Here is a 72089-nt window from a genome sequence, read left to right as displayed (position 1 = left end):
AGGTCAGAGGCCTGCTGTGCTCTTTTGCCTCTGAAGCCTGAACAAGACTACTTCTATTTTCCTAACACCTCTGTTAGGGGAAGCACACTGACTGAAACTACCCACTCTGGCCAGGCACCATAGTAACCATTTGCATCAGTTGTTTTATGACAGGATGTCCTGGTAAGGAACACAGAGCTAATAAGCTACCGCCAACTGGGAGAGTTCAGGAAAGGTCAAAAAATGACACCACGTGTCCAACCACTTCCCAGAATCCCTGCTGGCATCCATCTTGACAAGGCTGCACCACCGGGAAGAACTCTGAGTCAGAATGATTCCCATCTCACCCACTTTAAAAGGCTCATCTCAGACTCCAGTGTTTGATACCACTAACTGGAATGTAAGAAATAATCACATTTATAGATTTGGAAATGGCAATAAATTATTTTTTCTGTTATAGCTACAGTTACCATGACTAATATTGTTATGACTATTTCCCCTACTAACTCAGTTTGATATGAATTCAGAGGACCTATCTTAACTAAATACAATGAAATTAGAAATGTCATCAATGGCAACCCACTCCGGTGTTCTTGCCTGGAGAATCCCAGGGACAGGGGAGCCTGGTGGGCTGCTGTCTATGGGGTTGCACAGAGTCGGACACGACTGAAGCGACTTAGCAGCAGCAGCATTGGAACAAAAATTTGTTGGATTCTTAATCTAGAGAAGAGTCTAATGCAATTAAAATAAACCTTTTTGAAAAATTAGAAACTGAAAAATGGAAATTTGTGAGGTGCTTTGGTTCACATATTAGAAAAATCAGACTTGTAAGTAAGAGCAAAACCACTTCAACTGGTCTTCAGCATATAAAAAGCTTTTTCAAGGCTCTAGAAAATAAATGCAGGGCTGCTTGAATAATTATTTGAGGATTATTTAATTAAAACCTAGGATACAAAATAATAAAAAATAAAATGCTTTAATAAAATTCAATAATTAAAAAAATCCCCAACTATTCTGAGAGTTTGGCTGATAATTGTTTTTTTTTTTTTTTTTAAATAATTCTGCAAGCTCAAAGGTGCTAATATTTATCTGTGAGTCCCTAATAAGTCTGGGATGGACAAATATAAGTAGCAGTTCTGTAATTTAGTGTTTCACTTTGCCATTTTGGCCCTCAAGAAACAATCTGACATGGTCAAAAGTTCATGTAAATATTCTAATGACAGATCTCCTGGCTAAGGAACTAATGGTGATGGAGCTGGCTTGTCTAAGATTTATACTGTGAGCTGGCTTGTCTAGGATGTATACTGTGAGCAAATCTAGAATCTGTGGACTGAGGGAGCACTTACCCTGGAAAATATCAAATGAGCTGTGTAACTATCTGGGTATAAAATGGAGATGTTTCAGACCCAAATAAATCCATTCTGTTAAGTAATGTAGGTGCATAAATTATTTAGCAATTAGTTATATTAATTTTGGCCAGAGTATGTCCTGAAATGGCAAGATGGGACTCAAGGATTTCTGTCAGTGTTCCTGGGCCTCTTCCTGCTGCTTTACCTCTGTGTGGCAACTGGACTATTTATATCTTGAAAAATTCTACTAAAGCTTGATACTGGATAAGATTCCTTATTTGTGTGATTCCTCATGTTATCTCACTTATCATAGTTAATAGCTATATGTTTATAGTTTAAATGAACATAATTTGTCATCTAACTACTCATATCCCAACTTTTACCGATTGTATATTATGAATATCAACCCTTTCAGATTCACAGCTTACACATTTATTTTCCCTTTCTGTAGGTTTTTCATTTTGTTTCCTTTGCTGTGCAGGGGCTTCCCTGGGAGCTCAGCTGGTAAAGAATCAGCCTGCAATGCAGGAGACCCTGGTTTGATTCCTGGGTTGGGAAGATCCACTGGAGAAGGGATAGGCTACCCATTCCAGTAGCTGCAAGGAGATCCAACCAATCCATCCTAAAAGAAATCAGGCCAGAATATTCATTGGAAGGATTGATGCTGAAGCTGAAACTCTGATACTTTGGCCACCTGATGCAAAGAACTGACTCATTGGAAAAGACCCTGATGCTGGGAAAGGTTGAAGGCAGGAGGAGAAGGGGATGACAGAGGATGAGATGGTTGAATGGCATCACCAACTCTATGGACATGAGTTTGAGTAATCTCCAAGAGTTGGTGATGGACAGGGAAGCTTGGCATGCTGCAGTCCATGGGGTCACAAAGAGTCAGACATGACTGAGTGACTGAACTGAGTTGACCCATTCCAGTATTCTTAGGCTTCCCTGGTGGCTCAGCAGGTAAAGAACTCACCTGCAATGTGGGAGACTTGATTTGATCCCTGGGTTGGAAAGAGCCCCTGAAGAAGGGAAAGGCTACCCAGTCCAGTATTCTGGCCTGGAGAATTTCAGGGACTGTATATATAGTCCACAGGGTCGCAAAGAGTCAGATACAACTGAGTGACTTTCACTTTCACTTTTGCTGTGCAGAGTCTTTTTAGCTTGACATAGTCTCTTTTGTGTATTTTTGCTTTTGTTGCCTTTTCTTTTGGTGTCATAATGGCTGTGAAATCTTTGCCAGGACCAACCTCAAGAGGCTTTTCCTGATACTTTGGGAGTTTTATGGATTCAAATTTTAAGTTGAATTTTGTGTAGGATATGAGAGTCTAGTTTCATCCTTTTGCATATGAAGATCCAGTTTTCCTAACATGATTTATTGGAGAGACTATCCTTTCTCCCGGCTCATTTGGTAAAGAACCCACCTTCCAATGCAGGAGATGTGGGTTTGATCTCTGGGCTGGGAAGATCCCCTGTAGTAGGAAATGGCAAACCACTCCAGTATTCTTACCTTGAAAATTCCATGGACAGAGGAGTCTGGTGGGTTACAGCCCATAGGGTCGAAAAAGACTTGGACACAACTCAGTGACCAAGCACACACATCCTTTCCCCAGGTTCAGATTTCATGGCCAGACCTAAAATATCATATTTTAAAGTTACAAATTAACATCACATTTTAATATGGCTGAAAGCCATTTCATGTTCCACCATATGTGATATGCTTGTTTATATGTTCTAAAACTAAAGTTTATATATTATCTTTTGAACTAAAAATGTATTTTAAAAAATCTAGCATGTCCTGTGAGTATTGAAAATTGCTTGCCTCTCACATGTTTTAAGCCAGATAAGGAAATTATTTTTGCTGAAAAGTTTTTTAAACTTATAGAAATTAATGCTATGTTATAAAATCAAAAGTACTCTACAGAATTTTTTCTTACAGATTTCAAAAATATTACTCTAGATGGGCCATCATAAGTCAATCATTTTTAATAGGTGTAATATCTGATAACTTCTCATGGATGTATCTTATGGTAAATGTTGAACCATTTATCTTTTTCAGAGTTTTTTTTTTTTGAATAGCAATAAATTAAACAAAGAGGTTTGCATTCTGGAATGCTGAAGAATTGAGACTATTCAAGGGCATTTGAATGCTGATACTGGTACCTTCATTACTCAAGATATGGTAAGTGTTGAATTTGTTCAAAATTTGGATAAGCTTGATGTAAAGAGTTTTTTAAATATAATTACCAAAGTTTTAATAGTGAGGTCTTCTTCAGTAGCAATATAAACACATGTGTAAAAAGGTATCAACAGAACATGAATCTGGTGGCCTTTTTAACCCTATATAAATGGAGAGTCTTAAGAAAGTAAAGTGCTAGGTACCAAGGCAGAAGAAAACACAAAATAGACTTGTGTCTTTATTTCTTAGGAATATCTTTTATTTTCTGAACATTTTTATAGCTTTTTGTTAGTGTACTCTGTTGCATGTTCTTGGGTTTGTTCTTTTTCATTATTTTTTATATGAAATTAGTTTTAAAAATACTTGTTAAAAGATCTCTTGTTGTAGATTTTGGTGAATGTTTCATGTGTGCTTCAAAACAATATTTATTCTTCATTGATTGCACATAGGGCAGGAGTTCTCAAAGTATGGTCAAAGCTATTCACTAGCCGAGAACAAGAAAGAGGAGTAGTTGGATGTGGAGTACATCTCTCTCCATGGATGCATCAGGAATATACCTTCAGACACAGAAGTGCATGCAGAACACCCGCTGAGAGCAGAAAGGAGTACCTGACCAGTGGAAAAGAATAAATAGACCCATGCAAAACTCGGTAGGATGAAGGAACTAGGGGGAAAAACAGGAGTGTTAGTAGGACTGGACCTCCCCTTGGCTGGTGGGGGAACTGAAGCAGGGGTCCGATCCCCATAATGGGGCAATTTTCAGAGTCAGAGGAGAAACATTTAAGGCTGAGAGTGAAACAGCTGAACTGTGGCAGACTAAATGGAATGAGAATCTGTCCTCACCATAGCCATACATACCCCCAACAGGGACACAGGTGCCCTGGAAAGTGCAGTGGCTTTGAGCTGGAGTTTAGGGATCGTGGAGCAATCCCAGGGCAAAGGCTGCTGTTGACTGAGGAAAGATGGATCGAGGGGATGTGAGGGAGGAGACTGTGGCAGAAATGCCTGTAGAAGAAAGCCAGGCAGCCATGGAAGCAAGGCAATACTACTGAGTCACACATAGGGAGTGGAGCCATCACCATAGCCTCTCTGTCCCCACAAGCCAGCATCTGGCAGCTGAACAATAGAGAGGCTAGCCCATCAAACACCTGAAGGCACTGAACTACAGAGTAGAACCCCAGCCAGGGTGACCCCCTGTATGTGCCTGACGCATTGAACAACAGAGAAGGACCCCAGGCAAGGGAGCCCTCTAAATGCCTGAATGGGCAGAGCTTTGGAGAAAGACTGGCCAAAGAGATCTTCTGATCACCAGCTACAAGAGACTCAAAAAAAGACTGAGAGGGCCATAACTCCTGCGGTGGAGGCAATTCATGTCCCTGTACACTTGGTGCTGCCAGGGTCCCTGCAAGCCAAGCAGCTGTGCCATCTTCATGCTCAACTCTCACTGGGGCAGAGCTGTGACAGGCAAAAAAATGTCTTGTATCTGTGCACACAGGGTCACTTCAGTAGTGTCCAACTCTTTGCAACCCTGTAGACTGTGGTCTGTCAGGCTTCTCTGTCAGGGAGGGGAGTTCTCCAGGCAAGAATACTGGAGCGTATTGGCCAATACTGGTTGCCATGCCCTTCTAGATCACTATATTTCCTGCTGCTCTAGCCGCCAACTCCTCTGAGTACCTGATGCTGCAAGAAGCCCTGCAACCCAAGCAGCTGCACCACCTCCACACCTGGCCCTCACAGGGGCAAACCCACATCCTCCAGGGGCGCCTCAACAACAAACCCCAGTGGAAGACCCACATGCAGAGGTGGAAATAAAACTATAATTGAAACCCAGGGTCAGTGTGGCTAAGGAAGAAGACTCAAAACCTTCCCATCAACTGTACAAGCTGCAGATTAAATACACATGATCAACTAGGCAGACTCTGTGTCTATGGAATATATAAAAGGTCATTGAGAGCGCCTACAAAAGAAAATGCGCTAGCTCTGATAGCTGTGGACATTGGAGGCAAGAACACACAGGAGTAGGACCAGATTAAAATCTGAGCTGCTTCCACAGCAGGTCCAGAGATCAGCAAAGTGTTGGAGGGCATCCTAGGGAGGTAAGGTGTACTGTGACTCCCAGCAAGGGAAAGGGCTCTGACAGCAGTGACTCAAGAAATATATTTATTATTCTTAAATTTTGACTTGTTCTGTAGATTCTTTTGGATTTTTTTTTTCCTTTTCTCCCTTGCTCTGTTGCCATTGTTGATTTTATTGGCACTATGAAATATAATTAAGTTTTTTTTCTTTTCTACTCAGTTATGTTTTTTATTGTTATAAACCTTGCCTTTACATTAGGCTTTTGCAGTTCTTTGGAGTTATCCTCCCCCCTCCCCTCTTTTTCTTTCTTCCTTTTTTTTTTTTTTCTTTTTTCCTCTTTTTTATACCTTCAATTTTTAAAAACATATTATTTTTTATACATTTATGCCCTTGTTCGCCTTTCCTAATGTTCTTTTTTCCTTTTTTCCTTGCAGTTAATCTTTAATGTATATAAATCTTCTTAATCTACCTCTATTTAAAGTTGCATATCTATTCTTTCTTTATTTTCTCCCTTTCCTTTCCTCTAAACATATTTGTTAACTTTATTTTCACTGCTTTATTCCTCAGTTGGCACCTTGCTTTAGTTTTGTTTCCCAGTTTGTGCTTTGGTTAGTTTTGTTCTGGTAGATATAATTTTTCGTTTCCTTTGTTTGTCAGGTCAATCTACTACTGTACCTTATTTTTGTCAAACTGCTTTGATTTTGCTTATGGGTGTATATGTATATGTAAAGTCAGTCACACTTTTTACTGTTGTTACAAACCTCTGCCTCCACGTTGGGCTTTTGCAGTTCTATGGAGTTTTCCCTTATTTTTTTCCCTCCTTTCCTCCTTCTTCCATTTTTTTTCTTCTTTTCTCCTTTTTGTAATTTTAATTTCTAATTTTTTTAAACCTATTATTTTTTTCTACATTTATCCCTTTGTTTGCCTTTCCACTCTTCTTTACCCCTTGCACTTAATCTTTAAGGTATATAAATCTTCTTTATCTACCTCTATAACGTTGCATATCTATTGTTTCTTACGTTTCATTCTTTCCTTTCCTCTCAACATATTTGTTAGTTTTGTTTTCATTGATGCCATCTAGTCATCTCATCCTCTATCGTCCCCTTCTCCTCCTGCCCCAATCAATCCCAACATCAGGGTCTGTTCCAAGAAGTCAACCCTTCACATGAGGTGGCCAAAGTATTGGAGTTTCAGCGTTAGCATCAGTCCTTCCAAAGAACAACCAGGACTGATCTCCTTTAGGATGAACTGGTTGGATCTCCTTGCAGTCCAAGGGACTCTCAAGAGTCTTCTCCAACACCACAGTTCAAAAGCATCAATTCTTTGGCACTCAGCTTTCTTCACAGTCCAACTCTCACACCCATACATGATTACTGGAAAAACCATAGCCTTCACTAGACAGACCTTTGTTGGCAGAGTAATGTCTCTGCTTTTCAATATGCTATCTAGGTTGGTTGTAACTTTCTTTCCAAGGAGTAAGCGTCTTTTAATTTCATGGCTGTAGTCACCATCTTCAGTGATTTTGGAGCCCCCAAAAATAAGGTCTGACACTGTTTCCACTGTTTCCCCGTCTATTTCCCATGATGTGATGGGACCAGATGCCATGATCTTAATTTTCTGAATGTTGAGCTTTAAGCCAACTTTTTCACTCTCCTCTTTCACTTTCATCAAGAGGCTTTTTAGTTCCTCTTCACTTTCTGCCATAAGGATGGTGTCATCTGCATATCTGAGGTTATTGATATTTCTCCCAGCAATCTTGATTCCAGCTTGTGTTTCTTCAAGCCCAGCATTTCTCATTTTGTAGTCTGCATATAAGTTAAATAACCAGGGTGACAATATACAGCCTTGACGTACTCCTTTTCCCATTTGGAACCAGTCTGCTATTCCATGTCCAGTTCTAACTGTTGCTTCCTGACCTGAATACAGATTTCTCAAGAGGCAGGTCAGGTGGTCTAGTATTCCCATCTCTTCCAGAATTTTCCACTGTTTATTGTGATCCACACAGTCAATGGCTTTGGCATAGTCAATAAAGCAGAAATAGATGTTTTTCTGGAACTCTCTTGCTTTTTTGATGATCCAGCAGATGTTGACAATTTGATCTCTGATTCCTCTGCCTTTTTTAAAACCAGCTTGAACATCTGGAATTTCACAGTTCACATACTGCTGAAGTCTGGCTTGGAGAAATTTGAGCATTACTTTACTAGCATGCGAGATGAGTGCAATTGTGCAATAGTTTGAGCATTCTGTGGCATTGCCTTTCTTTGGGATTGGAATGAAAACTGACCTCTTCCAGTCCTGTGGCCACTGCTGAGTTTTCCAGATTTGCTGGCATATTGAGTGCAGCACTTTCACAGCATCATCTTTCAGGATTTGAAATAGCTCAACCGGAATTCCATCACCTCCACTAGCTTTGTTCGTAGTGATGCTTTCTAAGGCCAACTTGATGTCCACTGGAGAAGGGAATGGCAAACCATTTCAGTATTCTTGCCTTGAGAACCCCATGAACAGTATGAAAAGGCAAAATGATAGGATACTGAAAGAGGAACTCCCCAGGTCGGTAGGTGCCCAATATCCTTCTGGAGATCAGTGGAGAAATAACTCCAGAAAGAATGAAGGGATGGAGCCAAAGCAAAAACAATACCCAGTTTTGGATGACTCATGATAGAAACCGAAGAAGGCAATGGCACCCCACTCCAGTACTCTTGCCTGGAAAATCCCATGGATGGAGGAACCTGGTAGGCTGCAGTCCATAGGGTCGTGAAGAGTCGGACACGACTGAGCGACTTCACTTTCACTTTTCACTTTCACGCATTGGAGAAGGAAATGGCAACCCACTCCAGTGTTCTTGCCTGGAGAATCCCAGGGACGGGGGAGCCTGATGGGCTGCCGTCTATGGGTCGCACAGAGTCGGACACGACTGAAGTGACAGCAGCAGCAGCAGCAGCAGTGATAGAAGCAAGGACCAACCTTAGGAGGGCAGAAACCAAAAGGAAGAAAGAATTCAGCATTGAAGCCTGGGAAAAGGAGACCGCAAACACAATAAGTTTAAAAAAAAAAAAAACAATGAAAAAGCAGAGAAATACTATACAAATGAAGAAACAAATTAGAAACACAGAAGTCCAAATAGATGAAGAGGAAATAGAAAAAATACCTGAAAAAGAATTCAGAATAATGATAGTAAAAATGATCAAAAAACTTTGAAAACAAAATGGAATAAATGAAGAATCAACTAACAAAGACAGAGAAGAATTAAAGGATAAACATACAGAGACAAACCTGCAAGAAATGGACATATTCTTAGAAAAGTTCAATCTTCCAAGACTAAACCAGGAAGAAATAGAAATTATGAACAACTAATACAAGAACTGAAATTGAAGCTGTGATCTAAAATGTCCCCAAAAACAAAAGTCCAGGACCCGATGGCATCAGAGGATAATTCTGTCAAACATTTAGAGAAAAGCTAATGCCTATCCTTCTAAAACTCTTTCAAAAAGTTGCAGAGGAAGGAACACTGCCAAACTCATTCTACGATGCCACCATTACCCTGATACCAAAACCAGAAAAAGACAACACACACACACAAAAACTACAGGCCAATATCACTGATAAACATAGACGCACAAATCCTCAACAAAATTTTAGCATACAGAATTCAGCAACACATCAAAAAGCTCATACACCATGATCAAGTTTGGTTTATTCCAGGAATGCAAAGATTCTTCAGTATACAGAGATAAATCAACGTGAAACACCATATTAAAAGTTCAGTTCAGTTTAGTCGCTCAGTTGTGTCCGACTCTTTGCGACCCCATGAACCGCAGCACGCCAGGCCTCCCTGTCCATCACCAACTCCCGGAGTCCACCCAAACCCATGTCCACTGAGTCAGTGATACCATCCAACCATCTCATCCTCTGTCGTTCTCTTCTCCTCCTGCCCTCAATCTTTCCCATCATCAGGGTCTTTTCCAATGAGTCGACTCTTCGCACGAGGTGGTCAAAGTATTGGAGTTTCAGCTTCAACATCAGTCCTTCCAATGAACATTCAGGACTGATCTTCTTTAGGATGGACTGGTTGGACCTCATTGCAGTCCAAGGGACTCTCAAGAGTCTTCTCCAACACCACAGTTCAAAAGCATCAATTCTTCTGCGCTCAGCTTTCTTCACAGTCCAACTCTCACATGCATACATGACCACTGGAAAAACCATAGCCTTGACTAGATGGACCTTTGTTGGCAAAATAATGTCTCTGCTTTTCAATATACTATCTAGGTTGGTCATAACTTTCCTTCCAAGGAGTAAGCGTCTTTTAATTTCATGGCTGCAGTCACCATCTGCAGTGATTTTGGAGCCCCAAAAAATAAGGTCTGCCACTGTTTCCACTGTTTCCCCATCTATTTCCCATGAAGTGATGGAAACAGATGCCATGATCCTAGTTTTCTGAATGTTGAGCTTTAAGCCAATGTTAACTCTCCTCTTTCACTTTCATCAAGAAGCTCTTTAGTTCTTCTTCACTTCTGTCATAAGAATGGTGTCATCTGCATATCTGAGGTTATTGATATTTCTCCTGGCAAACTTGATTCCAGCTTGTGCTTCCTCCAGCCCAACATTTCCCATGATGTAGTCTGCATATAAGTTAAATAAGCAGGGTGACAATATACAGCCTTGATGTACTCTTTTCCCCATTTGGAGCCAGTCTGTTGTTCCATGTCCAGTTCTAACTGTTGCTTCCTGACCTGCATATAGGTTTCTCAAGAGGCAGGTCAGGTGGTCTGGTATTCCCATTTCTTTCAGGATTTTCCACAGTTTATCGTGATCCACACAGTCAATGGCTTTAGCATAGTCAATAAAGAAGAAATAAATGTTTTTCTGGAACTCTCTTGCTTTTTTAATGATCCAGGAGATGTTGGCAATTTGATCTCTGGTTCCTCTGCCTTTTCTAAAACAAGCTTGAACATCTGGAAATTCATATTAACAAATTGAAAGATAAAAAACCACCATATGATAATCTCAATCTCAATTGAAGTAGAAAAAGCTTTTGACAAAATTCTGCACCCATTTATGATTAAACTCTTCAGAAAAATGTGCATAAAAGGAATCTACCTCAACATAGTAAAGTCCATATATGATAAGCCTATAGGAAACGTTATTCTCAATGGTGAAAAACTGAAAGCATTTGCTCTAAGATCAGGAACAAAACAAGAGTGTCCACTTTTGCCACTTTTATTCAACATAGTTCTGGAAGTCCTAGCTACAGCAATCAGAGAAGAAAAGAAATAAAAGGACTCCAGATTGGAAAAGAAGGACTAATGCTCTCACTGTTTGCAGATGACATGATGTTGTATATAGAAAACCCTGAAGATAGTATCAGAAAATTACTAGAGCTAATCAGTGAATTTAGCGAAGTTGCAGGATACAAAATTAATACCCAGAAATCACTTGCATTTCTATATACTTATAATGAAAAATCAGAAAGAGAAATTAAAGAATCAATCCTATTCACCATTGCAACAAAAAAGAATTAAATATCTAGGAACAGGGACCTAATTAAACTTAAAAGCTTCTGCACAACAAAGGAAACTATTAGCAAGGTGAAAAGGCAGCCTTCAGAATGGGAGAAAATAATAGCAAATGAAGCAACTGACAAACAACTAATCTCAAAAATATACAAGCAACTCCTGCAGCTCAACTCCAGAAAAATAAATGACCCAATCAAAAAATGGGCCAAAGAACTAAATAGACATTTCTCCAAAGAAGACATACAGATGGCTAACAAACACATGAAAAGATGCTCAACATCACTCATTATCAGAGAAATGCAAATCAAAACCACTATGAGGTACCATTTCATGCCAGTCAGAATGACTGTGATCCAAAAGTCTACAAGCAATAAATGCTGGAGAGGGTGTGGAGAAAAGGGAACACTCTTACACTGTTGGTGGGAATGTAAACTAGTACAGCCACTATGGAGAACAGTGTGGAGATTCCTTAAAAAACTGGAAATAGAACTGCCTTATGATCCAGCAATCCCACTGCTGGGCATACACACTGAGGAAACCAGAAGGGAAAGAGACACGTGTACCCCAAAGTTCATTGCAACACTGTTTATAATAGCCAGGACATGGAAGCAACCTAGATGCCCATCAGCAGATGAATGGATAAGAAAGCTGTGGTACATATACACAATGGAGTATTACTCAGCCATTAAAAAGAATACATTTGAATCAGTTCTAATGAGGTGGATGAAACTGGAGCCTATTATACAGAGTGAAGTAAGCCAGAAAGAAAAACACCAATACAGTACACTAACACATATATATGGAATTTAGAAAGATGGTAACAATAACCCTGTGTACGAGACAGCAAAAGAGACACTGATGTATAGATCAGTCTTATGGACTCTGTGGGAGAGGGAGAGGGTGGGGAGATTTGGGAGAATGGCATTGAAACATGTATAATATCATGTATGAAATGAGTCGCCAGTCCAGGTTCGATGCATGATACTGGATGCTTGGGGCTGGTGCACTGGGACGACCCAGAGGGAGGGCATGGAGAGGGAGGAGGGAGGAGGGTTCAGGATGGGGAGCACGGGTATACCTGTGGCGGATTCATTTTGATGTTTGGCAAAACTAATACAATATTGTAAAGTTTAAAAAAAAATAAAATTAAAAAGAGAAAAAATAAATAAATAAATAAATATCTAGGAATAAACTTACCTAAGGGGACAAAAGAACTGTACACAGAAAATTATGAGGCACTAATGAAAGAAATCAAAAACAATGAATGTAAACAGATGGCGAGATATTCCATGTTCCTGGGTAGGAATAATCAATATTGTGAAAATAACTATACTACCAAATGCAATCTACAGATTCAATGTGATCCCTATCAAATTACCAATGGCATTTTTCACAGAACTAGAACAAAAAATTTCACAATTCATACGGAAAAACAAAAGACCCAGAACAGCCAAAGCAGTCTTGAGAAAGAAGAATGGAGCTGGAGGAATCAACCTTCCTGACTTCAGATTATACTACAAAGCTACAGTCATCAAGACATAATGGTACTGCACAAAAAGAGAAATATAGACCAATGGAACAATATAAAAAGCCCCAAAATAAACCCATGCACCTATGGCTACCTTATTTTTGACAAAGGAGGCAAGAATATACAATGGGGCAAAGACAGCTACTTCAATAAATGGTGCTGGGAAAACTGGAAAGCTACATGTAAAAGAATGAAATTAGAACACTTCCTAACACCACACACAAAGATAAATTCAAAATGAATTATTAAAGTCTTAAACGTAAGACCAGAGACTACAAAACTCTTAGAGGAAAACATAGGCAGAACACTCGATAACATAAATCAAAGCAAGATCCTCTATGACACACCTCCTAGAGTAATGGAAATAAAAACAAAAGTAAAGAAGTGGGACCTGATTGAACTTAAGAGCTTTTGCACAGCAAAGGAAACTATAAGCAAGGTAAAAGACAATCCTCAGAATGGGAGAAAATAATAGCAAATGAAACAACTGACAAAGAATTAATTTCCAAAATATACAAGCAGGCTCATACAACTCAATGTCAGAAAAACAAACAGCTGAATGAAAAAGTGGGAAAAAGACCTAAACAGACATTTCTCCAAAGAAGACATACAGATGGCTAACAAACACATGAAAAGATGCTCAACATCATTTATTTTTAGAGAAATGCAAATCAAAACTACAATGAGATATCCCCTCATACTGGTCAGAATGGCTATCATCAGAAAGTCTACAAACAATAAATGCTGGAAAGGGTGTAGAGAAAAGGGAATGCTCTTGCACTGTTGGTGGGAATGTAAATTGATACAGCCATTATGGAAGACGGTATGGAGATTCCTTTAAAAACTAGGAATAAAACCACCATATGACCCACCAATCCCATTCTAGGCATATACTCTGAGAAAACCAAAATTGAAAAAGACACATGTATCCCATTGTTCATTGAAGCACTATTTACAATAGCTAGAACATGGAAGCAACCTAGATGCCTATCGACAGATGAATGTATAAAGAAGTTGTGATACATATACACAATGGAATATTACTCAGCCATAAAAAGGAATGCATTTGAGTCAGTTCTGATGAGGTGGATGAAACTAGAACCTATCATACAGAGTGAAGTGAGTCAGAAAGAGAAGATAAATATCGTATTCTAACACATATATATGGAATCTAGAAGAATGGTACTGAAGAACTTATTTACAGGATAACAATGGAGAAATAGACATAAGAGAATAGACTTATGGACATGAGGAGAGGGAAAGAGAGGGTGAGGTGTATGGAAAGAGTAACATGGAAACTTACATTATCATATGCAAAATAGATAGCCAACAGGAATTTGCTGTATGGCTCAGGAAACTCAAACAGGGTGTCTGTATCAACCTAGAGGAGTAGAATGGGGAGGGAGATGAGAGGGAGGTTCAAAAGGGAGGATATATATGTATACCTATGGCTGATACATGTTGAGGTTTGACAGAAAACAACAAAATTCTTTAAAGCAATTATCCTTCAATAAAAAATAAATTAAAAAAAAAGCTATTCACTATATCACTAAGATGCTATTGCCTTTTTTATTCTTTTTTCTATGAGTGTGCAGTGGAAATTTCCAAAGTTTTGTGATATGTGGTCACTGCTCTGACAGTTAATACTGAGCGTGAGCTCTCTTTTAAAAACATCTCAGTTTTGATTTCTAATTCTAGTAAATATCACTAGATATGATCCACATAAACAAAAGCTTTTAGGATGTTAACATAATCTGCCTTCTGCTACATTTTCACATTCCTTAAATAGCAGCTCTCTGTCCAATCCAGACTTTATAGTTAGGTTAAGTGGGAGAGACAGGGAGCAGTATGCTTACTCCATCTCACCTAGATCTGGAATCGTTGGTTCTTTTTTGAATTCTCCTATTCTTTTTATATTTTACTGAATATGTGTATATGTTCATTTATATATGAATATTTGATTCCAGCTTGTGCTTCCTCCAGCCCAGCGTTTCTCATGATGTACTCTGCATATAAGTTAAATAAGCAGGGTGATAATATACAGCCTTGACGTACTCCTTTTCCTATTTGGAACCAGGCTGTTGTTCCAGGTCCAGTTCTAACTGTTGCTTCCTGACCTGCATACAGGTTTCTCAAGAGGCAGGTCAAGTGGTCTGGTATTCTCATCTCTTTCAGAATTTTCCACAGTTTATTGTGATCCATGCAGTCAAAGGCTTTGGCATAGTCAATAAAGCAGAAATAGATGTTTTTCTGGAATTCTCTTGCTTTTTCCATGAGCCAGCAGATAGGGCAATTTGGTCTCAGGTTCCTCTGCCTTTTCTAAAACCAGCTTGAACATCTAGAAGTTCATGGTTCACGTATTGCTAAAGCCTGGCTTAGAGAATTTTGAGAATTTCTTTACTAGTGTGTGAGATGAGTGCAATTGTGCAGTAGTTTGAGCATTCTTTGGCATTGCCTTTCTTTGATATTGGAATGAAAACTGACTTTTTCCAGTCCTGTGGCCACCGCTGAGTTTTCCAAATTTACTGGCGTATTGAGTGCAGCACTTTCACAGCAGCATCTTCCAGGATTTTAAATAGCTCAACTGGAATTCCATCACCTCCACTAGCTTTGTTTGTAGTGATGCTTTCTAAGGCCCACTTGACTTCACATTCTAGGATGTCTGGCTCTAGATGAGTGATCACACCACCATGATTATCTGGGTCATGAAGATCTTTCTTATACAGTTCTTCTGTGTATTCTTGCCACCTCTTAATATCTTCTGCTTCTGTTAGGTCCATACCATTTCTGTCCTTTACTGAGCCCATCTTTGATAAAATGTTCCCTTGGTATCTCTAATTTTCTTGAAGAGATCACTAGTCTTTCCCATTCTATCGTTTTCCTCTATTTCTTTGCACTGGTCACTGAGGAAAGCTTTCTTATCTCCCCTTGGTATTCTTTGGAACTCTGCATTCACATGGGTATATCTTTCCTTTTCTCCTTTGCTTTTTGCTTCCCTTCTTTTCACAGCTATTTGTAAGGCCTCCTGAGACAGCCATTTTGCTTTTTTGCATTTATTTTTCTTGGGGATGGTCTTGATCCCTGTCTCATGTACAATGTCATGAACCTCTATCCAGAGTTCCTCAAGCACTCTGTCAGATCTAGTCCCTAAAATCTATTTCTCACTTCCACTGTATAATCATAAGGGATTTGATTTAAGTCATACCTGAATGGTGTATGGTTTTCTCCACTTTCTTCAATTTCAGTCTGAATTTGGCAATAAGGAGTTCATGATCTGAGCCACAGTCAGTTCCCGGTCTTGTTTTTGCTGACTGTATAGAGCTCTCCATCTTTGGCTGCAAAGAATATAATCAACCTGATTTTGGTGCTGACCATCTGGGTTTGGGTGGACACTGGGAGTTGGTGATGGACAGGGAGGCCTGGTGTGCTGTAGTTAGTTCATGGGGTCACAAAGAGTTGGACACAACTGAGCAACTGAACTGAACTGATATATGAATATTATGAACTGTGTATCATGTGATGTCTTTAACCAGTATTAATTACAATTATAGATATGTTAAATATTAATATTCAACATTTGTAGGCAAGTGTACTCTGATAATCATTTTTTCATATGCAAATTACATAAAAAGAGAGAATAGATACAGGGAATCTACTGGACTGGTTCAATATTTCAAATTTGTTTCCCAATAAATATCATATTTCTTAAGCAGTATTTCTATAATGTTCCTTAATGTAAATGTTAATTTAAATCCATATATGAAAAATGATATCTATGAGCTCCAAAACTGAAAAAAAATGAAATGCAATTTATATATACATTATTTTTTTAAAAATTGTAAATATGTGATATTCAGCCTTAGGTATCAACTAGATGTCAAAGTAAATGAACTCGCAGAATTCTCTTTCAGGGCTGAGATTTTAATAATTTCAGAGTAACTGTGGGATGCTAACAGCAGATGCAGATAGAAATAATATGAACTTCATAGTTTTCTACTAATGTCTTACTCTTACAAGTTTCCAGACATAGTAGGTTCTTGGTTCTAGTTAAGTGAAGAAGCAGAACTTTATAAAGATTAAGAGATTAGAAATACTGTAAAGGAAATAATCTGTAAATTTTTGTAAATAAAATAACAGCTGAGCACTTACTACATGCCAAACCTAAGTTTAAGTGCTAAGTTGATTATAAAAATTTAATTCCTTGCATTTTTTAAATTTTACCACAGTTTGACAGATGATGGATGTTTGTAGAAAGTTAAGGAATGGGACCACAGCAGGTAGAATTGAGGCCAGGCAGTCTACCTTCAGTGCCAGCATTCTTAAATATTATATTTTTCTTATTGGCTCAAATGACATCAGATATATCCATTTATAAGACCTGCAAGCTCAACTTTTCCCTTGTTTTACTAAGGAAATTAGCCATGATTCCAGAGTATAATTATTGATTTAATTGGATATGGCATGTGTTTATTTGAAAATCTCAGGTGCGACAGAATGTAAAATAACCCCTCTTTCATAATATCAGTTAGAGTGAGTACTTTCTATGTGAGACAAATGTCCACCATCTCGGCATAGGGCTTTGCCTTTTCCTTTACCACAAGGGGAATGTGACATAGGAAAGGAATGGAAAGACTGGGGTCAGATCAGTCAGCAGATGCCATAATTTCTGCTGTGGCCTGAGCAACTAGATGGCATCATCAGTGCTTCTCCACCCTCATTCTCAAAAAAAATAAATAAGTTGAAGACCCAATACATACATGAGTACACACTCACGCACATATATGTATAGATGTATGTATATCTATTCCATCTATATGGAGAAGGTCAGTTTTCATTGCAATCTCAAAGAAAGGCAATACCAAAGAATGTTCAAACTACCAGACAATTGCACTCATTTCACACACTAGCAAAGTAATGCTCAAAATCCTTCAGGCTAGGCTTCAGCAGCACTTAACCAAGAACTTCCAGAGGTACAAGCTGGATTTAGAAAAGGCAGAGGAACCAGAGATCAAATTGCCAACATCTGTTGGACCATAGAAAAAGCAAGAGAATTCCAGAAAAACATCAACTTCTGCTTCGTTGACTACACTAAAGACTTTGACTATGTGGATCACAGCAAACTGTGGAAAATTCTTAAAGAGATGGGAATAGCAGACCACCTTACCTGCCTCCTGAGAAACTTTTAGGCAGGTCAAGAAGCAACAGTTAAAACCAGACATGACAATGACTGTTTCCAAATTGGGAAAGGAGTATGTCAAGGCTGTATATTGTCACCTTCTTATTTAACTGCTATGCAGAGTACATCACAGAAAGTGCTGAACTAGATGACTCACAAGTTGGAATCAAGATTACCGAGAGAAATATCAACTACCTCATATATGCAGATGATACCACTTTAATGGCCTAAAGTAAAGAGGAACTAAAGAGTCTCTTGACAAATGTGGCAGAGGAGAATGAAAAAGCTGGCTTAAAACTCAGCATTCAAAAAATGAAGACTATGGTATTCAGTCCCATCACTTCATGACAAATAGATGGGGAAAACATGGAAACAGTGTCAGATTTCATTTTCTTGGACTCCAAAATCACTGTGAATGGTTACTGTAGCCACGAAATTAAAAGATGCTTGCTCCTTGGAAGAAAAACTATAAAACACCTAGACAGTGTATTAAAAAACAGAGACATTACTTTGCTGACTAAGGTCTTTATAATCAAAGCTGTAGTTTTTCCAATAGTCATATATTATATTATGTGAGTTATATACATATATATGCAGGTGAGAATTGGACCATAAAAAAGACTGTGCACCAAAGAATTGATGCTTTTGAACTGTGGTACTGGAGAAGACTCTTGAGAGTCCCTTGGACAGCAAAGATATCAAACCAGTCAATCCTAAAGAAAACCAACCTTGAATATTCATTGGAAGGACTGGTGCTGAGGCTGAAACTCCAGTACTTTGGCCACCTGATGCAAAAAACTGACTCACTGGAAAAGACCCTAATACTGGGAAAGATTGAAGGCAGGAGGAGAAAGGGACATCAGGGGGTGATGACATCAGGTTGGATGGCATCATTGACTTGATGGACATGAGTTTGAGCAAGCTCAGGGAGATAGTGAAGGACAGGGAATCCTGGTGTGCTGCAGTTCATGGGGTTGCAAAGTCAGACATGACTTAGTGACTTAACTAATATATATGTGTGTGTGTGTGTGTGTGTATATATATATATATATATATATATATATATATATCTCCACTATTATATAATCCAATAATAAGTCTGTGGGATCTGTTCCATTTATATTGTAGGGAGTGAATATAATGAAAATTTGGTGCATATTTCTGAGTCAGAAGCTAAGATTGACTTTCATTTGGTAGCTATTTATCAGACTTCTTTTATCTCATCAGGAACTGTGCTTTGCACTAGGAAATAAAAATTGAAAGGGACTCTCTGTTCTCTGAAAGTAGTGCAGAACCTAGTGACTGGGACACACAAGTAGTATGTCTATAATGACTGTGCAAGCATCCTAAGTCACATCAGTTGTTTCCAACTCTTTGAGACCCTATAGACTGTAGCCTACCAGGCTTCCCTGTCCTTCACTATCTTCCTGAGTTTGCTCAAACTCATGTCCAAGCAAGAATACTGGAATGCGTTGCCCTTTCCTTCTCCAGAGAATCTTCCCCACTCAAGAATCAAACCTGGGTCTCCTGTGTTGCAGGCAAATTCTTTACTGACTGAGCTACCTAAGTGGAATTAATGACTTTAGATCATTATTGAGTATTATTACCTATAATCAATATTATTAGGTAAATATTAAGCCTATGATATAAACTATTTCCTTACGAAAAATTAGGGCTGAACTTCTTAGTGCTGAATCAAATCCTAGAGTCTCTCAGGTCATCCTTTGTAACTATAGCATGAGTAATATGGCAAAAGAACATGTTCTCTCCTAGTTCTTAGTAACTATAATACATACACACACATGTACCCATATACAAATGATGCACAATAGTACATAGACAGTCCTCTACATGACTTTGTGGATTTTCCTCGATAGAAACAAAACACTGGCAGGTGCTCTAGTTGGCTATCTCCTATCGATGATCAGAGCATGCCATGCTCATTGGGGACATTATGCCTTCGATGGTATATTCTCCAATTAATACCTTTGCTTACCCTCTATTTTTGCCTTTTCATACTGTTCATGAGGTTCTCAAGGCAAGAATACTGAATTGGTTTGCCATTCCCTTCTCCAGTGGACCATTTTGACAGAGCTCTCCCCTATAACCCGACTGTCTTGGGTGGCCCTACACTCATGGCTCATGGTTTCATTGAATTAGACAAGGCTGTAGTCAGTGTGATTAGTTTGATTAGCTTTCTGTGGTTATGGTTTTCATTTTGTCTGTCCTCTGCTGGATAAGGATAAGAGGCTTATGGGAGCTTCCTGATGGGAGAGACTGACTGAGGGGGAATTTGAGTCTTGTTCTGATGGGCCATGCTCAGTAAATCTTTAATCCAATTTTCTGTTGATGGGTGCGTCTGTGTTCCCTCCCTGTTGTTTGACCTAGTTTGGCCTAACTATGGTGGAGGTAATGAAGATAGTGGCAACCTCCTTCTAAAGGTCCCATGCAGGCATTGCTGCACTCAGTTCCCTTGACCCTGCACCAGGCCATCTCTGACCAGTGTCTCCGCAGACCCATGCCTCTGCCAGAGACTCCTGGTCACTCACTGGCAAGTCTGGGTCAAGATTATGGGGGGGGAATATCTTGACCAAATCTTTCCCCTGGTGCTGGGAAAGATTGAAGGGGATGACAGAAGATGAGAAGGTTGGATGGCATCACCGACTTGATGGACATGAGTTTGAGTAAGCTCTGGGAGATGGCAATAGACAGGGAAGCCTGGTGTGCTGCAGATCAAGGAGTCACAAAGAGTCAGACACGACTGAGTGACTGAACTGACTACCCTCTATTTTTTAAAAAAGATGTATTTTAGAGTCATGAAGTGGACACTTTGCCAATGCCTGACTTATTCTCTTTTTCTCCTAAACCCATACTCTTATTGTTCTTTATGTCTAAAGAATCCCAATGTTAGTGTTCTGTACATATGGCCATACATTTCATCATGAAAATATACTCACCAACGTGAAGACATTGCTGACTGAAAGTGTAAGTAATTGTAGCTTAGTGCCAGGAGGGCAGCTTGGAATGCTCTTGACCATCTTGCAGACTCCTCACTCCTGACTTTCCAAGACACTTATCATTTATGATTATAGCTGTATTTAGCTCATCAGTAGTTCCTATATAGAGTTTGGGAGGTTGTGCAGTTTGACTTCTTCACGCGACTAAAACTCTGTTTCTGACCTCGAAGCCTTTAAGCTGAAAGATGAACTATCTCATTATTTTGAGAGGTTGTAAAATTCTATTTATGCTGAAGCTCTTTCTTATACAAAGAAAAATCTTTCTATGTGTAATCATTGTGTTAGTGTTAGTCACTCAGTCGTGTCCAACTCTTTGCAACCCCGTGGACTATAGCCCACTAGGCTCCTCTGTCCATGGAATTCTCCAGGCAAGAATACTGGAGTGGGTTGCCATGCCCTTCTCCAATGTGTAATCATTAGTCCTTGTTCAACCCTTTGGAGGAATAATAATGATAATATTATCTAGCATTTTTATAGTGTTTAGAGTGTGCCAGAACATATTTTAAGAGCTTAACATGTAGTGACTTAACTCTTATAACACCTCTATGAGAATTATATAATTATGGTATTTGTTTTATAGCTAAGAAATCTGTGATATTATAGAACAATTAAGAATAAATTTGTGCTTACCACGTGGCAAAGAGTCTGCCTGCAGTGCAAGCTTGGTCGGGAAGATCCCCTGGAGGAGGGCATGGCAACCCACTCCAGTATTCTTGCCTGGAGAACCCATGGACAGAGGAACCTGGTGGGCTACAGTCCACAGGGTCACAAAGAGTCAGACACGATTGAAGTGACTTAACACTAAAATGACTTAACACTGAAGTGGCTTAGCACATATATAGGAATAAAGATATTCCACTTCCATAGTTCAGCACCCACGTCTTCTCTTGAGGCTATATAGTCATAATTCGTAGAGCATGGTTTTCACACTCTTCTTCCTTTAATCCTATTTCTCAGAGGTCCTGTTTTGCCAGTGTTCTAAGAGCTTGGATTCTGTTATTGTAGTATTTATAACCCCCAGGATGAGTATCATTGACACATACAGTGCCAGAGCTACCACTCTCATTATGGGTATTGTATTTCTGTCAGTTCATCTTTAAAAACTCTAGCTATTTTGGAGGTTTCTTGGGTCTATCATGAAATAAACTCCTGTTTTCCTTTTACATGAAATGTTAATACACTCTCAGTTTTGAAATTTTGATGATTTTTAGTCATCTGGGATGTTATATGTTATCTGTTTAAATTTTTCATTTGTTCCACAACATGAAAAGAAATATTAATTGACATTAACTATATGCAATGGACAGCGTTTCTGTCATTATTGGGGATAGATAAGAAAATGATTTCGAGGCAGAGCTTACCCAGAAGGAGCGCACAGTCCAGTAAAGAAGATGAATCACAAACAGAACATAGATAGATATAGGGTAAAATGTGCTCACATTCATAATAAAATTACCATTTTATTTTATGGCATGAAAAGGAGAAATAACAGCCTAAATGCAAGCTAGAGAAGAATTTGATTGTAGCAACAATTTTGACATTAAAAAATTAAAGGACCACTTCCATCTTCCTTAGTAGCTCAGCTGGTAAACAATCTGCCTGCAATACATGAGACACCGGTTCGATTCCTGGGTCAGGAAGATCCACTGGAGAAGGGATAGGCTACCCATTCTGGTATTCTTGGGCTTTCCTCATGGCACAGACAATAAAGAATCTGCCTGCAATGCAGGAGACCTGGGATCCCTGGCTTGGGAAGATCCCCTGTAGAAGGGAATGGTTACCCACTCCAGTATTCTGGCCTGGAGAATTTTATGGACAGAGGAGCTTGGCAGGCTACAGTTCATGTCGCAGAGTCTGACGCAACTGAGAGATTTTCACTTTCACTTTACTGACTTCTGGTTTTGCATGAAGGTGCTTGGAAGTCGCCCTTCTATCCTAAAAAATAAAAAGCTGAACTGACTGAAAAGTTAACTCTAGGATCTAGCAACAGAAGTGAGGTCACAAGGGCAACTGCTGCCCCAAGACTGAAGAGACAGGTGAACACAGGGAATCAGGGCTTATCAGAGCTAAGACCTACAGGAACCAGTGCCATAGAAGGAAAATGTATTGGTGCACACTCAGTGTGGACAAGTCAGGGAGTTAAAAACTCCACAAGAACGCTGTCATTGGTGGGTGTGGGGAGGATGGGACAGAATTTTGTGACAGGTTCCCTCAGGAGCTCAATCAGGTTCTCACAGTAAATTAAAACAATTAAATGCCCTTGTGCTTCCTACAGGGGGAGGGGAAAAGGTTCATTTTGAAAGACACCGGAGCACTCTGTTCTTAACAAGGTCTGCCCTCAGGAAAAAGTAGTTAACCATGGCCTAAATGACCAGGTGGCAAGGAAATACTGAACTCCATTCAGCTCTAGCCTTTCATGTGATAGAAGGGAAATACCCAACTCCAGCTCACTGATAGCCTTCCTGACCCATCAAAGAAGGGAGAAAAAAAATACTGAAAAAAACACTTGTGAAGTTTCCAGTCCACAGGGGAAAGCTCAGTAAAAGACTTAGATGTAATCACTGGAGTAGAGAACACTTTCCATTCTCCCTTATGTCACCATCACAGTACAAAAATCCCTATTTACAATATTCCTTTTATCTCGTATATCATGCCCAGCTATCAGGATAAATTACAATGCATACCAAAAGTCAAAAAACACATTTGAAGAGATGAGCACCAGAAATAGATATGGAAGGGGTGTTGGAATTACCACTAGGAATTTAAAACAACCATGATTAAAATGCTAAGGTCTCTAATGGATAAAGTAGACAGCGTGCAAACATAGAAGGGGAAGGTAACAAAGTGATGGAAACCTTAAGAAAGAACCAAAAGAAAATTCTGTAGATCAAAAACATTGCGACAGAAATGAAGAATGTCTTTGATGAGCTTATTAGTAGGCTAGACACAGCTGAAGATATAACCTGAGAATGTCTCAATAGGAAGCTCCAAAACTGAAAAGCAGGTAGATCAAAGAATGGAAAAAAAAAAAAAAAAGAATTCAGGGACTGTGGGAAAAATACAAAAGTGTAACATAAAAGGAATGATGCTAAAGCTGAAACTCCAGCACTTTGACCACCTCATGCGAAGAGCTGACTCATTGTAAAAGACTCTGATGCTGGGAGGGATTGGGGGCAGGAGGAGAAGGGGATGACAGAGGATGAGATGGCTGGATGGCATCACTGACTCGATGGACATGAGTCTGGTGAACTCTGGGAGTTGGTGATGGACAGGGAGGCCTGGCGTGCTGCAATTCATGGGGTCGCAAAGAGTCGGACATGACTGAGCGACTGAACTGAAATGTAATATGAATACCAGAAGAAAGATAAAGAGATGAACAAACAAAAGAAATGTTTGAAATAATAATAACAGAATTTCCTCATATTGTCAGACACCTACCCACAGGTTCAGAGCGCTTAGCAAACATGAGGCAGGAAAAAAATGAGAAAAAAAAAAAAAAAAAAACCTACCCTAGCATATTATTTTTAAACTACATAAAATCAAAGATTAAAAAAGATTGTGAAAGGAGCCAGGGGAAAATACCATACTTATAGAAAAACAAAGATCAGAATAATATCTGACTTCTGTTCGGAAACCATGCAAGCAAGAAGAGAGTGGAGTGAAATATTTAGTGAGGGAAAAAACCAATAACCTGGAATTTTGTATAGATGAAATTATTCTTCAAAAGTTATAAACAAATAGGTCATTTTCATTAACTTTTCTTATATATGATAAATCCATTTACCTAGAGACAGCAGTCTGTTTTGACTGGAAATAAAGTATTCTCTTCGCTCCATTTAATTTCTGCTTCTGGAATTTATGTTGTGTGTGACTCGACGTGGATTTATGTGTTCCTCAGGAATTACCTTTTCTCTCTGTACTTTGCGTTAATCTGACTTCTGGGATTATTCTTTAAAATATCTTTTATTGTATCATGTTATCTTTCTACCAAATTCAATATATTGTTCCAGTGTCTCCATCATACTTTAAAGGGTGGTTATCATACTTTTCAACTTTATTAAAACTTTTCCTCATCAGAGTGTTCCTTTTTCTCTCCTGCCTGTTTCAGAAATAGATCTGTAACATTCTTTCAAATCTCATTGGGATTACCAACAAAGACATTTGTTGCAAGTCCTAGTGTTTTTCATAAATTTGCAGCTTTCCATGTATCATGAGTCTTCCCTTTGTAAATATTTAATGAGAGCATATTCTTCTAGTATTTAAACTTAAATGGGTTCTACAGATAAAGTGTGGGTTTCTGCTCAGATCTTCTTTGTGTAGTTGAAGAAGGAAAGAACTGTTCAGATAAGTTGTAGTTTTACTTTGCTTACCCAGAGATCTTGAGTTCTATCCGAAGGAGGAGGAGGATTAGGGGAGATTGGGAGGAGGAAGCGGGAAGTGAAAGCCAGATATGGTTCTCACAGGGATAACATTAGTCCTTTTAGCCTCATTTTGGGTTGACTGTGGCATTACAGCTAGCTTGGAAAGCCTCCCTTCTCTAACTGGCATAACTAATGCCACTAGAATCCAGCTGTGCAAATACCTCACTGTATCTGGCATGCTGTCTGTACCAACTACAAACTGAATGTTAGTGCCTGGTTATACCTCATCACTGGATGTGACAACTGGTGAGTTATTTAGGCTAGTGAAAGGTGGTCTAGCCATGACTACTCCTCCAGCTCCTCTGCCATCCTTAGGAGCTAGTGGTGCTGGAGTTCTGCTGTGGATAAAAGAGAATCTCCCCTAAGCTCTTTATTTCCTAAACACACTTTTCCTTTCCATGAGGTAAATGGTGGGTTGGACATCTCCTCTCACGAGATTCAGTTTTCCCTACAAAACAGTGTATAAAAATTGCACTAACTTTCTGACAGGAAGAAAACTCACTTTCCAGCACAGGTATATATGTATTTTACCAAAGATTATCATATGCTTTAGCTCTTTAAAGATTTGAAAGGGAAAGTGAGGTAAATGTGTAAAGTTCAGAATATCATGTGAATTGACTGTTAACAGTTTGTTTAAAAACAAAAATCAAACATTCAAAGAACTATATCAGCAATGTTTTATTTTAGTTATTTAATTGTTGGCAAAAATAATCTAATAGACCATTATAAACATTTATAGTCAGACAGAATATATATGTTCTATTTAATTAACACTTGAGGGATCTGAAAACTACTATATTCCATGAATGAAAGAATATAGAACAGAAGCTAATTATTCCATATATAAATAATTACTTCAAAATATTATAGTATCCCAGTTTTAGAGTGAGTGAATCTCTAAGTGTGTCCTTCTTTGGTACACAATCATTCTTTTATTCATGAAAAATCATCAAAATTTGGTAATTTATAGTCTTGTCAATATAAAAATGTTAATAGCTGCAGATTATAGAAGTTAAACGTAGTGTGATTTTCTGAACAAAAAAATACACTTGATAATATGAATATTGAGTATTATTTGAGCATAATTGTAAAAATAAACACTGAAAATTATGTTCATTTTGAACTTTTTTGAATATATCATTTTTGCAAAATAACAGTTGTTACATAGGAAATAACTAGATTTAATAAAATAATGTATGTTTATATTAGTATTACTTTAAAAAGACTTTAATTAATTTTGCTGTACATATTGAAAACAAAGCAGAAACTCTAGTTTAAAGCAATTCATCATAGGAAGTTATGTTTAAATGTAAAAATTTCTATATCCTTTCTCCAAAATGCACAATGAAAAAGAAAATGTATAAAAACATTTATAAATAAGTGATATAGAAAATAGACTCTTTAATTTGAAAAGTAAAATCATAATCCTGAAGCTTCAAGTATCCTAGTATAATTTACACATGCTGTAATAAGTCATTTACATAAAGAAAAAATCCACCCAATTTTTCTTTTACATAGTCCCAATCAATATACGGACTTCAGATTTTCTGAGACTTTCATGAATGTACTACCACACTCCTGCTCTCTATTCACCTCTAGTCATTTCAAAGAACATGAAGTCCTAGAGAAAAACAAAATATAGAAATGAGTTTTCAGCACCAAGCAGAGATCAGCTCTCAGATGCATAAATGCTAAGGGATCTGATGAAACACAATAACATACTTGCTAAACAAGAAAAATCAACTGTAATAGGTAGATCCAGGAAAAATTGATAGCTTCAACTTTCCAGTTTAATGGCAATTAAATCCTACAATTCTGTTAACTTATTGATACCTGCATTAACTTAAGTAATTATCAGGTAATTTCTGTAAGTTTCACTTTTTTTCATGTTTCCTAGAATGTTCCTCTTTCAATATTTCTTCCTCAGCTTTTTGAACTCCTTCTCTAGTAATATAACTTGTGTTGTGACTGTACATGGAGTTCCATGTACAATCTTTAGATTGTTTCAGGAGAATGACAGCCATCTTAGACTTAGAATAACATCTTAGAATTTGGGGGCCCAATTTTATGACTTCTCTTCCAAGCTTGTCTCTCTGTTCCTCAGTTTGTCTTACTCCATCAGTTTCTAACCAAATCTTCATCCCTATGACTTCTAAATTGTATGGATTTTAGCTCTCTCACATCTGTCATTTTCCTTTATCCCTTTATAAAGGAATAACTGAATCTTTATAACCATTCACTTGCAGTTGCACTAATACAGTTCGTCATCAGGATTTATCATTCTAAAATTTGGATTTATAATTATTTCTATTTATACGTAGCTTAAAACTAACCAGTTAACGAAACAATTTTTAGTATCTTCCCAAGGTCTATAAGAAGTTGCCCAATCTACCCTATATTCACTTCTTAATAACCCCACTCCAGTATTCTGGGCTGGAGAATTCCAGGGACTGTATAGTCCATGGGGTCACAAAGAGTTGGACATGACTGAGGGACTTTCACTTCATAACCCCACCACCACCCTTCAATCCCATATCTCACCTAACCAGACATCCCAGACTACTCTCTCTGCCCTGTACACATCATATCTTTGGTTATGGTGTGTAAATCATTGGTTAAACAGTTCCCCAAGATTAAGATTACAGTTTTCTCCTCATGTGAAATAAACATTTGTTGAAAGCACAGTTTTTAAACAGAATTGTAGTTATATTTAAAATTTTATATAGAAAATATTGTCCCAAATTAGATAGAATAGCATAATAAAAGTCCCAGTGACTACTCACCCAGCTTAGTTCACCAATTAATCCACCCCTTATGTCCCCCTGGCTTCATCTCCCTTATTTAAAAGCAAATCTGTGATAAATAACCATATTATTTCATACTGAAATACTTCAGTATATACCCTTAAAAAATATGGACTGTTTTGTTTTTGCATAACCATAATAACAACATCATTTTAAAAACCTTAATAATTCATTAATATCACCAAATAGCCAGTGTTCACAAATGCATGAGGGTCTTGTAAATGTCTTTTTATACTGGTTTGTTTAAATCAGTATCCAAACAGAGCCTACAAACTGTATTAAACTGATATTTCTCTTTTCATTTTTATCTTCCTGATATTTATTTGTTGAAGTAACTGAATCCTTTTCTATATGTTCTCTCACTTTTTAGTGTTTTTTTTTTTTTTTCTGATTGCTTCTGCATGTCAGTGTTTAAGATATTAATCTAGTGGCTCCAAACCTCACTTGCATTGCAATCTATGACAGCTTGAACACTTGATGGATTGGTTCCATCTCCAGATTTAGTTTACTGGATCTGGGTAGTCTTCACACAGGGAGTGCAAAAGCTACCCAGGTGTTTCTACTGTGCAGCTAAGGTGGAAAACCACTGCTCTGTCCCCAGAGACCTTGACATTGGCCACATAAGGAATCATCTGGGGAGCTACACAAACTTTTAATGGTGTGCTTCTGATTTAGTTAAACTGGGGTATGGCTTACTACTAAAAACTTCCTAGCTAATTTAATGTGAAGACAAGTTCAGAATCAATGCTGTATTCCATATATTTCCTCTCAATTGATAGCTCCATCCAAGACTTGATCAAATGTACATTCTTATTGCAGTTGGTATTTCTGTATTAGATGGTTTAATTATGAATAAGGAAGAAATTTCCTTGTTTCACTGAGACTTATTTCATTTAAACACACTAGAAGATTCAAACTCTTCTCCAAAGTATCAATTTGAGGTTTTCTTTGGTTATTGGTGGTGGTGTTGGCTTTTTTTTTTTTTAACCACTAAAACCAGAACTTCTCCTTAACACATAACATCCTTTTGCTACAGTGTGAAACTACACAGACCCTCCAGAGAGAAGCTAGTCACCTGTGAACCAAGAGTAGCAGAAGAAAATGGAATTTCAGAGCTAAGATTAAACAGGACCACTTTCAATAAAACCTACAAATTTAAGGTCATTTAAATATATAAAATTTAAAAAATTATTTCAGAATAAAACTAGAGAAACCATCTGTACCCTAGATTAGTAGGAGTAAACTTACAATGAGGAAACATGCGCCGAGCATCACAGCTTTCATTTTCACATCAAGGTCTAATGGGAACTGGATGCCAAAGTTATCAACATCTGTAAATAACTCTTTAATAAGCCCAGTCCAGTGTTTGGAAATCTTGCCAACCACATACTTATCATCAAGAGATTTAACCTAGATTGAAAAAAGAAAAAGGACAAAAACTTCTAGCAAACTAATAAAGCTACTTTCCAAGTAGAAGTAAAATGAAACCAATATTAAAATTATATGCCATTCATAACTGTGAACATTACGTCACTCAGTAGAAGCAGGTAGATTCCTATGTTTACTTACAGATTCATTTTAAAAACTTTATTTGCTACAGAGAACCAATATGAAAGTAGTTTAGCTGAAAGAGTTAACATTTTCTATTCTCCATTAAGATACACAGTAATAAATTAGTTGAATCTATCCAAAATAAAATTCAAGCAAGAAAAGATACAACTATGAAATGATTATTTGAATGAAATTTCTAGAAGCCATCTGGTGGGGGGAGCGGGTAGTAAATGAAACTCTAATCTGACTTCAGCTTTAAGATTAGCACAGAAAGTTGACATAGGTCGAGTGTTTAAAGGTGATGGAAGGACTCAGGAAAACATAAAATGCCAAGAGGCTGGAAAAGAGGACTGGTAGTTTTGAGTGAAGTAAAGTAACCAATAAGTAATTTGATGGGATGCCCCAGGTCAAGGCTTGGGCTAAGACTGGACAACAGAATGGGACTGAACAATAAAAGAAGAAGGATGTATGAAACAAAAGGACTCCAAAGTAAAGTTTTTCTAATTTTATGTTTCTATCTGAGTAAAGCTCAGGCCCACGATAAAGAACAGAACAGCTTGTAGCCAGTGGAATGAACCTCACAAAGTGGGCATTTGGGGGCTGAATGTAGCCCACACTCGCCAGGGTATTTATAGGCAGGGTTGTATCACAACAGGAAGAGAAGTGTGCTTTTCAAATGTACACAAGGTACCACACATGCCGGTAACAACATTTGAAGCCCTATCTTAGGTTGAAACCAGCTACGTAAATGTGGGGAGATTAAAAACAGTTGACTCATTTTATTTGGATGTACATAGTTAAGTTCTTTAAAAACCTGAAATAAACTTCTACTGTGAATGCTGTGATAGCCTGGATTACTGTTCATCAAATAGTCATTTCAGTGTCCTCCCTCTGGAATCCAGTATACTTCCCTGCACGCTGAAATTAAGACTTGGCCATGTTCCTTGTTTAACCAGTGGAGGGTTAGTGGATGTGACACCAGCAGAGATCTTGGCCTTGGTCCTGCTCTCCAGTGATCAGCCATTAAAAAACCATGATCCAGGCAGCTGCTGTTGATGCAACTCCAGAGTGAACATACCTGGGGCAGACCTGAGGCCAACTTACAGCCTAAATCAGGGCCATCTGTCTAAGCCTATATCTTCCAGACACAGCTGACCTTGAGATCCATAAGCATGAGAATAAATTCCTGTTTTCTTAAGCCAATGAGTTTTAGGGGCTGTTTGTTATGCTACGATGGCAAAACAGGCTAATACAAATTCCCTATTGCACACTTACATGTTTCATCTGTTAATAGCTGTCATCTAAACATCTATACCTTACGTTTTATTTTTAATTTGATTATTTTTAATTTTTGAAAAAATTTTAAATATACAAAAAATAATTTATCAGCCACCACAATCCTACTACTAGACTTATAAGATATTAAGATTTCCTTTTTTTTTATTCCTACATAAAGAAATTTAAAAATTCACCAGAAATTTATGTAAGAATATGTAAATTTTTAATGGAAAGGAACAGAAAAGTATATACGGATGTACAACTGGAAAGTCAATAGGACTAGATGATTTTTAACTAAATTCTAAAACAAAAAAATCTTAAAAACAAAAACCTAAATAATAAAATGATTTCAATTTCTAGAAATAATAAGCTTGTATTATATTACTATTACATTGATTAACATAAATTTAATACAAATAACTGATAAACTATTCTAAAAAGAAATCTATAGGTTCATCATAAGGGGGCCAGCCCTGCTCAGTTTTAGAATTTGTCCCTTCTGTGGAAATTGTCCAGTTTAACAGATTTTATGCTAATACAAGAGAATTATGTTATCAAGATTAAGTTTTATAGTTGCTTGACTTTTAAGCATTTGCATCCAATTAATTTGGGCTGTAAGTCTGGGCCCCATTTGTTGAAAATTGCTGAAATGAAGTTCTTTGAGGTAGTGAATACACAGATAAATCATGATTTCTAGTTACTTTAATACAAGGATAAAGGACAGATCATAGAGAAGCATGGTAGGGTTGTACCTCCTATATTATTGTTGTTAAAATTCTCTTTGTGTAATTGGGCTTTTTGTAGGAACTCAAAGATGCCAGAGATTCTGAAGAGGGCCTAGAGCACTGATAGCCTGTGTTTCAGACTAAGGAAAGACCATATGCTTTGGAAACCAGACGTTAATGACAAGCTTAATGTTTTACTCAGAAGGGATAATATACAGTGCCTCTACACAGAAACCACCATGTTTAAATGTTAGATGCTTTGTTTATATTTATTTGACTACAAATCTCTGCTTCTCTTTTTCCACTTAGTATAATAAGCACTAACACTTAATCAGAGCAATAACCATCTCTCTGACCAAAGATAAATATATGAGCATACTGAGTCCCTCTTGGAACATCAGGACATAAATATTCATTTAATATATTTGTAACATCCTCCCAGCTTATTTTATTAACTAGGAAAGCAAAACCTATAAACATTATCACATGTCTTACCTCAAAATCAATATCTGCACAACAGCTGCAGATGACACATGGACCAGAAATTCTTAGTACATCCTCTCGCCTCTCATTTTGAATTGTAAACTTTGGCAGGCAAGGGTGCCAGGTCTGAGTAACGTAACCTACTGGGACACCAGGAGGAGCCTGGATTTCTATCTACAAAAGCAAAAGAATATATAAATCGTTTGTCAGACACTGTTCTAAGCACCAGTTAACTCACTCTATGCCCTTACCAGGTTGTTACTATTATCCCTATTTATACAGTAAGTAAGGGGAGGAACAGAGTGGTAAATTAACTTGTATCAGATTCCCCAGCTGCAAAGTGGAAGAGATGAGACACCAACTCAGGGAGGCTGCATGCCCAGTATCTACTCTGAAGTACTGCTCTGTCAGTCTCATATATTTTTCAATTTCCATACTTATGAAAAATGTCTAAATTATTAAAAGCTATTTTTTAAACTCCTTTAAAAATAGGGGTTTAGATGTATGGACCGGAGAAGGCAATGACAACCCACTCCAGTACTCTTGCCTGGAAAATCGCATGGACGGAGGGGCCTGGTAGGCTGCAGTCCATGGGGTCAGCTAGGAGTCGGACACGACTGAGCGACTTCACTTTCACTTTTCACTTTCAGGCATTGGAGAAGGAAATGGCAACCCACTCCAGTGTTCTTGCCTGGAGAATCCCAGGGATGGAGAGCCTGGTGGGCTGCCATCTATGGGGTTGCACAGAGTCGGATACGACTGAAGCAACTTAGCAGCAGCAGCAGCAGCAGATGTATGGACAGAGTCCAGATCACTGGAGCAATCTTCAAATAAGGTCAGTAGTGCCAGCATGGAAAGAAGATGGGGCCTGGAATCTTGAAGCTGAACCTCAACTCCGCAACCTTGAGAGCATCTCGGCATGTTTATCTGTAACTAAGGACTTCCTAGATCTGTTTATTAAGGCCAATTATATGCTAACATGCTTTATAAATTGTAAATCATATTCTATCAAACTCTGTTTTACTTCAGCTAATCTTGAATATTATTATATCTAAACTAATTGACATGGAAAACAAAATAATTCAGTGTGAACAACTTCAGTTATCCTTTCAAAATCGGTACAGTATTAGACATCAAATTTCCATGTGCTTGTAGTTCTGTCTGTCCTGCTCTCACAGCTACCCATGAGGACGACTGAGCAACCCAAGCAGCACTGGTCTCAGGGCAGTGGAGATACAGGCAAAGGTCAACTTCCTAAACACTGTGGCCTGGTGTCCCCCCCAAGATCCATGTTCTCTGTCATAGGGCTGTCAAGTGCTATGGAAAAGACACCTGATCTTTATGGGCCTGAAGGTGCTCACAACTTGCACTATTCTGTAATAGGAATTACAGGAACTCAAATATACTACTCTTTCAAATGGAGAACTGAAAAACAGGAATTGAAATTTCTCAGAGGGAGCCTCTACTAGGGTAGCTCCCTGTGTGTGCATTCGTGCTCAGTCACGTCTGACTCTGCGTGTCCCTAGACTGTAGTCCACCAGGTTCCTCTGTCCATGGGATTTTTTAGGCAAGAATACTGGAGTGGGTTGCCATTTCCTACTCCAGGGCATCTTCCCAACCTAGGGACTGAACCTGCATCTCTTGGGTCTCTTCCACTGGTAGGCAGATTCTTTACCACTAAGCCACCTGTGCTAAGTCGCTTCAGTTGTGTCAGACTCTTTGTGACTCTATGGACTGTAGCCCACCAGGTTCCTCTTTCCATGGGATTCTCCAGACAAGAATACTAGAGTGGGTTGCTGTGCCCTCCTTCAGGGTATCTTCCCAATCCAGGGATCGAACCCATATCACTTACATCTACCTGCATTGGTAGGAGGGTTCTTTACTGCTAGTGTCACCTGGGAAGCCCTCCTTAGATCCCTATAGGTTGGCTAAAATTATGAGATGAACATATGTGTTCTTTTCCTCACTCTTCTGTCCACTTGCTACTGGGATGGCATTGGAGGATATTCCCTATGGGGCCCTCATCTGGCTTTGGCCTGGCTCTCATGGTCATTTCGGGTAAGAGCCTTGACCCAGGTACCCTACGTTCTCAGCTCTCCCTGAAGATCAAGAAGTCTGGTCTCTGAGATCTCTGATCTCACCCCAGAGGGCACAATACTCAGAAATGTGGGCCAAACTGATCACTCCTTTCCACCTGCCTACCTTCCTACAATTTACTTTCAAGCATAAACTAATAGCTGGTGAACTACTTCACCTTTAAATCTCATTTTATTATATAAATTCACTGATAAGGTGAAAATTTCTACAGAACTACTTTGCAAAGTATTTGTAAAAATTACCATGTTAATCGCTCACCCACCTCTTGCAGGCAGCAGGGAAAACAGCAGCTGGTACACCGTAGTGGTCTTTCCAGAGTTATGACTTCTCGGCCCATATTATCAAGAATCCTCATGGTAAAAGGCCTAGAAGGCCCACAGCAATTTCGAGTACAGCAATCAGTATCCTCTGCTGCAAAGTAAATCCTCTGTCCAAGGCTGTTCTTAATTTCATATTTGTTATTAGTTTCAAAACCTATCAGGACTAAAAACATAAAAAGAGGGACTCATTATGTCTACAGCATTAAAAGAATAATCAGTCTATCCTAAGATGCTATAGTGTCTAGCTATATCATTTTTAGATGGTACTTCATTTAACACAGGAGGAAGAAAAGGAAAGATGTTTAGAAATGATCTAAATATAGAAAAAAATGAAGGGGATGGAGGAGAGGGTATTAGAGTACAGAGAAATTTGGAATTTCTATATGAGATACAAGGGCTTCTCAGGTGGCACAGAGGTAAAGTGCCTACTAACGCAGGAGAGGCAAGAGATGGGGGTTCAATCCCTGGGTGAGGAAGATCACCTGGAGCAGGAAATGGCACCCTACTGCCGTATTCTTGCTGGGAAAGTCCCATGGACAGAGGAACCTGGCAGGCTCCCGTCCCTGGGGTCGCACAGAATGGCACACAGCTGAGCAGCTGAGCACACATGCACACACTTGTCCACAGCCTTCATTAACGTGAGTCATGGGATATTAGAAATCATCAAAATATGGAACAGTTAAAACATATAGAGACAAAAATCAGCCTCTAATATTGGTGTGGATGGATTTAGATACAGATGTTCTTCACAAGTTTCATCACCATGACCTCCCTTAGGTGTCTTTGCTATGACTTAGGCAGACCCTGACTCTGCCTTTAAAAGAGCCACCCTTTACCTCAATATCCACCTGTCAAATTTTTTACATAAAAAAGTTAAAGTAATCACTAAATGGGATCTATTACCTAAGTGCTTCTTAAGTAAATTAATCTCAAAATTCTTCAGCTTGTTTATCTGTAAAGTGAGATAAGTGAGCTTACATAATCTGTTTCTTTCTAGTTACGTAAAAAAAATGAAAACAAATAAAAGAATTCTATGGTTTTATCTTTATTATCTCTTAAGTTTTGAACTGGGACACGTTTCAGGTGCTAAAAATTAAACTGAGCAATCTTTTCTCTATACTATTTATAATGGTAAAATATAAACTTGCAATTTAAGACAAAAATAAGAAAATTAGATATACTTTTTAAAAAACTGAAGAATTTATAATTATTAAATTTGAAATTTACTTTGTATTTCATGACTAATACATACATATTTTTTCAAATATATATAAAACTTATAAATCTGAAAACTATAAATGGAGTGCTATATAATGCACAGTGTCTGATTTTTTGGTTTTTATAATATCAAAAATAAACCCTAAAATGAATCATTAAAAAAAAATGAAAATTCAAATTATCAGACTCCTTTCCAGAGAAAATATGGTATAAACAAACTAATAAAAATGAGAACGTGATGAGACTCCCTGGTGGTCCAGTGGTTAAGACTACGCTTCCAATTCAGGGGGTGTGGGTTCGATCTCTGGTTGGGTAACTTAGATCGCCCATGCTGAGAGACATGACCAGACAGTAAAAAAATAAAATAAATAAAACTCCCCACAGAGAATTCCCTGGTGCTCTAGTTGTTAGGATCTCACGCTCTAACTGCCGAGGGCCTGGGTTCAATCCCTGGTCAGGGAACTGAGATCCCACAAGCTGGGCAGCAGGAACCCCCCGCCCAAAAAAAGAGAACATTAAATTTCTAACAGTGAACATCACAAGTAATTTAAGTGGAATAAACAATTATATATTCTAACCAAATATTAACCATATTACTATAGTAGTACAATTCACTTTATTATTCCTATCAGTGGTAAAGAACTTTGCAGAGATGTGAAGAACGATTTAATAGATATATTCTAAAATCCATTAGAGTTTTCGCTGAATTGTCTATAAGGAAAATATGTTGGTTCATGAATTTACCCAGGTTCTCTTTCCCTGGCAGCAGTCCTAAAACATCTACTGGCTTTCTTAAGTTTACTTTGCACCTGAGGAGCCCTGAACCAAAGGAAACAACTGTAGGAGTCAGGCCCCATTCATAGGAACAGCAGTGATATTCTAGAAGTCAGGTGTTTTGGCTGACTGGTCAGCACCCTTCAGTGCACTGGCCCTGTGCCCAAGGTGATAATTCATAGCCTGTGGAACCAAGATTTTATAGGGTTCATCTGAACTCCCAAGAAAAACCATGGACAATAATGAGGTTTTCCAAAACATCCCCATCCATCCAAATTCAGTGTTCATTTACTTTGGAAATGTAGTAAGGTAACTGAACTACTGCTTGTGACTCTTTGACAATCTCAAGCTCATCACAAACTGCAGAAAGAAAAGTTGAAGAGATAGAGGTTAGGGTGGGTTAGTGATAGAATCACTGAAGTGATTTCTAGAGAGAAGATTGAACATAAGTAAGTTTTGATTGGTTTCCTCCCAAGTCATGGTCTGTATCATGAGGACAGATGTCCAGCTTAATGGTATTTTACCACTTGACTATTAATTTCAAAAAATGAGCTGCTGATAATCCTTATCAGGATTATCACTATCAAAGAGACATTTTTAAAACCAAGTTTAATTTCAACATCATTGAAGGTGTTATATCTGTGTTTGATGATACGCTTTTGTCTGCATAAATGTCCTCTTCCTAGAAATATGATAAATACAATGAATACATACCTTCCAGAAGTTCAATTTGCTGATGAATCAATAGCTGATCTATCTATTATATTAAAAAAAAAAAAAAGCTGTAACCATGTTATTAAGCCAAACAAATTAACATCAGTGTTTGTATGTTTTAAAAGAATGTATATAATCAGTTATCAACATTTATCAATACTATCAATAGTTAATAACTTTATATCACTTCTAGATATAAAACTAAAGTTAGTATATTTTTAATAACTACTGAAACGTGTTTATTTTTAATGTGGGCAAATTCAAGTCAAGCAAAATTGACTTACACTGGAATCCCTATAAAATTAGAAAAAAATGTTCCTTCCAGAAAGGGCCTAAGAAATATTAAGACCTTATCATCCATTTAAAGAGCTTTTTTCTACAAATAAAAACATTTTTCTTTTTAAGTGTGCTTAATATCATTTGTAGTCGGTGATGACTTCCCCAAATATATTGTAAGGGCTTAATTTTTCTTTGAAAAAATATATACTTAGGGTATTTCTTAGACAATTTAGGAACTACCAAATTCTTATATTATATGCTGCTCAAGTGCATTATGGGAAATTAAATTAGTGCAGAGTGCAAGAGAGAGAGCTCATTTGCTGAAAACTAACTTACCAGATTTCTAATGGCAAACAAATACTAAACCTCATATTGCTGAGGTAAGCCATTATGCTGTACATTAAAACCCAGGAATGTGTTTTCCTTATTGGTAGCATTAATAAAATTGGGTCTTCCAAAGAACAAAAGCAACATAAAAACATATTTTTCTAATTATTATAAAAGGTAGGTCATATTATACACAGATTATTAACTCCTTTCTTAGTACCACTTGTGGAAAACGAACACTAAATTGAGTTTGATGTTTCTTTCCAACTCCTGGGAAATTATTCAGTGTTGGGATTAAAGGGCACAGTTTTCAGAGCCAAGGTCCCGGAAGTAAAAATCTGTTCCTACTCCTGTGTATTTTAATGTTGAGCAAATTATGTAACTTCTCTGTACCTAAGTTTCTTCTTCTGTAAAATGGTGATAATTATAATGCTTACATATCACAGAATTTTTCATAAAGAATTAAATGAGTTAAAACATGTATTATACTTAGGAATAAAGCATGGAAAATAGTGCTTACTAAAGGTTTGCTATTGGTTGTTACTGCAGATTATATTCAAGATCATAGAACACACAATTTCCTAAGACATTTGCATTTTGCTGTAAAAGTAAACCTGACCTAGAAGAATTTGAGTAATTTGTTAGTAAAGTTGTTTACTGTTTCACACTTTTGTGAATTAGTTAATTGTTAATCTCATTAAGTAAACTGGGAGCACTGTTTTGTTTTTAATGAGTGTTTTAGGTATTGAATTACCTGAGTTAAATATTCCAGTCCTGGTGGGCAGTTTAATGGAGGTAGTGGTGCTGGCATCCATGGCACCTGTGTGGGCGCTCCTGGGTGACCAGTCACTGGCTGGTGTTGGACAGGAAAGCCGACTGGGCCAGGACTTGCATAGCCAGGTGGTGGCACTGCATAGCCAGCCTGGGGGCCAGGATAGCCAATATGTCCTGGAGGTCCTGAAATATAAGCATGTGAAATAATTCATAACTGCACAGAAAAATGCAAACCAAGTCTTTTAGGATCACCCCAGTTGTCTACAAACTACATTTTCTACTCAGAAATCCTGTTTCTAAGAAACAGTATTCTAAGATATTTTAAAATCTTAAGATATTTAAGATTCTTAGGATTCTAAGATATTTTTATCTTTCAGTGATTTTTCAATGAGATAGCTGTGGTTTCATGTCCACTCCTATTTTGAGGGTTTTAGGCCCTGTGTACAGAGTTGCCACACAGACTTACCCTTGTCATTCAAAACTTAGATGAAAATATGCCTGAAAACTAAGAAAGTAAAAGAAAGTCAACAACAATCTAGAGTCAGGTACATAAAACTTCTGAAACGGCTTCTTGAAAAAGAGGGATGGCATTGAGTAGAAAGCCCCAAATAGAGGCTCTGACTCAGCATTTCTATGGCGAAATCACCTTGTGAAAAAATGATTCTAGAATCCTAACAAGTGACATTTCCAATATATATAGATCTCACAGTACTTTTGTCCCTTCATTGCATACTTGACAACATCTGGAGACCCTTCTGGCTGTTACAATTGGAGGGTAGAATTAGCATCAGGTGGGTAAGAGCCAGGGATGTTGCTAAATAGCCTAAAAGCACCAGAACAGTGCCCTGAAAAAAAAAGAATTATCCCTCTGAAAATATTATGGTGCCTTTGTTGAGAAACCCTCATAAAGAGGTAAATGCATGTCATTCCTTCCACTACTGTCCAGATACTCCCTTGGGTTAACAGTTTTGCCTGAAGTTTTAACCCATGGTATATTCCATTCCTAAAACCCTCCACATAGACAAAAAAAAAAAAAAAAAGTTTAATTATGATACTTACATTCCAAATTTAAATTTCATAATTTAGCAACTCTCTGGAAAATATAACTTGAGAATCAAGGAAGGTAAAAACTTCTAGCAGTCAAAATTGTCTCAAATATTTATTAAGCACAGTCTTGGAAGAAATTCAATAAGTATTTATTCTATTCCACATGAATTTGTGATTACAAATATGAAGCTTTGTAACTTTATAATTTAAATGAATAGTCCACAGAGGAACTGTTCCACAGGAATGGAATATAACTTCAAAGAAAATTCTGTGTCCTACAATATTTTAATAGTTGTTGGTTGTTTTCAGTTCCTAAGTTGTGTCCAACTTTTTTGCAACCCCATGGACTGTACCAACCAAGCTCCTCTGTCCATGGGGTTTCCCAGGCAGGAATACTTAGTGGATTGCCATTTCCTTCTCCAGGGGATCTTCTCAACCCAGAGATTGAACCCATATCATCTGCATTGTCAGGTGGTATCTTTACAATTGAGCCAGCCACCAGGGAAGCCTCACCCATTAGGTACTGTCTGTAACATTAACATATCTATTTTTAAACAGCACTGACTATAGTGCAAAGATCAAACCATAGGAAGCCAGTGAGGGAGAGATGTGAATTAATTGGTTACATTATTAGCATTATTAAATCTTCACAGGATTCTTTGAAAGAATAGTTATTTTCCAAATCAATGGATTAAATAGGCATATGGAATTACCTGAAATAATATGTCGTTTACTTAAAGCCCAAGTGATTTAATATATTACTAATATAAGAGCAAATATTTGTCCTTTATTAATTGTAAAGCATTGTTCTGGGTGTTTTACACATAGTCTCATTTAATCTTCAGACCACCTGAATTAGAAAATATTATGCCCATTTTATACACAAGAACTGAGGCTTGGAGGCACAGCAACTTGCTTAAAACCACTACACAGTGATTAAATACAGAAGCCAGAACTTGAAGCCTGATCCAGTCGCTCTATGCCTGTTTTTGCACTTGCATAATGGCAATAATTAATAGTATTTACCCTGTTAATATTGTCTGACAATTAAATGAGTTAATCCACAGTCGGCATGATAAGCTCTCAATTTTAATCCATCACTGTTGTTAGCATCATTATCATAAAAGACCTGTGCTACATGAGCCTTAGACTTGAGAAACAAAGTTGAGCTATTTTTCTCACAAGCTCGCCAGTCTGGTTATAACCTAATTATGTACCATCTACTGTTTTTTAGCCATGGGTGGATTAAAATATCCCCCAAGTGCTAATAATTCTCTAAACACCAACCATATAAAATTTTCAAGTAGCAGTTTTCAGCCCTGGCTGCACATTAGAATCACCTGGGAAATTAAAAAATTACTAATCCCAGGGTGCCACAACCAGAACTTCTGCTTCAATTTTCCTGGGATGGTGCCCTGGTACTAGGGTTTTCAATAGTTAACAAGTAATACTTAAGCCTAGGCACCTCTGAGAACTATTATCTTAGAACCTTGGCAGTCTTTCTACTTCACATTTTTTTAAACACAAACATCTGGAGGAGATCCAGGTTCCACTGAGAGGTTCCTGGCTAGACAGCTAAACAAGTCACTCAGCTCCAAGGAGATGTGCTTGCTCAGAGTAGAATACAAAATGCATAAACCCTTGTGGCCAAACTGGATCCCTTTTGATCCTAAGTCCTGGTCTCTCAAGATGTAGCCTGCCCACTTGCAAATGAACTCTGCCATCTGGTAAAGTTCTGGAAATGCTGATGACTGCGTTTGTCTAAACGAAAATCTCTGAAGCCTTCTAGGCAGTGGTTCAAAAGAAATAATATATTCCTTGGTGTATGTAGTGATACGACTCAGTTACCTTTCTTAGAAGGGCAAGGCACAGTTGAGTATGTATATAAAAGTAAAGCTTTCACATTTTTGTGTTTCAAAATGAAAGTGAGGATTATCCTGGGTAGCTATGTTTCAGTTGAGTGAAGCTTCCATGCTTAAGCAGTCATCTCTTTTGCAAATCACCAAACACAATTAACTCCAGATAATAAATAACTCAGAAATACCCATAGACAAATCTCCTAAATGTGATTGAATAACCATATTTTTCAAAACAAATGGAGAATGAATAAAATCTGTTACTTAATATGTGTATTTTGTGCAATTTATGTGCAACCTTATATTTCATTTACTGTCAACTCACTACTGTTTTTATTAACACTATATTTTTACTATCCTGTATAGAAAAAATATTTTAATGATCTTTATGAAAACATATAATCAAAGAAAAAATCAAGAACTACACTGTCAATTTCATTATTGCCCCTTTAATAAAAGACACTACTAAAATACACACAGAGATAGGCACACACATACAGACACACACACACACACACACATCCTTTGGGGAATGTCCATAACTGATAAATTGGTTTTTGTTTTTTTTTTATTCTTTAAGCCAATGTTTACCCGGGAATGCTGCTGATGGATATTCAAGGGGATACTCACCTGTTAAATTTGTTCCTGGGTGTGGAGGATTCATTTGCACATCTGTAATTCAACAAAAGGTAAACATATATCTTCTTAAAAATATATATACATATCAGAAAAATGCATAGTTTTTAGATAATTTCATTTACATGTTCTCGTGTTGTACTGAAACGGTGTGGATTCTTCACTTAACAAAAGTGGTGCCTGTTATCAAAGGTAATTTGCAGTAGAATCCTGATTCAAAATCTCTTTGAATAAAATAGGCGGCTAAGTTACTGGTACTGAATTTCTATGTCTCAAAAAAGTCTGATGAGTGTTCTTTTCCATATTTTGATTTTGTTATGAGGAAAAAATAGATTGTTTTAAAACCACATATAGACTGGAGAAACAGATAAATGAAATTAGTTGGATGTGGGTTTGGTAAGCACAGACATTACTTTGCCAACAAAGGTCCGTCTAGTCAAGGCTATGGTTTTTCCTGTGGTCATGTATGGATGTGAGAGTTGGACTGTGAAGAAGGCTGAGTGCCGAAGAATTGATGCTTTTGAACTGTGGTGTTGGAGAAGACTCTTGAGAGTCCCTTGGACTGCAAGGAGATCCAACCAGTCCATTCTGAAGGAGATCAGCCCTGGGATTTCTTTGGAAGGAATGATGCTAAAGCTGAAACTCCAGTACCTTGGCCACCTCATGCGAAGAGTTGACTCATTGGAAAAGACTCTGATGCTGAGAGGGATTGGGGGCAGGAGGAGAAGGGGACGACAGAGGATGAGATGGCTGGATGGCATCACTGACTCGATGGACGTGAGTCTCAGTGAACTCCGGGAGTTGGTGTTGGACAGGGAGGCCTGGCGTGCTGCGATTCATGGGGTCGCAAAGAGTCGGACATGACTGAGCGATTGATCTGATCTGATAATTGTTGCTTTAAGAATTGTTTTAAATATTTATATGTACTTCAGTATTTAAATATCCTTTTAATACTTACTCTGGAACTACCCCATTAAGTTTATACCATAGGAAATTCCTAGTATTTGACTGACAAAAATCATAACTGAGTTAATTACAATAAACAAATATATTACATTTTGCTATATGCTAATCAGTGTGCTTTCAATAATCTCAATGTATGTACAAATTTTTCAGTTTCCTATTTCTTCATATCTGCATTTGTCTAGTCATTCCTTTAGCAACCACCTTGGCCAGAAAATAAGTATTTATTAGCATGTCCTGTGTTAGCCCTCAGTTAGGTTCAATGGCTACACTGGCTCTGCCTTTATGGAATTTATGGTCTAGTAGACACTCGGCTAAAGTGTCTGCCTGCAATGTGGGAGACTTGGGTTCAATCCCTGGGTTGGGAAGATCCCCTGGAGAAGGAAATGGCAACCCACTCCAGTATTCTTGCCTGGAGAATCCCATGGACAGAGGAGCTTGGTAGGCTAGTCCACGGGGTCGCAAAGAGTTGGACACGACTGAGCAACTTCACTTTCACTTTCACTTTCAGACACTCTGTTTATGCAATGTTCTCCTTTCTTTCCTATGGCTTATTAACTGTAAATTCAAAATAGTTTGTTTTTGAATAATGGGAACATAGCATGAATGGAGAAGAAAAAGTTGACTAGGCTTTCAATCTGACACATTTCCTGTATATTTCTCTATCATGTGCCTTGAAAGACCACTCAAGTCATATGATTTCACAGGAAGACTGGGTTATGCCCTACTCCTACCCCTTTTTTTTTTTTTCATTATTGGCTTCATAATAACTTCAGCTGAATGGAGTCCATGGATACTGTGCAAATTCAGGCAACAGAAAATCCTCTACTTGAGTTAGGGCTTTTCCCCATATGGACCACAGCATACCCCAAATTATCACACATCACTGCAATATCACAAGTCATTCTGTCCTAACCATCTCTTCTTTGTTTGTCTTGGCTTCAGGTGAGTGGGCCAGCTCTAGCTCTCTAGCTCCTCAGGCTCTGCCCACAGCCGCCTCACAGAGTAAGACTCAACAGATCTCAAGGAAACACACTACAAGTGTGACTTAGAGACCCATCCTTAAATGGTATGTCACATTTTGGCACTTCTTACCAGGTACCGCTGTTTGAGCAACAGTAAATACACACACAAATCAAGGAGCTGACAGAGTCAAGAAATTAGGAGGCTATGATCTCTGGGGTTTCAGTATCAGAGCAACAATCCCAGTTTCAGGAATTCCAGGGGGGAGTTATACAAAGAAAAACAATAAGTGAATGGGCAAGTGCTCAAGTAGATCAAAGAGCAAATGAATTATGGATGTATTTCCGCATTTGTGCAATGCAACTTAGAATAACTTAAAAAATCATAGGACTTTCATATTGTCAACAAGTTTTTTTATTGTTATTTCTCTATATCAGTGTATATGTATATATATATATATACACACACACACACACATATACATTCTACTTATGTACACATATACACACAAATTCATACATTTGTATATATGAAGCTGAAGAGTTAAAAGGTAATTATGACCATGACCCAATCAATTATTTAAGTGACTTGAAGCATCTTAAAGCTTACAGCAAAGAAAATAGCTTAATATTATATGAATTTACATTCTGAAAGTTTTTAGTATTGTTAACTAAATTAATATAGCATATATTAAGAAAAATCATGAAACTTTGTGAAAGAAAGTCAAAGTTTCTGGCCCTAAAGAGGATCTGATATATGTAGCAAGGCTGGCATTGTGGTAGAGATAAACATCTCTTTGGTTATCTAAGTAAAGATAGAGAATAGAGATCCTTCCGAAGACAGGATTTTTTTTCCCATTTGATTTTTTTTCTCTTCAGAAACTTAGATTTTTTAAAAGACAAAGTCTTTTATTACATGTTTGGCCAATACTCATCTTACTTAGAATTTTCTTGAGGAAAAAAAAAAGCCAGAAAATAAAGACATAGTTATTTAAACCTATTCAAATGTGTATTTTATAAGATATATATTGGGGATGTATCTGAGCATTTTATTACAATGCCCTGGCATATTAAGTCCATTGTTTATTAAATAATATAACTTGAATAGTCTTTTATATATATATATATAAAATGTACAAAGAAAAGGGAAACCTGATTCAGATGAAGTATAATATTAAATTATATATTTTCCAGTAAGCCTAAGATTCCATTTTTTTTAAGCCTAAAATTTCATAGGTTTATCTAAGGCTTTTTTATTTTTAAAGGGAAAGTTAGTGGTAGTGGATATTTGTGTACATCTTCTCTATAGTCAAAACACTGCCCCAGACTGAGGGTTCTGGAACATAAACAACACAAATCAAATTCTATTCTTTCAGAAACTGAATAAAACATTTTGACAAATAATACATTAACAAGAGATTTAATATTATAGGAGGAAAATAAACAGATTACTTACTTTGTTTGTCCATGATTTAAACAGTTCTGAAAAAGAAGACCTGATATAAATACATAGGTCAAACATGTAAAAGGATACCCGGAAACTATATTCACACAAGATACTCCTCTATTCATCGAACCATTGAGAATCTGGTAATTTGAACCCTTCGGTCTTGACTCTGTTTCCCACTGCTGTGTTTCTGAGTAGGATTTTAGAAATTGTGGGTCAGTCCAGGATGGTGAACGATTTCTAAATATCTTGGGAGGAAAGGGTCCAAAGAGGAAGGAAGACAGAAAAGCAACACTGTGAGCCCAAGGCCCTCCAGTTAAAAACTTGAGCCTTCCAATCTACACAACCTACAGGGAGCATGTAATCCAGGACCGAGCCACAGTGCTGGGCTCCAGCTGTGGTCCACCATAAAAGGGAGAAAGGTTAGCCATCAGGTCACACTATCGCAGATATCTCTGGAAATCCCAGGCCCTGAGGATATTTTCTGCCCGGCTTGAATAGCAAATTTGAGAAGGCCTGGCCCCCCGTTTGTATATCAATTAATGATTTTTAGCCTAAAAACGTACACCCAGAGGTTGTAGAAGCTGTTTTTGTTTTCTAGTGACTTGATCCCATCCTAGTCTTTCCCACTATTACCTAGTTACTACTTTTTCCACCTTTCCACCTTAAATCCCGGTATGCATGTTAATTATAATTAACACCTTAGGCAAAAACTTGCTACTTGACTGTTTTATCTGGGACCTGCACACTAATATGAATCAGCTCAACCCTTTCCAGGCCCTCTCCAGTCTTTGCTGCCCCTTTAATAACTCCAACTACTGTGTTACCCTAAATGATAAGTAAAAGCCAACTGATCCTTCCATATCCATAACTAAAATCTGGTGTTCCCGAGAAGAAACCGCATCCTTCCTCTCTTCCAAATTATTGATTTGTCATTGCCTGTCATAAGCATAAATTTTAATAATACAGCAAAGCTCTTAAATATATTCCAATTATAGTCACCTCTTAATTATATATACTCAAGAAGTTCAGTAATGGGTTTTCTTAGCCTTGGAAAAATTAAAAAAAATATGTTTCTTGTTGCAGTGTTGACTTTTTGGATTTTTTTAGAACAATAATAACCCCTGTTAGCATTAACTGGTCAGAAACCAAGTGCTATGGACCTCCTTAGGCCAAAAGAACAAAAAAAATAACATTGATGCTTTTCTGCAGTTATTCTAGAACAGTGAACAATAAACTAAAAAACACAAGTAATAAACGTATGCCAAAAATTTTCAAAGGCCATATTAGTGTTTTATGTTCTATCACATGAGCTAAAAAAGACTAAATTCTTATATACAATAAGCCATGATTACTTTTGTCAACACTCATTTCTGTGATCAAAGAGTGTATATTGAAATTCATACTCATTATCTTCAAATGTACTAAGAGTTCCTTAACATATACAAAAATTTAAAACCTAATACATTCTGGAGTAGAAATGGGTAGTATCCTTTAATTAACACACTAGTCTAAACAGCTCAAGTTTTTACTTTACCACTGTTTCTCTTAGGATCACTTTGTAAGTATGATTAGTTTTTAAAAAATGTTATATGGCTCTTTAATCAACTAAGTAATTTTAAGGAAGTACTGTTTCAGTCATTCTTCCCTTTCCTAAAGGGCCAGAAGGAAACTCAGTTCAAGGAAAAATCTCAAATAATACCCGGAGATATTATTTTTAGAATTAAGTAATTTATTTTTATGAGAAAATCACTAAATTAGTAAAAAAAAAAATTCATTGTTTCTGGAGGGCAAGTCTATCCATTTGAAATGGAAAACATTGTTTTAATTTACAGTGTATTTCTTATCATTTTGTTGTTTGATCCTGGGAAATCCAGTGTCGTCAGAAATAAAGAATGTGCTAAAAAGAGAGGAAATTTATACACGAATGCTGTGCATCACATTAGGAATAGGTGGAGGCTCTTAAATAACAGAGAAATAAGTTCCCAAATCCTTGCCAAATGAGTACTAACTGTGAATATACAGTGTTTACCTTTCATGAAGCCAGAGATAATTCCCTCCTTACACAGAAATCCAAGGAAGGGAAACTAAATAGACTCAGAGCTAATTGGCTCATATTTACATTTTCCCTTCCTACCAGGTCACATTTGGGCTTCCCTGGTGGCTCTGACGGTAAAGCGTCTGTCTGCAATGCAGGAGACCCGGGTTCAGTCCCTGGGTTGGGAAGATCCCCTGGAGAAGGAAATGGCAGCCCACTCCAGCATTCTTGCCTGGAAAATCCCATGGACAGCGGAGCCTGGTAGGCTACCGTCCATGGGGTCACAAAGAGTCGGACACGACTGAGTGACTTTACTTTCACTTTCACCAGGTCACATTACTTTGAGTCTTAACCTATAGCTTTGTGAGGATGAGTATCTGTTGGTAAAACAACGGAACAAAATCTGGGTCCTCAATTTTCTGTAGGTTTTAGAATTTTCACAATTTCATAATATCTCAAGCAGGAAAAATGGTATATCATAAGCTCTGGTATAAAATGTGAAGTAACAGTGGAACCTGTACGTGTGCCAGGTAGAACAACGTATTTGTGGACTAAAGACATCCCCCATGTTCATCCCTGTCTGGTCTCCTTGGCTGTTTTAAGGTAAAACGACAGACTTAATGGGTCTATTACAAGATATAAATAACATCACTCAGTTTTGGAAATGACTGGGCTGTGTCCTGGAATAATTAAGTAGTCACTTAATTCAATATAACTTTTAAATCATGTCTTCCACTGCTCCTAGTAAGAAACAAATCACAGAAAGACTTCCAAGAAAATCATATTTATCTTGTAGTAGTAGAAAAAGATCTCTAATGAAATCATATTATATACTGTACCACTGGAATCATAACTGCTTCAGGACAAATACAGAACTTCAAATTATAATTGGATTACTACACACTCCTAACCTGTTAAATGAGAGCATCTGAGAAAATTAAAGCATCATACACTATACACATATAAGCATATCTCTGTCAGATTTATGCTCTGACATAAATCTGGGGTATTAATCATAAACCTCTCCTACCAGGGAGAAGGAGAAATAGTGCAGGTCATATACAGTTATGTTCCCACAATTCATATTCCAGGAAACCCTTTGACCCATCTCTTGGGGTTCTGAAGTTTCATTCTTATTGTATCAAGAAATATTAAAGTATAACCTGCAATTCAAAGGGTAAATATCCCTAATTTTTGAAAGATTCTGAAACTACTATGCCTATAAACTAGGTATTAACTAGATTTGGATTATTTATCCAAATCCACTTCTTAATTGCCTAAAACCAAGCCATTTGACATTTTTCTCCAAGTCCCAGGATGGGAATATGTGTTATTATTTTAGGAAAACATTACTGTCCTAAGCACAATCCCAGAATTCTATATCCTTAACTTCCTATGAATAAGTGAAAATGAGGTACTAGACTAAGGGAGAGGCAAGGAATTACACAGAGGTAGTGGAGAACTCAGTACTTGCTGAGGTAAGTCACAAATCAAGCAATTTCCATATTGCTCAGCTATGTTTGCAGGTAAAATTTACACATTTAAAAGGTTAACATCTAAAGGGAAAGCATTTCATTTGTTGAACTGTAGTTTTAGTAAAGGGCAAATGGAGCAAACACAGATGGGTTGGTTCACACAAATAGGTAGCCAAGATGGTGTGGATTTGAGTACATCAGAACATGCGCATCCAAGATGGGACAGAGTGGGATGGCTGAGGCTATTATCAATGCAAGGAACCTGATGAGAAGGAGTCTATCTATAAAATGTGTTTTGTTTTTTAATCACTAAGTCATGTCCGATTCCTTTGCAGCCCCACGGACTGCAGCCTGCCGGGCTCCTCTGTCCATGGGATTTCCAGGCAAGAATCCTGGAGTGGGTTGCCATTTCCTTCTTCAGGGGATCTTCCCAACTCAGGGATCAAATCTGCATCTCCTGCATTTAGCTGGCAGATTCTTTACCACTGAGCCACCAGGGAAGAACCCTATCTATAAAATACCACTGTGGTATTTTAGATTCAAGAAATGAAAACAAATATACTTAGAACCACATTGGAAGAGCATTTAACAGTAAACCTTGAAGAAAATCATAGGCATTACATCAACTGGTGCCATCTGACAGGTGGTCAAGTGTCCTACAAAACAACTAAACCAAAGAGAGCAAAGACACATAAACTAATCTTTATGTTAGTTATCCTAGTTTGGTTGCTTTATTACTCCTGAAAAACCTTTCCCTGGCAACTTATAGCTCCCTCATAAATTTGTTTTGTTTCCTTTCCTCCTTATAAATGAGGAAACAAAGTCCGGAAAGATTATAAATGAGGAAACTAAGCCCAGATATGCCGGAAGCCACCACGGGAGATCCCACCCATGACAAAGGTCATGCGGAGAGAATCTGACAGGCAAAGGCGGATCAGGCCTCAAGGGACCCCCTGAATCTGCTAGAGCATCTACCCCAAAACCAGAATCTGTCTGTCTTACTATTTTGTGCCTTTCACCAATTCTTCTGTCATTAACAGGGGGCTATCCCTGACCACCTTTCTCTGGAAAAAGTCAACTTAGGGCTTTAATTAATAATTCTCCTGGGCATGAAAGGAATATTTCTATTTTAACCCTTCTGTTGGCATTCTAGCTTGCCTGACAGGTTTATCCATACTCTTGCAATTAACACACATGATTGTTCACAACTCCCCAACCTTGAAAGGCACGGGAAGCCAAAACATTCTAAAAGTCCTAATGAGCATAGAGTCCTTTAAGGGATGAAAAATTGTTAGAATAGATAGTACTGGTAAAGGGCTTCATTATTGGGCCAAAGCTTGCTGCCAAGTGCCCATACCTGGGAGTGTGTACCTGGGAATGCATTAGTTAACATAGTTGGAATGTAAGAAAAACAAGTAGCAGCCTTGGAATTAACCACATCAGACCTTTGAGCTAATTGGTTCTTTCTTTGTTGTGACCCACTGCACCTTTGCTCAGTGAGAATGTAACTCTGTTTAGTACTTTCTGAGGCTGGAGAAATAAAGAAGAAACACTTTAAGGGAAAACAAGTTTTCTGGCTGATCAGCCTTTATCAAAAAAGGGTCATAAAATGTCCACAGGCCTCCAAGGCCAGAAGATATTGTACACAACATTGTTTGTGGGAAAGGTATGCAGAAAAAATCCTGGTTTTGATAAAGACAAAACAGATGTAATGTTTGGGCTGACTCTGTATGACTTTGCATCTTTCATTTCCCTCTATGTACAAGTCAAGGTATAAAAGTTCCTTTTGAAAATAAAGTTATGAGCCTCGCTCACCGAAGCTTGGTCTCCCCGTGTCATTCTTTTTTCCTTTTCTCTCCTTTTCTCTTTCTGTTCTTCTTTCAGGATGACTCCTTGGAACACAGGAGCTTTATTGGCTTTCTATGTAAACCAAGGAAGATCAAGCCTCTCTCTCTCTTTTTACTTTCCTTATTGCCTATACCATCATCCTGAGGATACCCCTGGATCCTGCTGGGGCTGGACCCCTGCACAGATAGTTACTTAATGTTATATACCTCACTATCTAGCTGGTGGCTTAGATGGTAAAGCATCTGTCTACAATGCAGGAGACCTGGGTTCGATCCCTGGGTTGGGAAGATCCCCTGGAGAAGGAAATGGCAGCCCATTCCAGTACTCTTGCCTGGAAAATCCCATGGACGGCAGAGCCTGGTAGGCTACTGTCCATGGGGTCACAAAGAGTTGGACACGACTGAGCGACTTCACTCACTCACTCATCTAGCTCATTTAAATGATTCATGATTCATTTCCTTTGCCATTATGTCCTTGACTCATTGAGCAAAAAAAAAAAGGACATTCTCCCAAATTGCCAAGTTCCAGTGAAGTTTGTTAAAAGACTTTCTTTATGGAATCTTTCTTATGTAAGGTGGATAGCATGCAAGAGTTTTTCTGTAAACACTTATTTTCAAAATTTGAAAAATGTAAACATAGTAGCTAGCACTGTTTAACTACAATGCTTTGGTTTTTAAAGTTAGCACTATGAAAGAAAATGCAAGAGCATACACACACATGCACACATAAATAAATTCACACACACACACACACACATATATGTATACATATGTCTGTAAATATTCACTCAGTATAAAGTTTGTGCCTGTTTTCCAGGAATATTGCTTGAAGGCACAGAGCATGGAAGGCACTATAACAATCATTAGGACAAAATGATGGACAATTAACATATTATTACAAATAATAGTGTTATGAATAAAAATAATGGCTCTGTAAAAAGTGTTATGGGGGCACTAATTTAGATGGTGGTGGTGGGTTGTCAAAAAGTGAGATCTGAGTGCCAAAGGCAGTTTAAAATCAACCAGGTTAGGGAGGTGTGTGTTTGTGTGTGTGTGTGTGTGTGTGTTGGGGGGGCGAGGCATTGAGGCAGGGGGAACTGTATGGGTAGAAGTCCTATGGCTGGAGTGAGAGAGCTTGGCTCATTCAAGGTTATGAAGATCTGTGCGTGGCAGAGCAAAGAAAGAGATCATTAGACAAGAAAATGGAGAGGTGGACAGGGAGCAGTTCTTACAGGTTTTCTGTCTCTCTAAACTCTCAAAAGCCAGCACATGGACTGTCAGGACAGGACACTTAATTGGTGCTTGTTGATTGATTCAACAGTGTGTTCAGTATTATTTCACTCCCTTTGGTCAGAAAGAACAGTTACCAATCAGATGTGAAGTTTGGCTAACCTGTGACTCGGCCATCTTACGTGATACTTCTATCCAAATGCAGAAACCTACTCATTTCCCTTTCCATTTCTTTGTGCTTGTTCAGCATTCAAAGCCCTACAATCCTAATACTTGCCAGGGCGCTATTAAGAGAAAGTTCTATCGTCAAGAAAGTTCCAGGAAGAAGAAGGGTATCCTGAATCGCCTGATACTTCTCACTAAGCAAGTGGCACATACATTAACCATGTATCTCAGATTGCTAAACTAAGAGAAATATTGCCTGCCTGTTCCTGGAACTGGAAAGTGGCTGTGCCAGGACTTGCTGGAAGAGCTGTCTGAATAAATCAAATGGGAACCAGACAGTGAGCCTGGAGAAGCAGGGGCTTGGTCAGATATTAAAAGTAATAAATCTAACGTTACTGAGCATATTCTTTAGTGTCAAAGTTATACATCATACTCTAATTCTTGTAACTTTTGATCATTACCCAATTTCAGATATGAGCCAAGAAAGGAATGTATAGGAGGAAAGTGCCCAGGAGTCCACAGATATCAAGTAGTAGAGACACGTTCAAGTCAGGCAGGTGGATTCCTACTTTACCTTCTACGTGATAAACCACCTGTCTTGGCAATTCTTCCTGTGTTTCCGGGTGCCTAGCATAGTTTTGCCTCCATCCACAATCCTAATTAATACTTCCTGTTTAAAGACAGCTAGCAGGCTCTATTAATCGTCCCTTTGATTTCCCTCAAATGCTGGGAGATAACCCTTGAGTTCAGGTTCTGGTCACAACCCAGCGCTGCTCCGCTCGTTAAGAGATCAGTTCAGTCGCTCAGTCGCTCAGTCGCTCAGTCGTGTCCGACTCTTTGCGACCCCATGAATCGCAGCACGCCAGGCCTCCCTGTCCATCACCAACTCCCGGAGTTCACCCAGACTCACGTCCATCCAGTCAGTGATGCCATCCAGCCATCTCATCCTCTGTGGTCCCCTTCTCCTCCTGCTCCCAATCCCTCCCAGCATCAGAGTCTTTTCCAATGAGTCAACTCTTCGCATGAGGTGGCCAATGTTAAGAGATGGACTAAGCTAATTCGAACCTACAAGGCGGTTTCAGGAAGGAAATACCTTGACCTTGGAAAGACTCTGAGGCTGGCCAGGATGGGACTGGGACGCCCGGGCCCCGGCCTCAGTCCCTGCTCAGCTTCGGCGGTCGCTTTTCTAGGCCGCTGGGGCCCCGGCCCCCACCCTCTACCCCCAATCTCAGCGCAAACGCAACCCGCCTGCGCTCGCGCCCCTCGCTCCCAAGTGCCCCAGCGCCCTCCGCCCACCCTGGGAACCCGCGCTGCCCCGCGCCGGGTGCCCGCCCACCTGTCTGCACAGCTGCTCCGGCGCTACCTGCGGTGAGAGGAGCTGCGGGAACCCGGGAGCGGAGCCTGTGCTCTGCTTCCAACGCTTGGCGATCGAGCTTGCTCCTTACACACAATCTTGGCTGGAGTTACCCAGGCTTCTGAGCGACGTCGGTGACGAAACCCGTGGTTTCTAGTTTCGTTTCCTAAACCCTCGGTAACAAAGGGGCTTCCCGCCCTCTTCCTCACTTGGGCACTTCCGCGTCTCTGCGCGAGACCTGGGGGCTGGACCGACGCCCCGGTGCGGCGAGGAGAGGCTGTAGGCTGCTTTCCTTGCCCCTAGAGCGGCTCCAAATACTTGGGTCTTGAGGTTCAGGTCCGCGAGGAACTGAGAGATCGAAATCAGCTGGAAACTTACAAAGTCATTAACAGGGAGTGGCCGCCTCCGGGGGCACTCTGGGTGCGGAGTTCCGCGGAGTTTCCTTTACGGTTGCCTTGACCGACCTCTGTCCCTTAGAGTCCAGTAGCTTTCCAGCCGGGAAGCTAAGAGCAGTAAAGAGTACACATGGCAACGAGTTGAGATTGTTTTATCTCTTGAAACAAGCCTTTTTCTGTTTTGTTCTCTGCTCTCTCTGCTCCTGTCTGTCTCTCTTTCCATTAAATGGCGTTTAACTCCTTTGAAGGGCCTTTTAGAATGTTTACTGTTTACAGCGCTCCTACTAGCAAACAGGCACACCAAGAAAATATTTGTTAAAATAAAAGATTCATTGTTGTTTTTCAATTCACACTTTCATTTACCAAAGTGACACATGACCTTCTAAACAATTAAAGCCGAATATGGAGAAAAGAAGTGAGATGTACCTTGCCTTTTAGCTCTCTGATTGCTAATTATCTATTGCAGAAGGAATAGGAAAACTGTAGAGATCCAGTACGTTGCATTACAATGTTATTTTTCAATCTCCCCTCTTCTATGAATATTGTTCTTGAATCTCTAGACGTTCTGTTTTCTTTTAACAGAAGAAATCTCCCTCATCTGCTTGCTGCTGTTGCTGCTGCTAAGTCGCTTCAGTCATGTCCGACTCTGTGCTACTCCATAGACGGCAGCCCACCAGGCTCCTCTGTCCGTGGAATATCTAGGTAAGAATACTGGAGTGGGTTGCCATTTCTGTCTCCATCATCTTGCTTACGGTTGGTTTATACCATTGCCACATTCTCTCCATGGCAATAGAGAATGAGGGTTGGTGCTTCAGCCTCTTGAATATGGATTTCCAAGAATTTGTCATTTTGATCTATAATTTCAACTTTATTCCCCCTTTTGTTTGAAATCAGGAAGTCGACAGTCTCTCTGAGATTCTGTGGTACTAAGTTGGATCTCTTTCTTCTTACACCCCTCTTTACACACTATAACTTCCTATTACAAAATAGTTAACATCTGCCTCTTCCTATTTTCTCAAACATGTTAAGATTTTATTCCCCTCTGTACATTAACATTTTTTTGTTGTTCTTGTACTTTTAATAGCTTTGGTTTTTGTTTTGTTTTAACTGCATTTGCTTTCATTTTATTATGATCTCTAAAGAAAAGTACTTTTAATTAGAAAATGTCTATGCATAGCATAAACTATTAGTTGCCTACCCAAAACTCAGCATCTGCTTTTATAGGGTAAAGTAGTGGTTCTCAAGCTTTAATGTGCATCAGAACCACCTGAAATTCTTGTTTAAACTCAATTTGTGAAGCACTATTTTCAATTTTCTGAGTCAGTAGTTTGGGATTGAGCCTGGAATGTGCTTTTCTGATAAATTCAAATGTGATGTTGATAATGTTATCCTATGGACCTCGCTTTAAGAACCACTTGGTTAAGATATCCTATTTCGGTCAGATATTGGGGAGCAGTGCATTCATGGAACAAGGGTCCTAGTCTGAAGTATGAATTTTGATTGGTGGACAATCATGGTGACACCAGCCTGTCTCCTTTGCCTGTTATTGCTGCACATGTTGGCATATTTCTCAGATTTGGCTGAGGAAAAATCTTGAAGATTTCTAGAAAAGCATTCCTACCTAATTTTAAATATAATTGTGTATATATACACACACATACATATATATATATATATATATGTGCTCCGTCTACTAAGCTATGGTTTTTCCAGTAGTCATGTATGGATGTGAGAGTTGGCCTATAAAGAACGCCAAGAACTGAAGAATCAATGCTTTTGAACTGTGGTGTTGGAGAAGACTCTTGAGAGTCCCTTGGACTGCAGGGAGATCAAACCAGTCAATCCTAAAGGAAATTAGTCCTGAATATTCATTGGAAGGACTGATGTTGGTGCTGAAACTCCAATACTTTGGCCACCTGATGCGAAGAACTGACTCATTGGAAAAGACCCAGATGCTGGGAAAGATTGAAGGCAGGAAGGGAAGGGGACAACAGAGGATGAGATGGTTGGATGGTATCACTGACTCGATGGACATGAGTTTGAGCAAGCTCCAGGAGTTGGTGAAGGATAGGGAAGCCTGGCGTGCTACAGTCCATGGGGTCGCAGAGTTGGATATGACTAAGCGACTGAACTGAGCTGAGCTACCAGGGAAGCCTGTATATACATACACAAATACATGTATCAGTTCAGTTCAGTTCAGTCGCTCAGTCGTATCCAACTCTTTGTGACCCCATGAATCGCAGCATGCCAGGCCTCCCTGTCCATCACCAACTCCCGGAGTTCACTCAAACTCACATCCATTGAGTCAGTGATGTCATCCAGCCATCTCATCCTCTATCATCCCCTTTTCCTCCTGCCCCCAATCCCTCCCAGCATCAGAGTCTTTTCCAATGAGTCAACTCTTCGCATGAGGTGGCCAAAGTACTGGAGCTTCAGCTTTCATCATTCCCTCCAAAGAATACACACTTACATATACACACATATATACACAAACATATAGGACTTGTGGGAAGATCCCAAGAACTTGATGACCCCCTTGAGTTGTAGCACTGACCCTGACTTACATAGTTCCAGATGTTTTATTTTATGAAGTCTGGCCTGTGGTTGTGGACTCACCAAGAGTATTTATTTTTGTTTTTCACCTGATTTCTTACTCAAAATGAGCAAGTTTCTATATTGCTGTCCCTTTCTACCTGGATGAGGTTTATGTCTTAATAATTTTACACCATGGTTGTAACTCTTCATGATTCTTGCTTTCTGTTTAAGCTGTTTAAGAGTATTTATTAATAAAAAGTGTGCTTCCCATATGGCGCTAGTGGTAAAGAACCCATCTGCCAATGCAGGAGACTTAAGAGACATGGGTTCAATCCCTGGGTCAGGAAGATCCTCTGGAGGAGGACATAGCAACCCACTCCAGTATTCTTGCCTGAAGAATCCCATGGACAGAGGAGCCTGGTGGGCTGCAGTCCATAGGGTCACAAAGAGTTGGATGTGACTGAAGCAACTTAGCATGGCACAGCATTAATATAAAGTAATCTTAGCATTGTACCACTGAAAATCTTAAACATATTCTAAAATCCTCTTTTTTGCTCTTTGTTTTCCTGTTTAGGCCAGCTGCTGTAACCAGTAGCTCCAAGAGAGTGCCGCAGCCCCAAGGTGAAGTTGGTATAATAGATTTCCTGGGAAACAGCATAAGGAGGTCTTGACATATGGGTACCTCAGGTTCACCATTAGACAAAATTTTCTATTTTGAGTTATTAATGTAAGCAAAGATTTTTAATTTTCCAAGAGGTCACCATATATGAATTCTTTAGTCATTAACTCTGGGCATAATTTTGGATAATGCTGATGGTATTATCAACCTCAAAATATCAATGACATAGTTTTGTTTTGTTTTTTCATGACACAACAGCCAAATGGAAATGTTCTCTGTTGGTGGACTTGGGGCTCTGTTTTACAGCATCACTCAAGGACCCAGGCTCATGGAAATTTCATGTATGGTTTTTGAGATTTTTCTGGGCTTTGACATTGAGTCTGCAGAAGAAAGGATAAGTTGTTACCTATGAAGGGTTTTTATGGGCCAGGTTTGAAATTGATATACATATTTCTGTCTACATTTCCTTGGGCAGAACTCAATTATATGGCCTCACTTGTATCTCTTCAAAAAGATAAGTAATGAGTTACTAAGGAATTGATTTTTATACCATCTTTATAGGTTTTTTACATATGATTAAAAATAACAAAAAGCTCCTGTTTAACAAACTGTATATTGCCAGATGTATGATAACAGCTACTTATAAAATCATAAATTTGACTTTACCAAAAAATATTTTCATAAATTTTTAATATGGTCTAAATGAGTCAGGCTTCATTTTTAATACTCATATCTTTTCAGGTCCCACTGAGAAGAGAAATGGACGTTTTTGAAATTATGATGTACATAACTGCATCTATCAAGATTTTCCAAGAACCTATTGCAACAAAAAAATATAGAATACATAAGGAGGTTGTTAATCCAAAAATAAGAGTTCTGTAATGGTTTTCTACACAAAAAGATTTCTCAGCTATGTTTTTTAAAGATGAGTAGAAGATAGCCATGAGCAAAAGGCAGCAATATATGCCAAGAGACATAGTGTATTTCAGGATTATGAGGGTTAAGTATGGCTGCAGTGCGTGAGGGAGCAAGACATGGAATGGAAAGAGACAGTCTGTGTTAACGCAGAGAAAGTAAACTGTTCACCAAAGTTTGTGTTCTTTCTTCCTTGGTATAGAACTGTTACTGAGAACTGGCCAACTAACATGTAGCCATATGACTGAATTTCAGCCAACAGAGTTTGAGAAGAAACAAATGTTATTACTTCCAAGCTAAGAATCTTAAGCAGCAGGTGAGCCTTCACCATACTGTTTCTCTTCCATTGGTTTATGCTGAGACCCTAAGAGATGACAGAACTACAAAACAGAGGTTTTGTGGCCCTGAAACACTGTGTGAATGAAAGCTGCCCATGGATTAGAAATTTTCACCTTGTCAGTTATGGGGAAGAGAAAGAAAGTTGGAGTGAGAAAAGTCATTACAATTTGTTACAGGAGCTATCAGCATCCAGACTAATCGATTCTGGAAAAGTTGGGCAGGAACCACAAGTTAGAGGTCATACACTGTGCTGAAGAGATTGGGTTTGATCTTGGAGACTGAAGTATGATACAATTTTAAGTATGAAAAAGACACTATTAAGCTCTTGCTTTGCATGCATACTAAGTCACTTCTTGCTTTAAGAAGGACTAAATTGTGACAGAGTGATTTGTAGAGTAGGAAGAGAAAGGAGATCATTTTAGTGACAAAGATACTTTCCTGAAAAATAACGAGAGAGATCGTGTTTAGTGAATTCGGAAAGGAGAAGATGCATTCCAGAGACAGGAAAAAGTAAAAATATAGATGTTGCTTGGTGACAGCAGATTTGGGGGAGGAAAAAGGGAGGGGATTATTTTAAGAATGGCTTCATTTTGAAAAACTGGATAGATGACAGTGCATACATATAGACATCACAGAATGAGATTAGGAGTAAAGTCTAGTTAGATTAGGCAAGTGTGAGATGCCTGGGGGTATCAAACCTGAGACAGTGGATCCTATATACCTGTTGAGAAAACTTGAAATATGCACAAAAGTTGAATATATTGAAACAGACTTACAGTATTGAGTTTGGAGCATGAGGAGTGGGTCAAGCATGGAAATAAGAGACCCCAGTGTTTAATGAGCTCATTAAACACTGGTGAGACTGAAAGTGGGAAAGGACAAAGAGCACCATGTATAACAGAAGTGTAATATTTCTAAAACTAAGGAGGGAGAGACTTAATGAGGAAGTGATCAGTGGTGTTATAGCTGTAAGAGGTGTGAGAAATTGTGGTTGTGGGGCAGAGTCTTGCACTTAGCCCTTAGGTCATAAGATCCTGTCATTTTTTGCATCTAATGACAAGGAAAGGAGTACTCACACAGACCTTCGAGTTCAATACCATGTCTAATTTATTATGATCTCTACTTCCCTATCCTATAAGGGAAAGGAAGTCACTAAACAGAAAATATATCCCATGATCTTAACCACAACCCGAAGCCTATTGGGGATATGAGTTAAGTGAAAATAAAGTAGTATTTCGCTATGTAGTTTCAGGGCCCTGTGGTACAGTAGTTCCCTTTTTTGGGGGGAGCGGTGAGGGACAAGTAGACAAGAAAGAGAGAGAAGGAGTGCTCCAGAGCTCTGTTCCAGTGAGCAGGAAGGGAGTGACCAGGCTGCTGCATCGCTGGCTACTGTTGCCCTGGGAGGAGGCACAGGGCTAAATCTTTTCCTGAGGTTTAAACTTGTAGCTACAGCTTTATCAGTCACCATCTGATGAGCTTATCTGTTTTGATTCTTCACTTTGCACAATTTTACTTACCCCAAATCTAAACCAACAAAACAAAGAGTTAAATTTAGGGCATAAAATTTCTACTTATTTAGCCAATATCAAACAATTGGAGAACAGTGTGGAGATTCCTTAAAAAACTGGAAATAGAACTGCCTTATGATCCAGCAATCCCACTGCTGGGCATACACACTGAGGAAACCAGAAGGGAAAGAGACACATGTACCCCAATGTTCATTGCAGCACTGTTTATAATAGCCAGGACATGGAAGCAACCTAGATGCCCATCAGCAGATGAATGGATAAGAAAGCTGTGGTACATATACACAATGGAGTATTACTCAGCCATTAAAAAGAATACATTTGAATCAGTTCTAATGAGATGGATGAAACTGGAACCTATTATACAGAGTGAAGTAAGCCAGAAAGAAAAACACCAATACAGTATACTAACGCATATGTATGGAATTTAGAAAGATGGTAACAATAACCCTGTGTACGAGACAGCAAAAGAGACACTGATGTATAGATCAGTCTTACGGACTCTGTGGGAGAGGGAGAGGGTGGGATGATTTGGGAGAATGGCATTGAAACATGTATAATATCATGTATGAAACGAGTCGCCAGTCCAGGTTCGATGCACGATACTGGATGCTTGGGGCTGGTGCACTGGGACGACCCAGAGGGAGGATATGGAGAGGGAGGAGGGAGGAGGGTTCAGGATGGGGAACACAGGTATACCTGTGGCAGATTCATTTTGATATTTGGCAAAACTAATACAATATTGTAAAGTTTAAAAAATAAAATTTAAAACTTAAAAAAAAATACAATTATCTAGAGAGATAATTATTAGGTTTCAAAGAAAATCCAGGAAATCTGAGCACAAGAGACATTTTAATATACATTTGTTCTTGCTATCAGTTAAATATTTAACAGTTTCCAGAGGGTCTAGTAAGTACAAAGCCCATTACCAATCTTAGCAAGGACAATTTTATTGGAATGCTAGGAATGGACATCATATTTCAGTGGTTTACAGAATAAAAAGGAAGTAATGAAATATAGCAGAGAAGGCAATGGCACCCCACTCCAGTACTCTTGCCTGGAAAATCCCATGGACGGAAGAGCCTGGTGGGCTACAGTCCATGGGGTTGCTAAGAGTCGGACACGACTGAGCGACTTCACTTTCCCTTTTCACTTTCATGCATTGGAGAAGGAAATGGCAACCCACTCCAGTGTTCTTGCCTGGAGAATCCCAGGGACGGGGGATTCTGGTGGGCTGCCGTCTATGGGGTCGCACAGAGTCGGACACAACTGAAGCGACTTAGCAGCAATAGCAGTAATGAAATATAGACAACTTTAGGACTTTTTTAAAAGTAAATAAAATGACTGCTAATCAAGCTTACTTAAAAGTAAGCATAAGCAATTTTAAGATTACTAACCAAGAAGATGTAATGAAAAGCCCTAAAAGGAATCAAATTCATTAGACTAACACTTTTTAATAGAAAACATTAACTTTTTCGGATGTATCACAAGCAAAAACAAGAGAAGAGACACTTTAATAAACTCTAAGAACAATTTGAAGCCCTGTTAATGGAGGAACTTCATATTCAGGTTATAAGGTCTCATGCTTACGAAAAACAAATTTTTTATTACTGAGTCAGAGGGTGAGCTCGAGTGTTATACCCCTTTATGAATCCCAAATTTAAACAAAATAAAGTAACTCATTACAAACAAAACCTCACAGAAGGTCAATAATATCTTCCTCTTCTCAGTGAATCATTATAGTAAGAATGTCACATGTTAATCTGAGTTCATTATTGATAGCATATAAGGTCAATAGAGAAAAATCTCAATTACTTAATTACACTTCATCATGCTCACCCTTTGCTTGCTTTCTCCTCTGATCACATTACTGCTTGCTTGTTATCACCTGCAGTCAAGTCACCACTGAATTCAACATTGAACACATAACATATGGCAGCTACTTACGATTCTGTTAGATGTTACCTCTACTTTCATTAGTTTAGTATTCATGGTAATTCAACATTTTATGTACATTTTTTAAAAAAGAGAACTTTAGTATTAATCTTTCCAGTAATGATGTGCACTTAGTTCTGTTTGCTTTGTTTGCTTTGTTTTTGCTTGTTTTGTTTTGTGGTACAAGGAAGAAACTGCTTGGTATTGAAGAAATATGCAAAGAAACATATTTGCAAACTCAGATGGTGAACTGAATTCATTTGCAAAGTAGTATCATTTAAAATCATACCAGATCAGGAGTTGCATTTACTTGTGTGATCTTTATTCTTCTGGGAAGGTCGTACTCTACCAGCCTGCCCTTCAACACATGGGAACTCGTGCACCAGAATTTTGATGAACCTAGTGGCACTAGGGCTAAAGAACCCACCTGCCAATCCAGGAGACATAAGAGATGTGGGTTCTACCCCTGGGTTGGGAAGATCTCCTGGAGGAGGAAATGGCAACGCAATCCAGTATTCTTGCCTGGGAAATCCACGGACAGAGGAGCTTGATGGGCTACAGAGTCAAGTCAATGGGGGGGGTGGGGGGGGTCACAGAGTCAGACACAACTGAAGTGAATTAGCATGATCACAAGTATATTCATTTGTAATAAGATAATGGTGAAGAAAAAAGTTTCCTCAGCTCTTTGCATCAGGTAGCCAAAGTATTGGAGCTTCAGCATTAGCATCAGTCCTTCCAATGAATATTCAGGGTTGATTTCCTTTAGGATTGACTGCTTTGATCTTCTTGACATCAAAGGGACTCTCAAGAGTCTTCACCAGCACCACAGTTCAAAAAACATCAATTATTTGGTGCTTAGTTTTCTTTATGGTCCAGCTCTCACTACTACTACTACATGACTACTGGAAAAATCATAGCTTTGACAATATGGACTTTTCTATGAAAAATATTACTTAAAATAATATAAAGAAAAATTAAGAGAGCAACTGCCCAACAGTTTGTGCTCTTGTTTGTACTTTCTTAGCTATGTTCAAAACTCATGTAATGATAGAATGAAAAATAAGATCATTTATTATGACTTAAGACATGATCATGTTCAGAGTTCAAAATAGCAAAGTGCCAAGTCCAAGCAGTGATTCTAGGGCAATACATTATAAACCTAGGGCTTTCTTGACACTTCTATATTTAGATATTCTGAGAATTTTTGTGTTTAAAGATATATTAGCTCCCTTAAGTCAAATGATTTTTGAAGATGAGGGAACCAATGTACTAAAAGGTCAATTTGGCAAAGTAACATATAGAATTAGTGCCATATGTATAAATAGCAAACTGTATAAATTAATGTTCAGTGTTTCTAAAAAATATCAAATTGCAAAATATAATAATACTTAGGATTTTGATAATACAAATAAAATATGTAAAAGTTACTAATAACCTACCACACATTAATGAACACTATAACATATTTCTTTCTAGTATGTCCATGTGTATTTGTAATTTTAATAAAATTAGACTCAGATCGTTGACATAATTTAGTAGCCTACATAATTTAGTATCCTGCTTTCATATAGAAATTATTTCATTCAAAAATTTATCTGAGGGTTGCATAATATTTCATATGATAATTGTGTCATGATATATTTTATTTATTCTATTATGTAAAATGCTGTGAAGGGTCCTATATCAAACATATAAGTGTCTAGAATGTTTTAGATGTGTTAGACTCCTAGGTATGTAGTGAATTATGTGTCAGTACTATTGGCCCTTGCCACTAAATACCTGTACAAAATGGGACCAATCTACATGGATTGTGAATATTCAGGTATTTACACTTTGGAAAGTGTGATGGAAAGTGAAAGTCACTCAGTCGTGTCTGACTCTTTGCAACCCCATGGACTATACAGTCCCTGGAATTCTCTAGGCCAGAACACTGGAGTGGATAGCCTTTCCCTTCTCCAGGGGATCTTCCCAACCCAGGGACTGAACCCAGGTCTCCCACATTGCAGGCAGATTCTTTACCAGCTGAGCCACAAGGGAAGCCCCAGTTTATGCTTTATTTGATTATAAATATCCCTATGTTAAGTTTAGCTAATTAGTAACCTTAATAACTTTCATGGCAGTGCCAAGACAAGTGTTTGGGCTTAATCAGCCAACTAGGGCCAACTGGAGGAGAAATCTTTAGAATTCTTTCTATTCCCAGCATCTATTCTGATTACATTGGCCTCATGCCATACCAGTTACACTTTTGATTGTCATTCCTGAATGTAATCTAATGCTAACAGCAGTGAGAGGTATCATAATCTTGGTGGTCAGCCCTATTCCTTTTCTCATTAATCTTGGTTGAGAAAGCACCACTTATTCCTCTGCCATGATTGGTTATCATGCTGCTGCTGCTGCTAAGTCTGACTCCATTCGACCCGATAGACGGCAGCCCACCAGGCTCCCCAGTCCCTGGGACTCTCCAGGCAAGAACACTGGAGTGGGTTACCATTTCCTTCTCCAATGCATGAAAGTGAAAAGTGAAAGTGAAGTCGCTTGGTTATGTCTGACTCTTCGCGATCCCGTGGACTGCGGCCTTCCAGGCTCCTCTGCCCATGGGATTTTCCAGGCAAGAGTACTGGAGTCGGGTGCCATTGCCTTCTCTGTTGGTTATCATAATGGGGTCCAAATTTAGTAGCCATAGCTAGTTTATCTTGTGAACCATTCTTGATCACCTCCCACCCCATAGCACCCTCCCAGCAGTTCTGCAAGGTTAACTCCCTCATTGAGAGACCAAATTGTCAGAGATTAATCAAATTAAACTTTATCATCTTTTGTGCCTATAAAAAAAATAAGCTTTGAGATTTGAAACAAAGCTGCTTGTTTATTTGGTGGTATCCTGGGGCTACCCTACCCATTCCAGTATTCTTGCCTGGAGAATCCCACGGACAGAGGAGTCTTGTGGACTACAGTCCATAGGGTTTCAAAGAGTTGGACACTGCTGAAGCAATTGAGAATGGAAGCTTGGACTCATAAAAAATTTTTAAATATACAGGTCTGCTTTAGCTTCAAATATATCAAGATGTTTCAATATGATATATTATGGAGAGACCTGTTTTGAATTCAGTTCAGTTCAGTTCAATCACTCAGTTGTGTCCAACTCTTTGCAACCATAGACTGCAGCACACCAGGCTTCCCTGTCCATCACCAATTCCCAGAGCTTACTCAAACTCATGTCCATCGAGTCGGTGATGCCATCCAACCAGCTCATCCTCTGTCATCCCCTTCTCCTCCTGCCTTCAATCTTTCCCAGCACCAGCTGTTTTGGATTAGAGTTTGAAAATTCACAATCCATTCTTTAGAGAAGTTTTGAGGCCTGGAATAACCATAGAGTTGGGTTGATTAATTTGGGATACAGAGTGGTCTCTCAAAATAAGAGCATTATCTCCATTTGTAATTAAAACTGAACCAAACTTAGCAAATCATACTTTCAGGACTCTCTCAAAAAATTGTCTAATAGTATTGCAAAGAAGAGATGGTTAGCACTCATGAGCTGTGAAACTGAACATAGAGATTCAGTAGGCATGCTTCAGTTTTCCCTTTCCCTTTATTCTTCCTCCATTCTTAGAAAATATATAATAACCTCCTAAGTTAGTTTCCTCTAGACTATAGAGGCCTTGGTGTTTAGTGAGTCCAACATTGGCTGCACGTATAACGCTCTTTTCAATGGTGTTAAACACAAATGGAAAAGCAGCCTTGAAAATTCCAGAGCAGACAAAGTCAGTTTAGTTTTACAATGCTTAATTTAGCTTGTTTCATGATATTAACTTGGCCCGGGTCATTTCTTGCTTTGTTGCTGTTGTTTACTCGCTAAGTCTTGTTTGACTCTTTGCCACCCCATGGTTCTGTAGCCCACCAGGCGCCTCTGTTCATGGGATTTCCCAGGCAAAAATACTGGAGTGCATTGCCATCTCCTCTTCCAGGGGATATTTCCCACCCAAAGATCAAACTGCCATCTCTTGCATCTCCTACACTGCAGATGAATTCTTTATCACTGAGCCACCAGGGAAGCCCAGATGTACTCTGCATATGAGTTAAAAGCAGGGTGACAACATACCGCCTTGTCGTACTCGTTTCCCAATTTGAACCACTTAGTTGTTCTGTGTCTGGGTCTGTTGCTTTTTTGAGCCGCATAGAGGTTTCTTAGGAGTCAGGTGAGGTGGCCTGGTATTCCCATCTCTTTAAGAATTTTCCAGTTAGTTTTGAAACACACAGTCAAAGGCTTTTGCATAGTCAATGAAGCAGAAGTAGATTTTTTTTCTGGAATTGCCTTGCTTTCTCCATGATCCAACAAATGTTGGCAATTTGATCTCTGATTTCTCTACCTCTCTGAAGCCCAGCTTGTACACCTGCAAGTTCTAGGTTCATGTACTGCTGAAGCCTAACTTGAAGGATTTTGAGCATAACTTTGCTAGCATATGAAATGAGCACAATTGTGCAGTAGTTTGAACATTCTTTGGCATTGCCCTTCTCTGGGATTGGAATGAACACTGACCTTTTCCAGTCCTGTGGCCACTTCTGAGTTTCCCAAATTTGCTGATATATTGAGTGCAGCCCTTTAACAGAATCATCATTTAAGATTATAAATAACTCAGCTGGAATTCTGTCTCCTCCACTAGCTTTGTTGGTAGTAATGCTTCCTAAGGCCCACCTAACTTCATACTCCAGGATGTCTGGCTCTAGATGAGTGACCACATCATCATGGTTGTCTAGGTCATTAAATTTCTTGTTTATGTGTCTTGATATCATAAGGACAACATAGTGTGTTTCCCAAAATTGATATGAGGTAGCCACTAACCTATTCTCTATTCCTTAAGAAAATTATAAGATTGTAACCAATCACTGTGAATAAAAAATAGTCATTGTCTTTAATCATTTACCCAGAGCCTCATTCAGTATTTGAGTGTGTCCAGTTCTCAAACTGTCTTTCCAGTGTGTGCACAGAAAACTTTTACTACTTTGGTGATGAACTGGTTTTACTTATTTTATTTCTGAACTTTTGACAATAGCCAAAGTAAACCTTTATTCCTTCTTAATAGAGTATTCAAAATTCACCTTTCCCTTTATTTCAATTATTTCCCTCTTCCTTCCCCTCTAGCCTCTCATACCTTTTGTTCCTTATATATATATTTTTTTTAATTTTCAAGAGATTTTCCTCAATTTCTCTTTCATACCTAAATTTGATTTAAAATTTTTGCTATTTATGTCTTCAACTCCTGCCCACCACCCCAAATACTTTTTCTTACAGTTTTATATTCATGTTTTATAAATAGTTTTTTATGTCTCGGAGGATATTAATTATGGGTTTTTATTTTTTCCCAATATTTTATCAACTATCTTTTCCACTTTATTTTTTCCATTTTATCATCTATTTTTTCCATGTTTTGCTTTTCTCTTGTTTTTGTCTCTGTTGTCTGAGACCTCCCCTAGGTATCTGGTGATTCTTAGATAGCCTATTTTTATATATTTAAGATGCAGTGAAGTAGCAGATTTCAGCAACAGGCTTTGTTGATCTGTGTGCCTCACTATAGGGTTAATGCGTTGTAACTGAACTTTTTTTTGCAGATACCCCAAAAATCTAGAGTTTTTTCTTTTTTCCCTTTGACTATTCAGTTTCTCCAGGAATGATTTTCTCACTGAACAGCCTCAAGCTAGATTGGTCCCTGTTCATGTTCAAAGTGTTTGAAACCAGCTAAATAGTAAAGTAATGCTCAAAATTCTCCAAGCCAGGCTTCAGCAATACATGAACCATGAACTTCCAGATGTTCAAGCTGGGTTTAGAAAAGGCAGAGGAACCAGAGATCAAATTGCTAACATCTGCTGGACATCGATAAAGCAAGAGAGTTCCAGAAAAACATCTATTTCTGCTTTATTGACTATGCCAAAGCCTTTGACTGTGTGGATCACAATAAACTGTGGAAAATAAACTGAAAGACATGGGAATACCAGACCACCTGATCTGCCTTTTGAGAAACCTATATGCAGATCAGGAAGCAACAGTTGGAACTGGACAAGGAACAACAGACTGATTCCAAATAGGAAAAGGAGTACGTCAAGGCTGTATATTGTCACCCTGCTTATTTAACTCATATGCAGAGTACATCATGAGAAACGCTGGGCTGGAAGAAGCACAAGCTGGAATCAAGATTGCCAGGAGAAATATCAATAACCTCAGATATGCAGATGACACCACCCTTATGGCTGAAAGTGAAGAGGAGCTAGAGGGCCTCTTGATGAAAGTGAAAAAGGAGAATGAAAAAGTTGGCTTAAAGCTCAATATTCAGAAAACTAAGATCATGGCACCTGGTCCCATCACTTCATAGGAAATAGATGTGGAAACAGTGGAAACAATGTCAGACTTTATTTTTGGGGGTTCCAAAATCAAAGCACATAGTGACTGCAGCCATGAAATTAAAAGATGCTGACTCCTTGGAAGGAAAGTTATGACCAACCTAGATAGCATATTCAGAAACAGAGACAATACTTTGCCAACAAAGGTCCCTCTAGTCAAGGCTATGGTTTTTCCAGTGGTCATGTATGGATGTGAGAGTTGAACTGTGAAGAAGGCTGAGCGCCGAAGAATTGATGCTTTTGAACTGTGGTGTTGGAGAAGACTCTTGAGAGTCCCTTGGACTGCAAGGAGATCCAACCAGTCCATTCTGAAGGAGGTCAGCCCTAGGATTTCTTTGGAAGGAATGATGCTAAAGCTGAAACTCCAGTCCTTTGGCCACCTCATGCGAAGAGTTGACTCATTGAAAAAGACTCTGATGCTGGGAGGGATTGGAGGCAGGAGGAGAAGGGGATGACAGAGGAAGAGATGGCTGAATGGCATCACTGACTCGATGGAAATGAGTTTGGGTGAACTCCAGGAGTTGCTCATGGACAGGGAGGCCTGGCATGCTGCAATTCATAGGGTCACAAAGAGTCAGACATGACTGAGCAATGAACTGAACTGAAAATATTTTGGGGATGTCTGCATTTGACTTTGTGCAAACTATTAATATTACTATCAAATTGCAAAAACAATGCCAATAGTGACATGACTCTCTTCACTGAGGGTAACAAAGATAACCAAGGTAAGATATGTAATATGTTTGGACTTTGATTCCTTTCTTCCCTATTTCTACTACTTACCTGGCAAAACAGGGCTATGGTCATACTACCAGTTTTGATTTTTCCTGTCCTCTGGAATTATTATCAGATTAGTGAGTACATATCATTTAGTCCTCCTGTATGACAGTGAACCAATAACTTACCTGTTTGATTAGAAACAAAATTAGGCAGTTAAAATATGTTTTTTAAGTTTCTTTATTGAGGTATAATTGACATATAAAAAACTGTACATAATTAATGTATCCAAGTGTTTAAGTTAATACATAAGTATACCTTTGTGAAAGGACCACCAAAATCAATATCATAAACATATTCATTACCTGAAATATCTCACCTAAATCCCCTGGAGGAGGGCATGGCAACCCTGTCCAGTGTTCTTGCCTAGAGAATCCCAGGGGCAGAGGAGCCTAGCAGCTGAAGTTCTTGGGGTCACAAAAGAGTAGGACACGACTGATGCAGCTTAGCACACAACCATACACTTGTGAAAGAACCACCAAAATCAATATCATAAACATATTCATTGCCTACAATATCTCACTGCCCTCTTTATTTATCATTATTAATTTTATAGGAAAACTTAATATAGTACTACTTTCAGTGAATTTTTAAATATATACTATAGTATTGTGTACTGTAGACATTATATTTTACAGTAGACCTCTAGGACTTAATTCATCTTACATAACTGAAATTTGTAGTGCTTGACTAATACCTCCCTATTTCCCCCCCTACCCCAGCACCTACTCTGCATTTATTGGTTTGACTATTTAGATTTCTCATGTAAGTGATATCACCTAGTATTTATCCACCTGTGTCTGGCTAATTTCACTTAGCATATGTCCTATAGGTTCATCCATATTGTTGCAAATGGCAAAAATTCCTTCTTTTTTAAAGGTGAATAATATTCCATATGTTTATATGCCACATTTTCTCTATCATCAAGAAACATTTAGGCTGCATCCATTTCTTGGCCATTGGGAGTAATGCTGCAATGAACATAGAGGTGCGGATATCTTTTAGAGATCCTTATTTCACTCCTTTTGGTATAAACCCAGAAGTGGAATTGCTGGATCATATGACACTTCTATTTTGAATTTTTCTGAGGTGTCTTCATAATATTTTTCATAGTGGTTGCATTAATTTACATTTCAGCTGACAGTGTACAAATGTTCCCTTTTCTTCATAACCTGCCAAACTTGTTCTCTTTTGTCTTTTTCATATTAGCCATTCTAACAGATGTAAGGTGAGATAACTCATTGCATTTCCCTGATGTTAGTAATGGCACCCCACTCCAGTACTCTTGCCTGGAGAATCCCATGGACGGAGGAGCCTGATAGGCTGCAGTCCATGGGGTCGCTAGAGTCGGACACGACTGAGCGACTTCACTTTCACTTTCATGCATTGGAGAAGGAAATGGCAACCCACTCCAGTGTTCTTGCCTGGAGAATCCCAGGGACTATGGAGCCTGATGGGCTGCCATCTACGGGGTCGCACAGAGTCGGACACGACTGAAGCAACTTAGCAGCAGCAGCAGCAGCAGCAGCAGCAGTAACACTGAGCATCTTTTTGTATGCCTGTTAATTGTATGCTTTCTTTGTAGAAATAGCTATTCATTTCCTGTGCCCATTTTTAAACTGGATTATTATTTAATTGAGTTGTATAATTTAAAAATATTTTTTTAATATTAACCCATTATGAGATATATATTTTGCAAATATTTTCTCTCATTCTGTAGGTTGCCATTTCATTTTGTTACTTCTTTGCTTTGCAGAAGTTTTTAGTGTGATACAAGTCCTGCTTTTTAATTTTTCCTGCTGTTTCCTATACTTTTGGTGACATAGCCAAGAAATGAATTCCAAGACCAACCTCAAGAAGCTTGCCCTTGTTTTTTTCTAGTAGTTTTCTGATTACAGATCTTTTGTTCAACTCTTTAGTCCATTTTATATTGATTTTTGTGTACAGTATCAGGGTCCAGTTTCATCCTTTCACATGTGGAGATCCAATTTTTTTAGCATCATTTATTGAAGAGATTATACCTTCCCTTAATGCCAAAGTCCATGACCATGCTTAAAATATCTTAAGATCTTTTAAAGTCATAAATTAACATTTATATTTTAATATTCTCCAAATCCACTTATGTTCTATCATGTATGCTATATTTGTTTATATGGTTCAAAATTCTAAAATGGTTATACATGTATAATTTCTCTTCTGCTGAAGTTAAATTTTCTTTGAAAAAAATCAAAAGTATTATTTGATTATTGAAAATTCCTAGCCCCTGACATTTTTAAAGCCAAGTGAAGAAAATGATTTTTACTGATTTTTAAAAAAATATTAAAAATCAATGCTTCCTTAAAAAAATCAAAGGTAATCTACATAATATTCTTTCTAGCAGGTTTCAAAAATATTACTCTAGATAGATCATCTTAAGTCTGTAATTTTTAATAGACATAATATCTGATATCTTCTCATAGATGTTCCTCAATAAATGCTGAACCATTTGTCTTCTTCCGAATAGTCATTGGATAACAAGAAATTTAACAGACAAGTTTTCTCTTTGGAACTCTGGAAAACTTGAGACTGTTCAAGGATATTTGAATACTGATTTTAGTCATCTCTACCATCCCAGACATGGCCTTGTTAGTATTGAATTTGGTCCCTAAATTAGGGGAACCTGATGTAGAATTTTTTATATATAAACAACCGAACTGATTAAAGTGAGTTCTTTCTCAATGGCAATGTAATCGCAATTGTAAAAGGGTTTGATATCTTCCTTAACTTTACCATGATCCTCTGTAAATGGAAAGCCTTAGAAAGGAATGCTTGGAACCAGAACTGGGGAAAGATATCAAATGACATGTGTCTGTATTACTTAGAAATGTCATTTAAAAAAAAAAAAAATTTTAGCTTTTACATAGAGTATTCTTTTTAAATTTTTAGTATGAAACTAGTGTTTAAAATATGTGTGAATCTTTGTTTCACAAGGTGAATATTGCATGTATGTATCAAAATAATATGTATTCTTTATCCATCACATGCAAGACAGCAGTTCTCAAAGTGTGGTGGATATA

General features: G+C 38.3%; 1 protein-coding gene and 1 long non-coding RNA gene across 5 annotated transcripts; one reads left to right on the top strand and one right to left on the bottom strand.

The window, feature by feature from the left end:
• Positions 1–25901: 25901 nt before the first annotated feature.
• LOC113894092 (phospholipid scramblase 2) lies at positions 25902–54020 on the bottom strand. 2 transcript variants are annotated; one of them, XM_027543988.1, is made up of 9 exons: positions 53585–54020; positions 45503–45528; positions 42116–42157; positions 38563–38765; positions 37203–37245; positions 34439–34659; positions 32092–32253; positions 29291–29452; positions 25902–26859 (listed from the first exon to the last, which is right to left on the bottom strand). In XM_027543988.1, the coding sequence occupies exons 2-9, from the start codon at positions 45513–45515 to the stop codon at positions 26824–26826; spliced, it is 882 nt and encodes a 293-aa protein (XP_027399789.1). In that variant the 5' UTR covers positions 45516–45528; positions 53585–54020; the 3' UTR covers positions 25902–26823. The 2 variants fall into 2 exon arrangements, with proteins under 2 accessions (XP_027399789.1, XP_027399798.1); XM_027543997.1 differs by lacking the exon at positions 45503–45528 and having other exon boundaries at positions 25904–26859; positions 53585–53957.
• On the top strand, positions 53934–62339 carry LOC113894106. 3 transcript variants are annotated; one of them, XR_003511473.1, is made up of 4 exons: positions 54005–54490; positions 54580–54699; positions 57107–58382; positions 62054–62339. It is a non-coding gene; the product is annotated as an uncharacterized LOC113894106 (long non-coding RNA). The 3 variants fall into 3 exon arrangements; XR_003511475.1 differs by lacking the exon at positions 62054–62339 and having other exon boundaries at positions 53934–54022; positions 57107–59982; XR_003511472.1 differs by lacking the exon at positions 62054–62339 and having other exon boundaries at positions 57107–59982.
• The last annotated feature ends 9750 nt before the right edge of the window (positions 62340–72089 follow it).

The sequence above is a fragment of the Bos indicus x Bos taurus genome, chromosome 1, assembly GCF_003369695.1.
Source record: "Bos indicus x Bos taurus breed Angus x Brahman F1 hybrid chromosome 1, Bos_hybrid_MaternalHap_v2.0, whole genome shotgun sequence".
NCBI lineage: Eukaryota > Metazoa > Chordata > Mammalia > Artiodactyla > Bovidae > Bos > Bos indicus x Bos taurus.
Note: the sequence above shows the minus strand (reverse complement) of the source record. Positions and strands in the feature narration are given on the sequence as shown.

Excerpts from the sequence above, each read along its gene's own strand:
- LOC113894092 (XM_027543988.1), bottom strand. Across the intron at positions 32,254-34,438 it reads TTCCCTGCTGCCTGCAAGAG|ATAGAAATCCAGGCTCCTCC; the intron begins GTGGGTGAGCGA and ends TTGCTTTTGTAG. Across the intron at positions 26,860-29,290 it reads TCGGCGCATGTTTCCTCATT|GACTTCATGTTCTTTGAAAT; the intron begins GTAAGTTTACTC and ends GTTTTTCTCTAG.